The sequence below is a fragment of the Polypterus senegalus genome, chromosome 11, assembly GCF_016835505.1.
Source record: "Polypterus senegalus isolate Bchr_013 chromosome 11, ASM1683550v1, whole genome shotgun sequence".
Taxonomy (NCBI): Eukaryota; Metazoa; Chordata; class Cladistia; order Polypteriformes; family Polypteridae; genus Polypterus; species Polypterus senegalus.
The window spans coordinates 150229885-150301973 of record NC_053164.1 but is presented as its reverse complement, the minus strand read 5'-3'; the positions used below and the strand labels follow the sequence as shown (position 1 = coordinate 150301973).

The following is a 72089-nucleotide window of genomic DNA, read 5'->3' as shown; positions in this document are numbered from 1 at the left end:
GGGTATATATATATATGTATATATATACCCTGATCTACATACTCTCAAATAGACAAGCCACACGCCATGGCGCAATGGTAGAGGCTTCTCCTCTAGCGCCGAGGTTCGATTCCCGAGAGGGGGTGCACTGAGTATGTACGCGCGCTTCCAGATTCATTTTAGCCTCGCATCCCCTAGTTTGAGACGTATGAAAAAAATATGCGGTTAACACAGAAAGACAGATCACCAACTGAAGCTTTATGAATAATGGATACTTTATTCGCCATCAATGATTGTTTTGGTAAAGCCATACTCAGTGTATTCATTAGATGAACGGTAAAAAAGTAAGAGCGAGGGGAGAGTGACTTATTGAGGCACGCAGGCCAAACCACAATAGCACGCGGGCTCAATGCGTCGCTGCGCGTCAACTCGATCTGAATTGTGTGATCACATTTGAAAAAATATATCTTTTCAAGTTCTATTTAGTCGACACAGATATCTTTGGTTGGAATGTAAGGCGAATTTACTCTTTACATTGGTATGGTGAAGAAAAATTTATGCAATGATGCCTACATTTAACTTACATTCCTACCAAAGATATTTCTGTTGACTAAAAAAAAATTCCTTCTATTTAAAATTTAAATAGAACTTGAACAAATATGATAGTTCATAATATCCACGCAGACTTGCACGTAAGAGCGGGAGTCATTCGTTTTAACAAACAGCGTATTGCACTGATACGAAATAGCCTGCCCATTTCATTATTTAGGAATGGATAAATAAATTAAGATTTTGTACAAATAATGTTTTTCATTTTTTTTCCTTGATGGATTCTGGCACCCCCTGCAACAGTTGCTCATACCCCAAAGAGTGTATATATCTGTGTGTGTGTATATGTATATATGTAGATATATATGTACAGTATATGTATATATATGTTTATATATGTGTGTGTGTATGTATATATATATGTATTTGTGTGTATATATGTGTGTGTATGTATATGTACAGTGGTGTGAAAAACTATTTGCCCCCTTCCTGATTTCTTATTCTTTTGCATGTTTGTCACACAAAATGTTTCTGATCATCAAACACATTTAACCATTAGTCAAATATAACACAAGTAAACACAAAATGCAGTTTTAAATGATGGTTTTATTATTTAGGGAGAAAAAAAATCCAAACCTACATAGCCCTGTGTGAAAAAGTAATTGCCCCCTGAACCTAATAACTGGTTGGGCCACCCTTAGCTGCAATAACTGCGATCAAGCGTTTGCGATAACTTGCAATGAGTCTTTTACAGCGCTCTGGAGGAATTTTGGCCCACTCATCTTTGCAGAATTGTTGTAATTCAGCTTTATTTGAGGGTTTTCTAGCATGAACCGCCTTTTTAAGGTCATGCCATAGCATCTCAATTGGATTCAGGTGAGGACTTTGACTAGGCCACTCCAAAGTCTTCATTTTGTTTTTCTTCAGCCATTCAGAGGTTGATTTGCTGGTGTGTTTTGGGTCATTGTCCTGTTGCAGCACCCAAGATCGCTTCAGCTTGAGTTGACGAACAGATGGCCGGACATTCTCCTCCAGGATTTTTTGGTAGACAGTAGAATTCATGGTTCCATCTATCACAGCAAGCCTTCCAGGTCCTGAAGCAGCAAAACAACCCTAGACCATCACACTACCACCACCATATTTTACTGTTGGTATGATGTTCTTTTCTGAAATGCTGTGTTCCTTTTACGCCAGATGTAACGGGACATTTGCCTTCCAAAAAGTTCAACTTTTGTCTCATCAGTTCAAAAGGTATTTTCCCAAAAGTCTTGGCAATCATTGAGATGTTTCTTAGCAAAATTGAGACGAGCCCTAATGTTCTTTTGCTTAACAGTGGTTTGCGTCTTGGAAATCTGCCATGCAGGCCGTTTTTGCCCAGTCTCTTTCTTATGGTGGAGTCGTGAACACTGACCTTAATTGAGGCAAGTGAGGCCTGCAGTTCTTTAGACGTTGTCCTGGGGTCTTTGTGACCTCTCGGATGAGTCGTCTCTGCGCTCTTGGGGTAATTTTGGTCGGCCGGCCACTCCTGGGAAGGTTCACCACTGTTCCATGTTTTTGCCATTTGTGGATAATGGCTCTCACTGTGGTTCGCTGGAGTCCCAAAGCTTTAGAAATGGCTTTATAACCTTTACCAGACTGATAGATCTCAATTACTTCTGTTCTCATTTGTTCCTGAATTTCTTTGGATCTTGGCATGATGTCTAGCTTTTGAGGTGCTTTTGGTCTACTTCTCTGTGTCAGGCAGCTCCTATTTAAGTGATTTCTTGATTGAAACAGGTGTGGCAGTAATCAGGCCTGGGGTGGCTATGGAAATTGAACTCAGGTGTGATACACCACAGTTAGGTTATTTTTAACAAGGGGACAATTACTTTTCACACAGGGCCATGTAGGTTTGCATTTTTTCTCCCTAAATAATAAAACCATCATTTAAAAACTGCATTTTGTGTTTACTTGTGTTATATTTGACTAATGGTTAAATGTGTTTGATGATCAGAAACATTTTGTGTGACAAACATGCAAAAGAATAAGAAATCAGGAAGGGGCAAATAGTTTTTCACACCACTGTATGTGTGTACATGTAGATATGTATATATATATATATATATATATATATATATGTGGATGTATGTGTAAATATGTATGTATATATATGTATGTATTTATGTGTGTGTGTATATATATATATGTTTATATGTGTGTGTGTGTATATATATATATATATATATATATATATATCAGCAACACTCATCACTCAAAACAGTGACAAAACAATTACTTTGACAATCATCTTACGTTATTTTCAAAATGTTTCCTTTTCTTTTTCATAACTTCTTTAACACATGACATCGCTGCGAAGCGGGTATTTTGCTATATATATATATATATATCACAGCGACACTCATAACAGTAAGAAAACAATTTACTTTGACAATCATCTTACGTTATTTTCAAAATGTTTCCTTTTCTTTTTCATTACTTCTTTAACACACTACTTCTCGGGTATTTTGCTAGTATACCAATATTTACCAGTTTAAAGTATATTCTCTGCGGTGGGCTAGCGCCCTGCTGTATGGACTGTATCCTTTTGTAAACGATGTAAAAATGCCAATGTGGATGGAGATCATCTTCATTTAAAAATTCAGCTTTTAATGAAAACATGGCAGTGTGGATGTAGCCTTAGTAGAAGATGTGAAGTCAAAAAATGGCTGTCACACCCATTTGTTTGTTTCTATTCCTTTCTGTTAAGGTTTGAAAAGTGTATTTAAATATATCAAATGAATTCACACACCATATTTCTTAATGAAAAAAAAAAACGCTTGCGATTGTATGTTATTTTCAAGTATTTATCTTGCATTTATAACCACACATAAATATATTTTAGGTTGTACAATGCAATATTTCCTGTAAAACAAGCGATTTTGAAATTAGATAACCAGTGGCAAATTAGAAAACAAGATTAAAGATGGAGGTTAGGCAAAAAAACTTTCATATAGTCAAGAATGTACTAGAATATTTTTTTTATAGAAAAGGAAAGAAGATGCATAGGTTGGATTGTTTGTTTTTTTTTTTAATTTGACAAATTTTTTTGAATACGTATGAAAACATGGGACGAGGTTTTGATATATTTTGCACTAAAGATTTCCTTATTTTGCAAACGAATTGTGTTATTTCACCAAGATATTACCTGTTTGAATTAGGTTGGTTAATACAGATGTAAATCCAGTTGAAAAGTGGATAAATGTAATTTGCTCACATAAACATATTTCAGCAATTGAAAGTGACAAGTAAGACATTTCTAATGTTCAGACAGCCTTCTGCAACTAGGCGCACTCAGTCGCACCACTTAAAATAAAGAAAAAAATCTGTGCGATCTAAATTACTGAATAAATTGCTATTTCAAATGCACCATTGATGAGAGGCTGCTTCTGACAGCAAAACAGATCCCCAAAAAAGTTAAGGTAAGTTAAATGATTTTCCTAACCATACAAGCAAACAATCTAAGCGAAGAAAGAAAAGGTCATTTAGGTATCTAGAAAGAATGCAAGAGGAAGTGAGCTCTCCAAGTGTGGCTCTGTTTGCTATTGTGCACACAGTGAATTCATGTGCTTAGTATTTATGATACACCAAAATAAAATAAAAAACAAACAAACTCATGGCTACATTCTCTGAAAATCACAATGGAACATTAGTATGCTGTCAAATAGTTATTAGCAAAGTGCATCAATGACCCCTATTATGGGATGCACTCTGGACCCCCTGAAGGTTGTAGCCAAGGAGAAAAAGAAGACAAAATTGAGTGCCATTATGAACAATGCAGCACATCCTCTCTCTGACAGACTAACACTGAGGACTTTCAGCCAACAAATCATTGAGGAGAAGTGTGTCAAGAAACACTAATGGTGCTGCTTTATACCAATAGTTCAAAATAAAGGTGCCAGAGTAGTTCTTTACAGCGATGCTATAGGGGAACCATTTTTGGTTCACTAAACACCCATCAACATATTTATTTAGATCTATAACAAGCTCCGTACTGTAAATAATGAAATAATGAATAAACTATAAACAGATGGTTACAGAATTGTTGAAACCCCAATAGGTCATATTTTTAAAATGACTCTGCTGCATACAATAACAGAGGCTAAATCCAGGTTTTCTTAGTGTCCTGCTATTCAGCCATACATTAAAGATTTTGATTTTTATTTTTTACATGTTAGTAAGTTTTTCAAAGCACAAAGAACCAACTTCATATGCAAGGAACACTTCCCAGAATTAAATGGTGGTGTATCAAGCGATGGTTCTTAAAGGAACTACACAACCAAGCGATGAACCAAACAGTGCCATTAAAGAATTATTAAGAGTATGCCTGCATAATACCTCACTGGAAATGGCGCTACCAGTCAAGACATTTTCTTTCTTTTTATTCATTCTGGTGTGTGCTCAGAACATAATGTGTGTGAGTGTGTATTTATCTATCTCTATAGAACTTCTGTAAAAAGGTAAAGTATGGCTCTGCACTGGTATCTGGAAGATGGTTTAAATCCCACTGCTGCTAGAAGTGATCCTAATCCGTTGTGCCCTTTTGTAAAGCCCTTATCCTAAAAATTGCTCCAAGGGCTGACCCTGCTCTCTCACCTGCAAGAATCAAGCGAAAAAACAAATTCTCCCGCCTCCCGACGGGACAAATAAGGGCTTTGTCAGTGTGCACAGAGCTCGAGGAGATCCCGTGTTGGCCTGCTCCTAGGGCTCAGGCTAACTGTGGGCTTTAGCGCCGCTGCAGTGTGCCTCAGAGCTGTGGACCTGCAGAAGACTAACAGAGGAGAAGGGGAACTAAGTTGCGTACATACTTAGACCATCACGTGAGCAGGTTGAAGGGACTTAGTACGGAACGTAATGATACTTAATGCATTCCGCGTGCAAGAGACAGACTGGTACGGAAATGAAAAAGCACAAATATGTCATTAAAATACCGAAACTATATTTTAGATTTATGTTTTAACTGAAGTGCAGCGTTATACATGAATCAAATACAATACAGTACATTTAATTAAATGCCACAGAAAAATACAAACGATGCATGGAAATATTTCAATTGCGTAATGTATGAAATAGAAAAATGCAGTTCAAAATAGATTTAAGCATCTCTCTCTTCGGTAAAAAGATGCGGGGTCAGTGTCTATAATTAAGAAATCGTTCGGGCGCCGGTTCAGACCGTGCGCGTTAAAAGGAGCTGCTTGTTTCCTATTCCTTCGGAGTACCGTGAATGTATCTTTGCGCGTATTGTCCAGATCTGATATGAGCTCTCTCGCACTATAATATATATGTTATGTTACAGCCTTATTCCAAAATGGATTAAACTCATTTTTTTCCTCAGAATTCTACACACAACACCCCATAATGGCAACGTGAAAAATGTTTATTTGAGGTTTTTGCAAATTTATTAAAAATAAAAAAAGTGAGAAATCACATGTACATAAGTATTCACAGCCTTTGCTCAATACTTTGTCGATGCACCTTTGGCAGCAATTACAGCCTCAAGTCTTTTTGAATATGATGCCACAAGCTTGGCACACCTATCCTTGGCCAGTTTCGCCCATTCCTCTTTGCAGCACCTCTCAAGCTCCATCAGGTTGGATGGGAAGCGTCAGTGCACAGCCATTTTAAGATCTCTCCAGAGATGTTCAATCGGATTCAAGTCTGGGCTCTGGCTGGACCACTCAAAGACATTCACAGAGTTGTCCTGAAGACACTCCTTTGATATTTCGGCTGTGTGCTTAGGGTCGTTGTCCTGCTGAAAGATGAACCGTCACCCAGTCGGAGGTCAAGAGCACTCTGGAGCAGGTTTTCATCCAGGATGTCTCTGTACATTGCTGCAGTCATCTTTCCCTTTATCCTGACTAGTCTCCCAGTTCCTGCCACTGAAAAACATCCCCACAGCATGATGCTGTCACCACCATGCTTCACTGTAGGGATGGTATTGGCCTGGTGATGAGCGGTGCCTGGTTTCCTCCAAACGTGACGCCTGGCATTCACACCAAAGAGTTCAATCTTTGTCTCATCAGACCAGAGAATTTTGTTTCTCATGGTCTGAGAGTCCTTCAGGTACCTTTTGGCAAACTCCAGACGGGCTGCCATGTGCCTTTTACTAAGGAGTGGCTTCCGTCTGGCCACTCTACCATACAGGCCTGATTGGTGGATTGCTGTAGAGATGGTTGTCCTTCTGGAAGGTTCTCCTCTCTCTACAGAGGACCTCTAGAGTTCTGACAGAGTGACCATCGGGTTCTTAGTAACCACCCTGACTAAAGCTCTTCTCCCCTGATCGCTCAGTTTAGATGTGCCTCAAGACAATCCTGTCTCGGAGGTGTACAAGACAATTCCTTTGACTTCATGCTTGGTTTGTGCTCTGACATGAACTGTCAAATGTGGGACCTTATATAGACAGGTGTGTGCCTTTCCAAATCATGTCCAATCAACTGAATTTACCACAGGTGGACTCCAATTAAGCTGCAGAAACATCTCAAGGATGATCAGGGGAAACAGGATGCACCTAAGCTCAATTTTGAGCTTCATGGCAAAGGCTGTGAATACTTATGTACATGTGCTTTCTCATTTTTTTTATTATTCTCTTTAATAAAACACCTGTGTGCGTCCAGGTGTCCGTGTGTCTCTTCTGGTGAAGTGCGCATGCGCGATGTGCGCCGCACATCGCACTGTGATGCGCTCGGCACCGTGGACGCACACACCCTGGAAGCTGGGCACACAGTGAATGGCCTTGCCACGGCCGCGCATGATAAGAAATAAAGGAAACCATTGTTGGGGAGAGTGCTGTTTGGGTAGTCGCGGCCCCGCACATAAAATCCGTTGCTGGGGAGACGGCACACATAAAATAATCAGCTGCAAGCCAGCACAGATTAAAATACTTGCTGGGGAGACGCCAAAGGCACGATTATCAGGTACACGCCACACATTACATCAGTTGCTGGGGATATTCTGCTGATTGCCCAATGTTGTGACAGAAAATTAAAGTCATATTACGGACTATTACTGTCAGAGAAAATTAGACATTTCACGGAAGTACAAACCAGTATTACTGCGAGCGAAAATTAAAGACACACAATACAGTGATACATATTACAGCCACATACAAGCCAGTATTACTGTAGGAGAAAATATTACGGACGTATCTACTAACAACATGCCACCCAAAAAAAGGGGCACGTCAAGTAGGACAAACGACACAGACAATCAAATCCTATATAAGAAACATCTCCTGGAAGAACGGTCAGCTCAACAAGTAAACATCAACAAAAGAAATGCTGAAAGACAAAGAAAAATACGAGCAAATAGATCGATTGGAGAAAAAGAAAATGACCGTCAGAAAAACGCTAAAAGAGAAAGACTCAGAAGAGCAAACCTTAGAAACATTTTGCATTTACTTGCCAGAACCAGTATTCAGCCACGGTCAGTTATATGTTGCATTATCAAGAGTTAGAAGTTTTCCAGATGTTGTTGTCAAGGTTGTAGAGATTCCTGAACAAGACAAACTTTTGCCAAACTCAGACAATATTTACAAGAAATGTTGTCTATAATAAAATTGTATAGAAAAATTTCATGAGGTAAAAAACTAGAAAATTTACCTAAATATCTTCTTCAGATATTGTGTCTTACAGATTGTTACACAGTTTTACACTAATGCAATATTCATTATACTTACTGTACTGTATTGTCATATACGTTTCTGTTTTATTTTTTTTATTATTTTACTTTAGGCTTCTTGCAAAAATATTTTTGACAAAAAAAATTAAGACAAGAAACAGAATGAGGTCAAGGTCCCTTGCCATTTAATATAGACTGTTCCTACTAATGTTTATGCACTACTGTTCTAACGCCCGTTATTGTAACGGGCTTGATGTCTAGTTTTTAATAAATTTGCAAAAATCTCAAGTAAACTTTTTTTCACGTTGTCATTATGGGGTGTTGTGTGTAGAATTCTGAGGAAAAAATGCATTTAATCCATTTTGGAATAAGGCTATAACATAAAATGTGGAAAAAGTGATGCACTGTATTATATATATATATATATATATATATATATAGCGCCTGTGCGCCTCTGCTGTGAAGTTTGCACCACGATGAGGCATTCCTTACGAATATTGTCTTGCCTCTGACTAGATATTTTCTACGCTTTGGTTAATTGGGTATTAGGAAAAGCGGGCTACATAATGAATGACAAGTATTACGTACGTAATTGAGAAAATGAGCTATACCGTTAGCAGATTAAGACCCTCACTTCAGGGTGTCACACACATATAGTTAAAATTTAGGAACATCACATATAAAAATAAACCAAACTGGAGGTGAGCTACTTCGGATATTTAAGCTACCGATCGCTCGTACTTTAGATCGTGGGGTGTGTGTGTGTGTGTGTGAGTGAGTGTGTGCGGGGGTGTTGTAATCTACAAGTAACAGCGTACTATTGTGAGGAAGAGCGCGAAGTTCGACCTAAACAGAAAAACGCCAGTGCAATTCACCACCGGCGCGCCAACGTTAACGGGAGTCAGACAACCAAAACGAGGAGAAACACGAAACAAGAAGACGACTAGCTGCTAATTAGGTAAACTTGATGTTGATTTTGTTCCGTTGTTCACTGCAACAGCAGTCAGACACTAGAATAATCTTCTTTTAATACCATACCACGTAGTATGGTCTTGGTCCGCAGCTAGCACTGTACTACCTCAGGTACTGACCCATTTTTATCTATCAATCTATCACAACCAGTTTAACTATAGATTTTACTTCTCCATTGGACATTTCTTTCAAAAATTAAATGTCTAAGAAACACAGTATGAACTGCAATTAGCCATAGAGCCCCATAAGCACACACTAACAATACACAATCAATAAACAGTATATTTTTACATCACTTGAGCTGGCATCGGCTGTCTATTAAAATTGTTTTAGCTACCACACTGGAAATACATGATACGGTGAAATGCCATAAAAATCGTGACTTATGCACTATACTAATACATTGCATTCTATTTTCACTGTTATTTTTTATTTGATTTGTTATATAAATAGTCATACGCAAAAATGCGATTTCTCTCTGTTTTTGATATAGTGAATAAATAACAGTCTAAAAACCTCTCACCTTTAAGACATTCCACTAAGTCTCATAATCTGATTGTACATATTTCTGACTTGCCAAACTACCAAACTATGAACGCTGCCGGGTGTGTGAGACTCGTGATGTGTGACATGTGACGTCACAGTAAAACGAGGCCTCACACTGCAAGCAGCGTCCAAACTTTGAGAATTAGAGAGCCGGCTTATCAAGAGTAGTACACTCTAGCTAAACATATTACTGCATTTAGAAAAGGATTTTGAATATGACATTTGTAACACTTTGACTTCAACGTACCACGAGGATAGCTGTTGTCTAAGATGGGTGGAAATCTAATCAACGTTGACTTACAAACAACAAGAAGGAGATGGCGTCCGCTTTCTGAACAAGGAAACAGGATTCTTCCAGTGCACTATTTATTTAAATGTATTTTGCAGTCCACACCAGGGTAGCTTTGGGTGTTATTGGGGCTGGGGTTGATCTCACATAGTATAGGATGTAAGGCAGGAACAAACCCATGTCAGGGTGCCAGTCCATCATGGTTTTGTAATGTATGTAATAATAAAATGCATTTGCATTTGCTACAGATGACACATTACAAACATTTGTAATAATACAATGTATTTGTTATGAACAAGTAGTCCAAAGTCCCAAGAGCACTTCCAAAAATGACCACTAGAGGGGGAATAACTGTCAAAAACCCTTAGAATCTGAATAAAATAAAATATTTATTCTTCACAAAAAATGTCCAATAACAATGAAGCCCCGTCCAGCACAAAGGCAAAATGGATCTACCTGTAATTAGGAGGCAACCTGAATTAAACAAGTCCTGATAGATTCCAATAGAAAGGTCAAAAAACAGGAGAAAATTGGGGAAAAAAAATCCAGAAAATTACAAATCACATTCAATTAAAAACATAAATAAATAAAACACAAGAACTTACCACTCCTAATTGTATTTGAAATGAATTGTGTGTGGGTGTCTTTGTGTGTGTCCTGCGGTGGGTTGGCACCCTGCCCAGGATTGGTTCCTGCCTTGTGCCCTGTGTTGGCTGGGATTGGCTTCAGCAGACCCCGTGGCCCTGTGTTCGGATTCAGCAGGTTGGAAAATGGATGGATGGAACTAGTTAATGGGGTGGATGGCACTTTCTGGCAGTGATTGGCAGCTGACCACACCACTTACGCTACCACCCTCAAAACACATGAAACAACACAGACTTATATACAGATACTTAAAACGTAAAGAATACTGCAAATCATTGTTAACAAAAAGAGCAATACATACAAATAAAGCAAAAATAAAAGTACAACAAAGACACAAAACACCACCAATCAAGGGAGGAAGTCAGACTGAGACTTACTACAAGGAGAAATACTACAAATGTTTTTTGATACACCATCTGTTGGAATGAGAAATACAATGCATATGTTTCTTTTATATGCCATTTGGAATAGGATTCATAAAAGTAGAAGTAATGTTTGTAATGCACCATGCATTGGAATGGTAAATAGAAAGAATTTTATTACTACAGGTTTTTGATGTACCATCTGCTGGAATGACAGAGACATAGCAACCTGATGAATGCACAGATACTTGTCACTTTATTAAGGTGGATTTTTTAAGTGGCTGTAAGGTCTGTGAAATGTTTCACCGAGTAGTATATTCATTTAGCCCGAAGAAAGACAGAATGTCTCTGGACACCTTACAGAAATTCTTCATTGGGTAGGTGACTCCAGCTTGGAGCTCGTGAGGAGCAGAGGAATAAGCCTAACACTATCTTATGGCTGATCAGAAAAATTGTAAAGGATATTACAGCTTATACTAGAAAAAAAAATAAAATAAAAACATGAGAAATGCAACATTTAGGCTGTTACTGTTACTTTCATGATGAAAAAATATTAACTTAATCAGTTGGTAAGCCTTCAAATTGAAAGTTTAAGGGTAATATATGGTTTTTAACCTTATTAAATATCTTTTACCATGAAAACACTCTTTACCTTTTTCCACTTTGCAGATGACACGAGCCAACTCAAACTCCCTATTAACAGATTATGGAGTGGCCTAGGATGGATGGGAAAAGGCAACCCAATGTATAATGTGTGTGGTAGGCCATTTTTAACTTGAGTAGTCACAGTAGCTTTGTGATGTGTCAATATTTTAGAAATCTGAAATGTAGTTTTGAGTAATCAGAATTTCAATGCAATATGTACAGTATATTTTTACATTTTCAAAATAAAGAGGTCATTGATTACATTTGAACAAGTCCGAATCCGAATTACAGATAACTGATTACATTGTGACTAGTTCAAATTACATTTTTTTTTTTACAATTCAAACACATTAAAAAGATATCTTTAATGCAGGCTAGTGAATATGTAATTACAGATATCTCTAAATGAAAGCCCTACAGAAGTCAGTGGGGAGGAAGGTCCCTCAATTTTAACTGTTTAAAATTATAACTATTAATTTTGAGATTGTAACTATTAAAATCAAATTACCAAATTCTTTGATTAATATTGTGAGTAGCCAAAATGTAATTATAGCCATTTTAAAAATGTAATTGGCAGGAGACATTGATAAAAAGCTCTTGCTACAGCTGAGGAGTTGCGACTGTAACAGCGGACAGGCCATCTTGATTATGCATCTTCTTGCTTTATGCTGCAGAAATTAAAAAGGCAACTGACAAACTCACAATAACCACCAACCAGGGAAAAAGTAAATATCTACAATTTATTTTGACTTAATTCTGCTATAAATTATATACAGATATATATATATACACAATAAAATACATAGCAGTGCATTCAGTTCCTTTACCAGTCTCATTCTCCTCTTGCTTTTTGCCAGTCTTGTGGCACTTATTGCCAACACTAGTTTCCCAGTCTTTATGTGCCAGCCATAGCTTCTGTCCATCCTCGTGTAGCCTTGGACAGTTCTCACGATTGCCAGACTGCTAGTTTGTCCATTATGCTAGCCTTGACCAAGCCCATCCATTCTGGCAGCTGGAGTCATCATATTGGTGATTGGCCGTTTGTTCATTTCCTCAGCACTTGTGGTGCTTCCACTTGCGCACAGCAACAGAAAGCTGTGTGTCTCTCCGGTACCAGGGAAATATTCTGTTTACAGCCACAACCCCATTGTGTACATCTCCTGCCAGCACATAGACCAGCGTCCGTCCCCCACGGGTCAGCCTTTGGGCACAAGCTTCATTCACAAACAGCCATTGCTGAAGTAAGTTACGTGTGTCGTAGGGAAGGAGATGGCCCTGGCTAATAAATTCCACTCTTCCCTCAATCTCAAACTCTAATTCATCTGCAGGTATCCTACGCCGGTGGACTTTCACCTTCACAGCTGCAAATGAAAAAAGGGATGCATGTTTGCTCTCATTGCCAAAGTAAGTAAGTATTCCCCAAGTAATGGCAATCACACGAATGGTTAATCTTTCCTGTAAATTCCAAGACTCTCCATCTCCCGTAAACAAGAGAATATATAAAATCTACGAACTGAGGCCTGAACCAGTTGTTTTTTTTCCTGTGTGGGTTTTCTTCAACACATCCCAAAGACATGCATGTTATATTAGTGAGCAAGTATACCTTGATAAGGTGTGTGCAAATGAGCCCTGTCCACTCTCCTAACGTTGTGACATGGAGATATGCCTCTTTGATATACAAGGAAGGAAGAGACTCACCAAAATTGTTCTGGCAGAAGGCTTCCAGCACCCTCTTGTGGGCAAATGGCTCCTCCACTTCAGGGCAGTCTTGGCAGGTGGGTCTGGGCAGCACTGAAAACAAGAAGAAAATGTCAGAGTTTATCGATATCATTGGAGTTTATCCCATCTTGTGGTGGGATGCAAAATGATCTCATATTCAGAGAAAGAGAGAGCAGATGGGACTCACCTTTGTAAAAAAACTCGGCCTCTTTTGACACAGGGCTTAGACACATATCTTCCTGGGCAGGAAAGCGATCACAGTCCAAGTCCTCTGGCCAAGCATGACCTTGACAGGCCAGTACAGGAGCACAGCGTTCCTTCACTGCCACACATAGGCTCCGGCAGGGTTGTATGAAACTAAAAAGAAATGAAAATGAGTCAGATGGGAGTTAGGCACTGCCAAATAAGTTTAAAGATACAAGTGTGGAGGCCAAATACAACTTAAGATCTTTTGTTCACTCTGACTTTCAAATAATAGTATGTAAGAATATAGCAGGGCTGCAGCCAGTTCCACGAAATATATGAACAAGCTGGTGGCTCCTGTAGGCAGTGGCTTTATGACTGAGGCAAGTTGAAAGCCAGTCTCCCCCATGCAAATTACTAAGGCATACCCAGACAGGCCCTTCATATTGGTCTGAAATCACCCAAGCATGCAAACAGTAGAAAAGCTGCACTTACGTGTCAAGGCAGACCGGAGCGAGCAGTGAGCAGAGAAAGGTCCTGGCATGTGGGTGGCAACCTGTTTGCAGCAGTGGCACCCACTCCTGGGATTTAGGGATAACCTCTGCCTCCAGGCTGCTGTGCCCCAGGAAGTTAGGTAACCTCATTTCTGTGTAACCCACATCTCGGCAGGTGTTCATCTCAGCCGGGATAGCCACACAGCGTGTGGACTGGCCCAAGTCAAAGGCTGAGGTGGCAGGCAACAGGCTGCAGAGGCTGAGAATGAGTGAGATCATTGCAGTGCACAGTATTGACTGCTGAGGAAAGGAGGCGTTTATATAGGCAAACACGGCCACAGCTGAAGAGACAGCTAATTACCCAGCTGAGAGGGGGCGGGGGTCACGTTAGAGACAGTCGTCTGCGTCTCTATCATGTTAATAGCCAGGGAGTCTATGGTTGGGGGCTGTGTCCAGTGCTGAGAGGAAAATGAGAAACCCAGTGGTAGGAATCACAGCAACTTGACGTGTAGAGGTGAGAGGCAAAGCATAGACCTTAAAAGTTTGTAGGGGTGGTATGTGTAATGTTAAACAAGGACTGCTTCCTAGAACAGACTTCATTTTTCATATGTAGGAGGCCTACTGAGTGGAGAGGTTCAGCCCTACAGTGAATAGCTTGTGTCCCATTTTCAGCCTTAACTATTTAATTTATTTGTATATTGTACTTTATTTTATTTTTTCATTTAATTTCTCCCTTCACTCATGTCAGACCAGTCATAGATGATCTTTGCATGCCAAGTAGCATCACCCATGTTGCTAGCTTAGGCTCCAGAGCAACAACATCGTCAAACATAATCCTTGCAAGGACTTCTTTATTGAATTCAGAGGTGCAGGATGCTCAAGCTCATCTCAGGAGCACTTGGCAGAAGGCAGGAGCGTACACCATAGTGCCAACTCCTGCACACACAGCCACACTTATACCAGGTCACTATCGACTCAGCTGTTAAACTAATGGAAGCCCAGACCAACACAGGCACCATACATAAACCTTACATAGACAGTGAGTGTTAATGGGATCCAGAATGATGGATCTGTGTGGCAGTAGTGCCAGTTACTGCACCGCCATGCTTCCTAACAAGATAAGCAACTTGTGAAAATGAATGGATAGGAGAGTTGACCTCAGTCATATGGCAGTTTTAGCAATAAGTGTCTTGACAAGTTATAAAATATTGTATAGAAATTAAATATCAGTTTCTACAACATAATGGAAGTAACAGTTTTAATCATCCATCCATTATCCAACCTGCTATATCCGAACACAGGGTCACAGGGGTCTGCTGGAGTCAATCCCAGCCAGCACAGGGTGCAACGCAGGAACAAACTCCGGGCAGGGCGCTAGCCCACCGCAGGGCACACACACACCCACACGCAAAGCACACACTAGGGACAATTTAGGATCGCCAATGCACCTAACCTGCATGTCTTTGCACTATGGGAGGAAACCGGAGTACACGGAGGAAACCAAAGCAGTCACGGGGAGAACATGCAAATTCCATGTAGGGAGGACCCGGGAAGCGAACCTGGGTGTCCTCTAACTGTGAGACAGCAGCACTACCACTGCGCCACCATGCTGCCCCAGTTTTAATCATTGATTACTAATTCTAACCAAATTTTAAAAAGGCAAAGCCATGTAAAAAAAGGAAAAAATAGGAAAAACAAATCTGCTGGCTTAAGTTTTTTTTTTTGGTAACATTGTATTCCCAGGCCTGATTCATCCAATTCAAGGTTGCCAAAGGACAGAGACTATCCCAGCTGCATTGAGAACAAGACAGAACAAAACAGTCCACTGCCAGGGGATATTAGCACAAATGCAGACACCCACAATGCACCAGTTTGGAGTCACCGATTAGTAAAACCCACACAGATATGGAGAGAATGTGCCTATTCCTCATAGGCAGCGGAGCACGAGATTTAATCCATGAGACAGCTGAGATATCCACTTCACTATCTATCCATGTTCTGCTTATCCAGAGCAGGGTCAGCTGCAGCCTATTCCTGCAATCATCAGGTGCAAGACAGGAACAACAACTGGATAGGGAGCCAGTGCACCACAGGGTGAACACACACATGGGGTACAATGTCAGTTCACCCAAACCTGCATTTCTTTGGACTGTGGGCGGAAACCAGGACACCCAGAGGAAACCCTCACAGACATGGGGAGAATATACAAACCCTACGCAGGGAACACCCAGGATGCAAACCACAGTCTCTTTATTGCAAAACTGCTGCTATGACTGCATTGTCATGCCACCTCACCAGTTTATAAAATTTCTATTAAATCTTCTTTGGGTCCTCTAGTTTTCCCCTCGACCCCCAAAAACAAGCATAACTCTTGAACAGCTTCATATGTCAGTGTGGGTGTATGGATGATTGTGCCCTGTGCTAGACTGGTGCTTCTCCAGGGTTTGTTTCACTGTTGTGCCCAATGCTGCCAGGACAGGCTCCAACTCCTTGAAAACCTGTAATGGGTAAACCATTAATAATTGTTTTATGCAATTTATTTATGAATTAGCTAAAGTATTGTCATCTTTGACAGTGTATACAGTATTCTGCTAATGCCTAAAGGCACCAGTGTCTAAAATAACTGTCTATTTGAGGAGTGTGTGATTGGGCAATTCTGTTTGATTTTGTTATGGTGGTTTAGAGAAACAGAAGCACAATGGCAAACTGGATAGTGCTGCTGCTGCTGCTTCATAACTCCATGGACCTAGGTTCAAATCCCAATCTGTCCCACTTGTTTGTCTGGAATTTTCACATTCTTGTCACATTTGTATGAGTTTCCTTGGAGTACTTTTGTTTTTCACTCATGGCCAAAAGCCTGTTGTGTATGTCTGTGCCCTGCAGCACCTCTCCAGGGCTAGTCTCTGCCTTCTGCCTGATACCAGGATAGACTATGGCTTCCTGTGACCCTATACTGGATTAAGCAAATTCAGGAAATGAGGGAAGAGTAATATGATATTAGTCTACCAAAAACAAAATAGAATGACGTCAATTAGCATCTGAAGAAAAAAAAAAAGTTAGTTTAACAATTTTTGTTAAAGTTGTTGAAATGGAAGGGGTCATTAAGAAATGATATTTAGAACACAGATTTCATTTTGATCTCAGTCATGGAGAAGCTGGAGTGTATTCCAGCAATCATTGGGCACATGGCAGGAATACTCCTTGGACACTCACACACCCATCAGGGGGCAAATTCAGCATCGTCAGTCCACATAACCTGCATATCTTTAAACTGTGGGAGGAAACCGGGGCACATGGAGTAAACCCACACAGACACTAGGAGAACATACAAACTTAATGCAGGGAGTACCCAGGTTGCAGCACTACTTCAGTGCAATCGAAATAATCTGTGGGTAAAAGCTCTTGGCTGGCATTGCCCAAAGCCAGTAGCCCACTGACTCACTGGAAACATTTGATCCAGAAAGTGTTTCAATAAAACATTTATATTTCTATATCTAAATTTTATTTTTTCTTTGTATATTTATACTAATTGTGCAATAAGTTTTCCTTCCATAAAACAAAGATATAACAAAGTGCAATTATCTGACATCTTGAAACAGGCCCATTGTGGGTGCGTGCACACATGTGCCTTGTGATGGACTGTTTCCTGCTTTGTGCCCAGTGCTGCCAAGCTAGACACTGGCATCCCATAACCAAAAAGTAGGAATGTCAGTGGATGGATGAATGGCTGTTTCATTCCACCCACTAGACATAGACATTGACAGATAGATAGATAGACAGACTGTCATTATCAACATTGATTCATTTGTTTAAGTTAAACACATTGCCTGTGTGAAGTGTGGACGTTCTTATTTCTACCAAGGCTTTTCTGCAACATCTAAAAGAGATAAACTGAATGTCAGGTTAGGTAGCAGTTCTAATCTGGCAACATGTAAGTGATGGGTTTAATGGACACCAATGGACTGATGTCCCATTCAGGGTTGGTCTCTGCCTTGAGCCCAGTGCTGCCAGGATAGACACAGACTCTCCGAGACCCAGAACCGAATTAATCAGGTCAGAAAATGAATGAATGAGTGTGAGTGTGTAAGGTGTGGTGTCTTGAGATGCGACATTTCCCTGTCCACAGTTAGCAGGATTGTCTCTATTCTCTCACAACTCTTTATCGGTATGTGGGGGCTTGAAAAATTGACAAATGAATGAAACACAGGCAAGCTGGCGTAAGTTCAGGTTTTTTCTTAATTTTTTTCATTTTATAAGTAGCTTTCTTTTCATTATTAGTGTAATTATGGGGTTTAAGCCTACACAACATTTCAGTGATGTGGTTACTGTGACTAGAGAAATGAAATATTGCACATGGGCATGGTGCAAAAACTAATTTACATGTTGACATTTTAGTTATACTTCAATATCATCACATTTTTCCTTACATTTCTCATGCATAACTGAGCCAAGGTGTAAAGTTTGCAAGCTGAAAATTATATTAATTCGGCTGAATGCAATATCTAGCCTTAAAGTGCACTGTAGTAGTGAAGGATTTGGCCTACAGATCAAAAGATTGCCATTTCTACTGCTAAGTACAGGACAAGTCACTTAATATCCCTGAGCCGATATGAATATCTACAATACAATATCCTTCACTTGCATGTCACTTTAGATAAGGGCATTAGCCAAATAAACTGTAAAACTTTGTGACCAAATTGCTAATTGCTTTTTTTTCTGCCAAACAAAAAAGGTATGTGAGCAATCCCATGGACTTGTTTAATTACAAATCAGCAACTTCAGAAAAAAGAAAAAAAAAAAAAACACAACTTCTTTCAGTAAAGAAAAATGACAAAACAGTCTCCAGCAATAGCCACTTAAAAGAATCATGTAGTGGAAACAGCAGAACCAGGATTCTAAATCCAAAATGACATTTTTAAATGAAAATGATTTTCAGTCATACTGGCTTTTTCATATTGTTTACAAAAGTATCTCCAGCCACAATAAAATGACCAAAAATGCATATGATATGGATGCTCAGCTTACAATGGAAATGCATTAACTGAGAAAAAAGTCCCTGAAGGTGTAGTAATGCTGCCGGGCACAGGATTTATCTCAAAACAGAAGCAAATGGTAAATCATTTGCCTTTTGTGCATTCATGCAGCATTCAAACATACAAAACACAATTTAGATGCCTATGGGTAAGCAACATAACAAGAGCTGTGGAAACCAACTCTTCTATGCTCACTATATAGGAACAACAACAATTTCTTTCTTGTATAGCCAAAAATCACACAAGGAATGCCTCAATGGGCTTCAACAGGCCCTGCTTTTTGACAGCTCCAGAGCCTTGACTCTATAAAAAGACAAGGAAAAAACTCTCAAAAAAACCTTGTAGGGAAAAAAATGGAAGAAATCTTGTGAAAGGATATTCATGTAGGATGGGGAGTACAATGGGTGTCAAAAGTTAGACTAAATACAATACACAAAACAGAACATAAGTAATCCTCTTCACATAACTAGATGGGCAATCTATCATTGCCACCTCAGAAATGCAATACAATAATACAAATTATAAGGCAAAATGCAAGAACTGATTATATCACTCACTAAATTCAGAACCATCACATATGAAGATACATGACAGCATAGCTTTGTTCCGTTAAGGTTGGTCAATCAGAAAATAAGACGGTGGAATGAGCAGGACCAATCAGGGAAGGGCTAATAAGAAACAGCAAATCAGAGCACAATGAGAGTTTGCACTTTCACAACACTGAGGCTGCATTTTCAGAAGTATCTGGCTCTGGGGAGCATTTTCAAAATTGTCCATTTTTGGGGGATGAAAATGCTGGCCTAGTGTGGACGAAAAGCGAAAACGGAGACTAGAGATAAATAGATAGATACTTTATTAATCCCAAGGGGAAATTCACATAATCCAGCAGCAGTATACTGATACAAAAAACAATATTAAATTAAATAGTAATAAAAAGGCATGTAAAAGCAGACAAATTTGAGTAATGTTAGCATTTACTCCCCCAGGTGGAATTGAAGAGTCGCATAGTGTGGAGGAGGAACGATCTCCTCAGTCTGTCAGTGGAGCAAGACAGTGACAAAAGTCTGTCACTGAAGCTACTCCTCTGCCTGGAGATTGACAGGAGTTTGCTTAATGCCCGTTGTTCTGCTACAGATGTTAAACTGTCCAACTTTACTCCTACAATAGAGCCTGCCTTCTTAACAAGTTTGTCCAGGCGTGAGGCATCCTTTATCTTTATGCTGTCTCCCCAGCACACCATCGCGTAGAAGAGGGCACTCGCCACAACCGTCTGGTAGAACATCTGCAGCATCGTATTTCAGATGTTGAAGGACGCCAACCTTCTAAGAAAGTATAATCGGCTCTTACCTTTCTTACACAGAGCATCAGTATTGGCAGTCCAGTCAAATTTGTCATCTAGCTGCACTCCTAGATATTTATAGGTCTGCACCCTCTGCACACAGTCTCCTCTGATGATCACGGGGTCCATGAGGGGCCTGGGCCTCCTAAAATCCACCACCAGCTCCTTGGTCTTGCTGGTGTTCAGGTGTAAGTGGTTTGAGCCGCAAAAAAAGACATGTCTGGTCTTTAAAACGAAAGTGTACTAGTGTGGAAAGGGACAGAGACAGTGAACTTTATAAAGAGCAGCCCATCTCTAGATAAAAAAACTGAAAATATTTAAGAACTGGCATTACTCCCAGGCCTGATGTCTGCTCAAAGCAATAATGGATGAATGTAATGGACAGTTTTTGAAAGGAAACTCCAAAAAATAGCTCTGGAATATTGGATACATATTTTGGAAGAAACAACACAATCCAAGGATAATTGTAAAGCTCAGGTATAAATGATAAGTCTATGGCATTGGCATTGTAGTACTGTATATAAATGAAATATCTATGCAAGAACATTTTCTGTTTGCAACAGAATATTGTCCAGATTGTGCTGATCGTCTTCTTTTTGCAAAGGGTTTTATAAATCAACAAGCATTATAGGCCATCATTATGGAAAATGAGAATATACTTTCTTGATATGAAACATTTACTACATTATCAGCCAATTTCAACCCAGGCTTGACCTAACCCACCCCCTTTGCAAGGAAAAAGAAAAGGTTGTTTTTTTAATGTTTTTATAAGTAATATTTTATTCTTTAAATATAGTCTAGTTTTTATAAGCAATATATTATTCTTTAAATATAATCTATTATTTATTTTTTAGTGTACCAGCATATGTTCTGTTACAAATACTGGCAAGCTTGAACGATTGTCAGCGTTCTTTCTTACATAGTTTTACTTTGAGAATCTTAAAAGCCTAAGATATACTCAGTCTAGACCTAAGCAGACCAGGAGCATTATCTAACAAAAGAATCTGTTTTTTTTTTTTTATTAAAAATTGATACCTTCAGGTGATGTGCTTGTGAGTTCTAAGATTTTCTATATAGGAAAGGTTGAAAACTCCACTAGAATGAATGGATTTTTAATTTTGTCATAATGAAGCCTTGTCTACCTATTAAACCTTATTTAAAACCTTTTTCTCAAATTAAAGGGACATGGGGAGCTGAAAATATCGTGGACATTTCCACAGGTGAGGAAGCAATCGTAGACATTCTGATTCTCTTTGGTGCCATGTCTCACACACCAATGATCATTACCTCACCTTTCTCATCATAGAAATGGATCTGTTTCCACCACCTCACCAATATCATTTCACAGTTGTAATGTTTTTATTTGTCCTGAACTTGTGTTTACATCCATTAAACAACCAGTGCAGTTTACACCACATACTAAGGTACAAAGACTACGTTAACCAGTGATGGGTAGAGGGTGCCGTCGACAAAGAATAAAAAGGATCTTGTCAGTTTGCACCCAGGCTGATGAAAGGTATTAGGTACCTACTTTTAATATCTGTGAGCAGTTATTTTCAAGCCTCCAGAAACTGATAGCTGTTTCTTCTAACTAGAGGCCTGTCCAAATGTTGTGCCAGGAGGCTCTATGAACAAAGATAGGCTGTCCAGGTTTTGCTCTTCTTGAATTTGGAAGTGGGAGAAGTTCCAGAGTTAGTTAGTTGCATTTAAGAATAGGGTCTGAAAATGTTTGAAAGAACAGCATTAAGTCATTTACTGACTGGTTATTTTGCTGATTTTGGTCTCCTTTATAATAACTGGCAGGGTTACAATATTTTAAGGCGGCTGCAGATTCATTGTACTTGACAGATTTTCAGCTGGGCTACCAAGCTTACAGGCAGGTTCAGTGGCTGGATGGATGACAGAACTGCAGTGTTTTTAAACCACTTTTTAATATCACTCTCACCCCTTTGGTAATTCTTCCATGCTGCGTTTCTCTGGCTCTGTTCCTGTGTAGCCCTACTTGCCTCAGTCCAGCCATATAAGCACACCGTCTACAAGGCTGGGCCCCGGCTTCCACACCTCAGGAGTACGCAGCCTTAACACCTGGATACAGGTAAAGCCCGGCAGACTAACGACTCTCAGAAGACTGCCTGCAGACATCAGTGGCAGGTTAATGGACTGGCCTGCTGCCACATTAAGGACATAAATAGCATCTCAGACAAGAACAAGAGATTCTTATCTGGAGCCAGGACTCTGCAAGCCACTTCATTTGAATACAAGTTCAGCAAAGCTGTGACTCTGCTCAGGACGAAGGGCTTAGGGAATAAGGAGCCAGAGGTGAAGTGCCCTATGAATTGGGAAGCTGCAGACCCAGCCACTTCATTTCAGCAATGTCACATCTTTCCGTTTTCAGATGAGCCATCCCAGAAAGAAATCTGGGCATTAGCAAGTGCCTGCAGCAGGAAATCTAGCCAGTGGATGACAAACTTTCTAAAATAAACACCAGGCTGTATTGTGTTTGTCCCACCAGAACAGATAACAGACATGCTGCCATTGCAGTTACCGTTTCCTGCCAGTTTCCAGGTTCAAAAAAAGGGTTACATTATTAAAGGTGTTTAGCTTTCTTTGTTTTACACTAACTCCAAAACATCGGATGGCAAGCACACTGTCTAATAAAGAGAGGAATATATCATATAGAACCATCCTTGGCAAGAAAAATGTTTTTAAAAAATGTATCATTTATAATTATAGTTACAGATGACTGTAACCTTAAAAAAAAAAACACACACAAAAGCACACAAAAATCCATATCTTAGGCTGAGGAATTATATGGTATTGAAATAATGGCAAAGACAGACAAAGAATTTAGAGTATGGAGGGCATAGAGAAAATATGAGCATTTAGGTTGGCTTTAAGAATAATCTATTTCCCATCAGAATGAATATTTCTAGTTACATATGTGATGCTGTATTAGAATAAGAGGCATTCTGAAAATCTTCCTCTCTTAATAAGTTACTGGCATTCATAAAGTTCAAAATCGGGTTCAAAAATGGGCAAAATAAAACTGCTTCCTCAAGAAACACATCAGTCAATTGCTGTTTTGCAAAATTAAAGGCTACTGCAAGCAACAGACTGCATGTAAGATTTCACACAAAGGTGACTATTACTCTTTTAAGAGAAGAGGACAAACTGGGTCTAACTAGGAGGAAAAAGGAAGCAAAGATGCAGATGCACACCAGTGTAAGTAGAGAAGGACATCAGAGTGTGCATTTTGAGAAACAAACACCTTATAGGTCTCCTGTTGGCTTCTTCATTAAATATGCACCAAATACCAGTGTCTTCTGCAAGCGAAAAACAGTGATTCCGGGATGCTGGCCTTTGAATCAGAATGTCAAAGAAAAAGCCATTTAAGAAACAGGCAAATAAAAAGAAAAGGTTAACATAGGCAAAGGTATGAAATAACCCAGCAATCCACTATCCAAAGTTTGTGTCCTTTTGCCCATTTCAACCTTTATTTTTCATTCTGTTTGATGAAAGACAATTTATTTGCCTTAATGAACAGAATAACAGGTTTCAGCTGTGCTAAATGATAAAAGGTTTCTCTAATAACCAGTTGCCATTTAAATGTAATTAAGGCTAATTTAGAAAAGTTTACCATTAATTCACTAAAGTAAAAGCTGGCAGATAAAGGGACCTTAATAATAATAATAGATTACTACACTGGCTTCCTGTAGTAGCACGTATTACAGTTTAAATCCTTGATGTTTGCCTACAGAGCAGTCAGTGGGTCTGCATCTATATATGTGGAGACACTTATAAAGTGAAACTCTCCCTCTCAACCACTCAGGTCTGCTGATAAACGGCATCTAGTGATGCCATCTCTGTGTGATTTTAAATCTCAGTTTAGACTTTTCATGTGTAGCTTGTGGAAGAAGCTACCCACCTCCATCTGAACTTCTGACTTCCTCACTGTGCTTAAGCAGCATTTGAAGACTCTTGTTTGATGAATTTCTGTCTAACTGATATTAGCTGTTAGGTTTTAATTCCCTAGGGTTTGTAACTCGCTTGCATTATGTTCTGTGCTCTTCACTTGTGGTGATCAATTTTTTTCCCTTTTTCTGCAACACCTGTTTGCCAAAAAGTCCCCAGACAGATGTTTATTTGATTATGTTTGGTTAAAAGGACAACTTAGCTATTAGCTAAACAAACTGGCCTCCTCTCGCTGGTCAAATTTCTTATGTTCTAAGTGTCTGCTTAGCAAAGAAATACAAATGTAATAAATTATAAATCAATTATTTCAAGTAGTAATAGCAATTTGCAGCCTTAATTTTTTGTCTTTCCTATTTAAATCAATTTTGTTCCTTGATAAAAAGTATCAATTTCTATTAAAAACAAAGTTCTGGTTGATGCCAAACATTTGAATGCTAGTGTAGATGAACATACAAAACACGATGTCATGCCAAGCATCTAGATAAATAGTCCACACTTTTTGCCTTCTTATGTGATATACTGAATTGGGAATAAACACATACTCCACATATTCTCAAAGAACAAACAAAAGAACCAACATCCATTTTCTAAAACCATCTCTTCTAATTATGTGTTTCCCAGAGCCTCGCTTTTGTGGTGCGTAAGTCATACCACTCAATCACTCATAATGCACCAGTTCAGAGTCACTGACTAAATGTGACATGTGCTTGAGTGAGTGGAAACTGAAGTATCTGAAAGAAAGGCCGCATTGACATGAATACATGACACAAACTATGATCAGCCTGGGATTTAAAAGCTGAACTTTGGAGTCATAAAGCAGGTGGTTTAACCAATGTACCACAATGTGAAACTATATAAAAGTTGTTAATTAAAATGAACTTTAAATGAAACACTCATCCTAGAAAACATCCAAGTTAATTCAGTTGTAAAAAAAAAATGCCTTAATGAACCATATATAGTGGGTTGTTCGCCACATATTATGATACTTACAGGATAGTAACTTTCTAGGTCATAACTCAGTGAATCTGGAGGATATATTCTAAAATAAATACCAATATGCTTTTGTAAGGATTAAATAGCAAAGTTGTCAAAGGCAAAATACAACATTGGGTATTTGCATACAAATATGTCAAAAGATTTGAGTATCCCAGCAAGTACTGTTGCTTGAATAAAAAAAGAAATGAAAGTTCATACCATCTAGACTCTCCATAAGACAAAGAAATCCCTTCTAAATTATGTGACTAAATAAGTATGAGGTCAGCTATGGTGCACTTGAGAACTCAAGAGAGGGGAAAAATAAATAACACAAGAAAAATATGGTGGTCACCTTAACAAAGTAAATGTGCACTTTTCAATGCCATCAGGATTGCTGCATGGCAGGATGACAAGAAAGCGGCCATCATTTAAAAGAACACACTTTGAAGCTTGCCAGAAAGCACAAGGACTGCCAAAGTGTGCGAAAGAATTGTGGTCAGATAAAATTTAAGCAGATCATTCTGGTTGTGCTACAAAACAAATATAAAGCCAGAATGTCTGTGTTTCAAGTCACGCCACCTCTATAATGAGGGATGGTCATGGCAGTAGTATGCTATGGGGATGCTTCTCTAAAGATGGAACTCACATCTGACAGAACTAAAAAAAACAAGCAGACCAGGAAAACTAGCTTTAAGCTGAAAAAAATTAAAGTTGTAGACAAAAAAATGTATCACTTAGCAGCTGAACAAAGCCAACGTTATAAAACAAATGTCCATCTTCAAATAGTGAAGTCAAAGCCCCAACCTCAGCTCATCTCAGAATGTGGAACAACATGAGACTTCTGGTTTGTAAGTTAGGGCAAGATCAAACAGTGTGGAAAACTGATAAACAGCAAAAATGTTACAAAACAATAGCCTGCTATTAGAATATTGCTATATAAATAAGTATTCACAGCAGAACTTCTTGTTAATACTCTGTGAGTGCATCTTTCACTGTATGCTCACACAGTGGTTAGTGTTGTCTCACAGCTCTAGATTCAAATCCAAGTGAAGTTACTGTCTCTGTGTGGAGTTTCCAAGTTCTTGACATATCACAATATTCATCACCGAGTATTACTGCTGTTCTCGGACATCCTAAATATATGCAGGTCAGCTAGACCAGCACCTCTAAACTGGTGGTGTTATGTGAGTTTGTGTGTGTGTGAGACCCAAGAGAGATATTGCTGGATAAAGCTCCAGCTCCCTAGGGTCCTAAATATAACAGGTTCATTATTTTGTTAGATGGATTCTTTGCTGCAATTATAAATACATTTTTTTATGGGTTTATATATGTATACCTTAAACTCCTGCAAATTCACCCAGTGGCCAAAAAAAAAAAAGTAGGAACACCAAATTTCTCAAAAATGGTAATGCTGGATTCTTTACAAACTACTGAGAAAATTTTGCATGTGTCAGAAAGGAGAATGAACAATAATGTAAGTTATTGGACATTTTTATAAGTCCAGAATGTTTAATATCAATATCCTGAGAGCATTCTGCATTTTAAAACCATCAGTGTTTGAACTTAAGCAGATACAAACTTGACAGGGGAAAAAAAAGAAATCAGACTTCTAAAGTTCAATGTGCCTTAGAGAGAATAACTAAGATAAAATTAAGTTTGTTTTATTAGCATGGAAGATACTGTGGAATGTTATTTATGCTTCTCAAAACAAAATTAGACAAACCATTAATACAATTTTTTAACATAGCCAGCAATGCTGCATTTTAATATTTCATGACTGTGAATTTTAAGATCAAATATCGTTAAACTGAAACGCATCCATTGAAACTGTTAAAATAATAAATTTAGAAGTAAAAAAAAAAAATGTCAGGTAAACTCTGGGAAGTGAGTTTGAAATTAGCTATTAGGTACTATATTTAAGTACAATCAGTAGATATTTTGATATCAGGTACATAGAAGTAATTATGCAGTCAATCTTGTATAGTGCCATTATTTAACAACTCACTGTACAGTGAATATGTTATCGTGTTCCAATACTGGCAGTCGACAATTACAAATCTACATCCTCCAGCTGTTGATTGCTTGTTTGCATAGTGAACTCCCAAAAAAAAAAAAAAAAAAAAGCGTCTTCCAAAAATGTCAGATTATAAAATATTAATTTCAACATTTTGTAATCATATTACACAGTGATGTTGCAACATGCAAGCTCTTATTTGATCATGTAATATTTAATATTTCAAGTTCTACACTATATTTGGCTACTATTTGCTCAAGTTCTTCTTTTGGTATCGCAAAATACACTTATTATAAAGTATTTTTGCATTACAAATATGGTGCACAATAAAACAAATGGATCCAGTAGGGCATGCAGATGATCTGAACAAAAGTGAATTCAATAATATGGTGCCTTTTAAAACCATCTACTGAGCAGTAGGCAGCACATCAGCACAATACTTTTCACAATATAGGTCACACACTTAGGCTTTCATAATAAAACTCAGGATTTTGAACAGCATGAAGGGCCTTTTCTCATCCATCTATCTGTGAATTAATTAAAATAAAGAGACTGAATCCCAAACACTAAACCAATTTAGAGTTACCAGTTAACCTAACATTTTTGAAGGTACGAAAAGAAACACCTAGGCAGACGAAAGGAGAATGTGAAACCTCCACGATTATGGGATAGGATTCAACCTCAGAAACCAATAGTTGAGACACCACCACCATTCTGCTCTGTCTTTCATTATGTATTCCATACCACTGTATTAATGGAGTAATAATCAAAGAAGTAAATATAATATTTCCTTATGCATTATGCTTTTTACCCATGGACTGCAGTGGTCACGGACACATGGTACTTCCATTATCTATGCTCATGAAATTGTGAGAGTATATTTATGTAGTGCAATCCATTGCACATTTAATCAAAAACCAATATAAAAACTGTATAGTGCTATCATTTATTATGAATCTTGCTACTTAAATAACTACTACAGAGAATTAAGCACCAGGATATAGCTCAATTTATCACACACCTCACTGTTCTCACCACTAGTGATAAGATGACTTCTGTCCATAAACTTAATTATAAACCACCATTCCACAACAGTACAATGACGAGCAAAATGTCCAGAAACACAAGCCTGAGAACGCTGGGCTCAGCACGGAGTCCAGCCGGCTGGGCTTGTCTGCAGCTGGGTGCTGTTATTGTGTCTGGAGGGGTCTGTCATTCAGCAGCCTAATAGCTTCAGGGCAGGGCAGACAGAGATTACCAAACCCTCGCTAACGAGGGGACAATTTGTGAGGCTCAGACGCCTCCCAGACATCTTTTAGAAACACAAGTTGGATATGAGCTTGTCTGATGGCAGGTGTGTGACGTGTGAGAGTGATCCAAGACTAGAATACACTGATGGAGACAATGGTGACAGCACAGATAAAAGAAGCAGATTCACAGCAGAAAGCCTCCAAGCTGGCTGTACTCTGCAATGCAACCATCCACTGTTCAAATAAACTAATTAACAGTCTACTGAATATGAACAACTGAACAAGAAAAACCCCATCTTCAGCATGCTTTTGGTTTTAAAGTTGTGTGATTTTAAGGAGAAAGTATTTATGAATGTGCACCTAGGAGAATTAATACCAGTTAGTTATAAACCTTACTTCATACAGAACTCACTGTATAACCATTTAAGCTACCTGTGCTAAACACCACTTTGTTCAAAATTTTAGTGCCACATGCACTAGCATCTAAAATATTTCCAAGATTTTACTTCCCAGGACAAATAACTGGTTTGAATTAAAAGAGCCCTTACTAGAAACACTGGAAACTATTTCTCTGACTCTTTATTACATCAGAAACAAATATTAGCTTTTTTAGTCTTTTAAAGATGGTGTCCCCTCTTTCCTCCTTTTGAAAAAGGTACAAAGCCTGATTTTTTGTATGTCCTGCTCATACCTGTCACTTGGCTTTATATTGGTTCAGTCCATTCTTCTGGATGACACTTTAGAGTGCCTCATTGTCTTTATGTCTAGTCCAGCATTAAACAGTGCACCTCTACAGGAACACAGCAACCACAAACCTGAACTGTTCAAGTGCACTTATTTTCCTGGCCAGTTAGTCCGAAGATTGAGCAGGATTGTAATGTCACTAGCTGCCAGCCGATAAATGCCCAACTCATTAAGTGCAGCCTCGGGGGACGGTTCACTGGGTAAAGCTGCAACTTGCACTCCCCTGTCCTGCCTGAGAAGATCACGTAGAAGCAGAGCTGATCCCACATTGAGTGTCAAAATAATGCAAGCCTCCTTTATTCTGCTCAAAGACAGAAAGAGGAAATAATCAGTAGAAGAAGAGGTTTGGCCATTAAGACAAAATAGTTATTAATTTTATTCAAGTATTGTTTCCAAAAAAATTAGAGATTAAATGTTTTCCATTTACATTGTAAAGTAACTGGTTCCATGTTCTATAGTTGTTCATACAAGGGATGCAGTCTGATATTTAAATAAAACACTTAAACACCTTCAGTTCTTCCACATAAAAATATTTTAAAGCATAATCTACTTGTGTTATCAGACAATATGACAGATACTCACTGCTTGAAGTAGTTTTCAGGTCTTTTGCAATGGTGACCAAAGAGAGGAAACAGGTTCCTTGTCATGTCAAAGTGTAGCTGAGCAGCTCCACCATCATTAAAGTGATTGGCCAGGATTACCTGAAAACAATGAATGGTCATTCAGAAAACAAAGCTAGAAGAATACAAACTATATGCAGGCATTAGCTGCTTGAAGAAAGATGAGTTCTAGTCTGTCATGATAGACACATGTCACAGCACAAAGCTGGCATAACTAACTAAATACTGAACAAGTGCAAAAGGAAGATCCAATGGAGGGAAAGAATAAGTGAAAAAGGAAGGGACTGAAGATGTGGAAATGACAGTAGAGAGGAGAGAAAGATTCAGAATAATTTCTAATTTCCTCTGTTATTTTAAGTTTTTAGATATTGAATGTTTACAGGACTTCAGCTCATTTCTAATATTTGATATAGAGTACCTGAGAAAACAAATAGTAGTTCTAGATGCCTGGCCCCATGTACCCTTTTTCATTCACTTAAAGATATCAATACCATTCAGTACTGAATAAAAAGGTAATTGTACAACTCATGCATTATAGCTACAATGACTGCGACCAAATGCTTTCTGTAGTTCAATATCAGTTGTTCAAACTATTGTGGAAGAATTTTAACCAACTCCTCCTTTCAGTTATGGCAAGTGGTCCAGGTCCTCAGGCAGGAAAGTATCTCTACACCTTTACATTATTACCACCATGTTAGACTGTTGATATGGTATACTTACTGTGGAATGCTGTGTTTGTTTTATGCCAAGACAAAATGGGACCCATATCATATAAAAAGTTCACCTTTTGTCTCATCTGGCTATAGAACATTTGCCCAAAAGGCTTCGGGATCACCTAGGTGTTACCAGGCAAAAGACACATATGCATTTATGTTCTTCTGGATTAGTAGTGGGTTTTGCCTTGCAAATCTGCAGTGAAGGCCATTAACCAAACCCCTGAACCCCTCTACGTGCAAGGCAAGATAAGCCTGCATTTGTGGGGTTTTTTTTTTTGTTTTTTGTTTGCTTCAGTCCTTTGTTATTTCATAGGTGATTTTATGCTGTCTCTCTGAAATACTGCTCACTGTTTCAAGTGAGTTTTTATTTGATGACTATGCCATTCACTATAGTTGTATGGAGTCGCTTAGCCTTAAAGACAAACGGATCTGAATTTCCCCTTGGGGTTAATAAAGTTTACCTAATCTTATCTAACTGATAGATATCAAAACTGTGTTTTTTTAAACTCCTCACCAACTTACTGTTTCCTTTGAGTTTGGTATTAAGTGTTTGTTGAATTTTTGTACTGGCAACTTGACTGTGATGGTAAGGATCAAAATAAGGGAGGTTTCAGTACAGCAGGCTGTAGTTCAAATGACTTATTAATTAAAAAGGTTGATTTAACTGGGGGCCATCACATTTTTACACAGTGCAATAACACTTTGTTAATCAGACTAATAAAATAAGTTACAAAAATGTGTTATTTGTTTACTCTAGTGTCCTTTATCTTTTAACTTGGTTGAAGACTAAAACATTCAGTGCTAAAATGTGCAATAGTTGACGAAATCAGGAAGGAGGAAACAGATTTTCACTGCACTTTATGAGGAAGAAAAGAACACAAGAAAGGAGGAACTGAAATAAAATGTTTCACATTCTTCCACAAGTTACAAAATATATGCAAAGAGAGCAGATTTGGACAGATTAATATTGAAAAATAAGTTATTTGAACAAGGCTACTTTATCATAATTTGTAACTACTGATAACTTTACATTTTGCCGTGTCCATTAACAATTTAAGTTACCCGACAATCATCTACTATTTAGTACTCACTTTACTACACTAAGACATTTACTATGTATGAAATACAGGTAAATTAATATGGTTTCTCATTATGCAAATCAAAGACAAATTACTTTTATATATTTATTTCAAGTACAATGAACTACTGTGTGCTTTACAGGGATTGCAAGACATTTAATTTTCCACCAGGCAGTTAAATCAAAATGCTGCCATAACAACATAATTACTAGGGGCTAGGATGTATGATCTTATAACTGCAGCTGTTTAAGTCTCCACATTGTGTCCCATTTTAACTTAATGCCAATTTCAAAATCATTAAAACGTATAAACCATTCCTTGTCTTTAATGCCTTTACATAAAACAGCTAATGAATCTTTTGGCTGTGCTAATTATTTGATAATCGCCTGAAAACAATTATTTTAGATAATCATTTAAATTCATGATTTTACATTCATATTTTGTAGAAGCCCACAAGATTATTATAGCTTTGCCTTTTTATTAGTTTTTATTTCAACATTTTTTCTGACCTTACTTGGAAATTCAGTTTAGTTTTAGTTTTCCTTCATCGTATCGTCATATCTATTAGTTTCAGTTTTAGTCATTATGGTATGGTTAAAGAGCTACTACAGAGTTCAATTTTGTGCCATAATCAGATAGAGCTGTGCACTTAACAGGTTTGGATAAGAGTTTAATGTTAGTGGAAGCTTACTACACTATATGGTTTACTATCTGGTTTTGTTTTTGTCTGATAAAAACCAGATACTGAATATAAACAATTTTACACAATTTTATAATTTTAAAAATATTTTCTATGTCATTTGTGCTAAACACAAGTGACTGTTGGCACTTTTATCTATACCTTTTATTGCCCAGAATGGGGCAATTTGTAATGAAATTTAAGGTTTGAGGGATTTTTTTACTCAAAATGTCTACAGCACACAACATATCCTGCTCCAAGACAATGTGCTTATAATGAATGCCTTCAATATTGAATTCAAAAACCTCCCATACTGGGCTTTATTTTCTACCAGCAATATTGATCTCTATTTCCATCTCTGGCACATACAATTTATACACAGAATTGTGCCACCTGCAGGCCTGAAAAGATATGAAAAATCAGAACACAGATTCTGTGTTTTGACAGGTGTGATCATGAAAATCATGAGGGCTTAGGAAGAACAGGGCTTTTAAGCTTGAATCAGTTTGCAGATCCCACCTAGCTGTATTGAGGGAAGCAAAGAAAAACAAGCATGTAGTGTCAAGGTTAGGGGCAGTAAGACTTAAATAGCCAATGTATAAGAATTGTAAAGCCTTAATGAGCAGAGTAGGAGCATGTAATAGGTGTATGGAGGGGCACAAAACAACAAAGACAGCATCTGAGATTAAGAACAATATATACATTATCTAAACCTTTGGATGTAAGGCAGGAAAAATCCCTGGTATGCAATATGTATGATATGGCTGATGTTAAGAACAAAAAGAATATGATATTTCAACTATTTATTTTGAGAGAGAGAGAGAGAGAGAGAAACATTAAAAAAGGGAGACAAATATTTTAAAATATAATTCTGCTACTGGATTATTTTCACAAGATCAAATATTTTGAGCTGTGAATATGAACTAAAAAAGATAAATTAACAAATATAGAATAAATACAAAAACACATTAGTATGTTTAGTTTTTCACTAGTTGGCAGATTCACTTCGCCTACCTACATGTAATTCAGTAGAGACATTGCCAACTCAGGAATTTTACAAAGTTTGTGTCACTTTGTTGTTAAATGACGTTTTTAAAGCAAAAGTGATTTGGTCAGTAACAATATGCTGATCTTGTATGATGACCCAGTCAGTCTCTCGATCAGTGTCGTTTTATTTTTAAAAATTGGGAGAGGTCTCCCCTAGACTTTCTGGTATACTCAATTATGGGGATGTATATTTGAGGAGTAAACTGCAAGAAAATGATTATATTTTTATATTATGTACATTAACATTAGAATTACCAGAGCCTGCGAAAAAACTCGTTGATCTGGCCCACCTTAAATCTGTTCGCACCTCTCTGCCAACGTCTTTTGTCCAGTAAATGTGCCAATAAAGACAAGCAGCAAGCAGCCTACTATTCCAACCCGCACCGACTTAGAACATGCACAAACTTTTCCCAGCTCATGCCTTGATTGATTATCTGGGAGTGAAGTGCTGGAGTTTTAGAGTGGAAATAATAGATCATTATTTGGAACACATGCATTTCATGTGTGTTCCGTTTCTACAATAATCTGTGCAAACATTTTTAAAACAGAAACGTTCTTCATATTTTAGTAGTAAATGACAAAATGTAGGTATAAACTATATAATGTATGAAGCCTGAAGTCCAAAGATCAAATAAACACTTTCACATAAAGTTCAAGGAAAAGACAACAGCTTCCGTCGCGTAGCGGTCAGATTTACTGACTTGTAATCAAGAGTCCCCAGTTCGATCCTGACTCTGCTTCCTATATTTGCCATTTTCAGTACTGCACTGCTCTTATTGTTATTATACAGTACATACATACACTTGGTTTGCATCTGTAACAGACGGTGTACATTTATAGGAACCATCAACAACAGATCAAATCAAATGAATTATATACTTAATTATTATAACGGTAAAGTTGAATAAATTGGACTGAATAAAAGAGTATATGTTCAAGTAAAGTACCTCTCTCCGGTTGAAGGATTTGGCCCAAAAGTTAATACAGATCTACAATTTTGGTTTAACAACCAAATGCCGAATTTCATTCATCTATCTCGTTACATTTTTGAGTTATTGTGTTTGCACATACACACACAGACATAATTACAAAAAAATTTATTTTTGGACTCAGTGAGGTCTAAAACGTCAACATTCATCAAAATCTCGAGGTCAAACTTTTTCATGATTACTATACTTTCTGTATACTTTTATAAGAAAGTAAAAACGGTTTCTCCTGTGCAAAGTGGCAGGTGAATTACTGTCAAGAAAAAGCAGGCTCCTGAGAAATAAACTGAAACGTTACTCACTCGTGATTTTTCCATCCATACAGTAAAGGTTTTGTTGACCAGCACATTCCGATTTCCGAAGAATAATAGGAAGAAAATTAATTTGAAAACAAAATCTAAAAATGCTTTTAGTAAATTATTATTTTTATCTCAGTTACTCTTTCCAGCTACTTTAATAGTTTCATTTAGTTTTAGCTTTTCATTTTGGTTTTGTTAATTATTTAATTTCATGTTTATGAAAATGTTTTTTTAATAATAGTTTAAGTGTTGATTTTAGTTTTTGTTAACAATAATAAACTTGGAAGCCTGGGAGGCAGCAAGTTTATACCTTCAGGTCTTCAGGGGAAAGTCTCTACAAGCTTTCCATATCTGTATTTGGGCAGTTTATTGTATTCCTCTTTCCGATCCTCTCGAGTTCTATTAGATTGCATGGAAAGCATCTCTAAACTGCCTCCTTCAGGTCCCTCCACACATGTCGTATAGGAATTAAGTGTGGGCTTTGGTTGGACCACTTAACAGTGACAGACTTGTCCTGAAATCCCTCTGGCTTTATCTTGGCTAAAAGCTTAATATCATGGTCATACTGAAAGGTGAACCATCACCCTTGTCTTGAGGTTGCTTGGACTTTGGAGCAGGTTTTCTTCAAAGTCATCTCTTTATTTGTCCATTTCCATGTCCCTGCTGCTAAGAAGCACCACCATTGCATAATGCAAGCTAGCTCAAACCCTGGCGTATGCAAGTTCTCCACTCAGTTTTGCAAACTGGCAGTACGCAGAGTCAAAGCAGTGCTTTTGTTCAAGTGTGGTTTTCTTTTCTTTTTTAGATGCACATCCCTGATGCGGCTTTATAAATACACTGAAATTAACCAAATATTGTTAATTAGTTTAAGGCATCTGATTATAAATAACCTGTAATAATAAAATGGCACACGGAATGGCCAAACTATTCGCAGGTTTAACATTGTTCCTCTTAATGCACCACTAAGACTATTTATCCCACTGTATCGGAGTCTGGAATCACAGCTCTACAACAGCTGATTGGAAAGAGAATTATTGGTATACAGCATCTAGCACATGCTGCCTCAGTCATGCACACAGTCTAATGAACTGCTCTCAAACGGCAAACGCCTCAGAGCCTTTCCAGTAGGGACATCACGGTTCAGAAACAGTTTCATCCCAAGGACTATAAACTCAATCAGTTCATCAAGTGCTCCTTGTAGAACTGTTTGTACTTATTACTACAATTACCTTACTGTAAATTTGAAATACAGTTATAAAACTGCACAACGTAAGCCATTTTATAACGTACGTATTTACATATGATGACGATATCATTTTTAAGAAGAAATGCAGCAAAATAGGTTTATTACATTATACACATAAAATGTTTACATCATTTAAATAATCTATATTGGTAATAATTAAACATGTGAGGACATGGTGTCGCAGCACTAGCTAGTTCAGGGACTGTTCCTGCCTCGCACTGTATTCTTACTGGGGCTGGCGCGACACTGGAAGCATAGACGGATAGAATAAACATGTACTATGAAGATATTTCAATGTTCCTTAAAAGTTTTGAAGAATTGGCGTTCTAAGCTTACAGATGGCTTAACATCTATTACTGAGCTGATTGTGTGGTGATTGGTTACTTGGAGAAAGAAAAGGAAGGACAGGAATTGAGGTTAGTACGTTTGAAAGAGACAGTACTGCTGCAATAAATTATTTCATCGAAGGTCACGCAAGGCACAGCAAGCATCTTGCTTGAGGCAGTCTCTGGACAGGGAGCCAGCTCGTCACTATCACTGCGTCACTGTGCTCCCATGTTTAATAACATGCTTTAACTCCTATCATCATGAAAATTATATCATGTATACATCTCAGTATTTTAATTATTAAGAGAGCTGTAATACAATTCTTTGCATTTATATAGCACTTTTCTCACTACTCAAAGCACTCAGCAATTACAGGTTAAGGGCCTTGCTCAAGGACCCAACAGAGCAGGGTCCCTTTTAGCATTTACAGGGTTCAAACCGGCAACCTTCCGATTACCAGTGCAGATCCCTAGCTTCAGAGCCACCACATCACAAATGTAATGGAATTTGTGTCCTGTCGGAGGAAGAGAAAGCCCGTTTAAGAAGCACGTAGTGATTCACACACATAGAGCAAATAGAACACATATAGTACAAAACAAAGCATTAAACGTGCTACTTTAGTTATGATGGTATTTGAGAAACTAATAAATTAAACGATTTAAAGATGAAGTTTATGATGTTCTACTTAAATGACAAAAAACTACATGATTAAAGTGGAAATTTTGAGATTAAAGTTTCAAGCTTTTTTCTCACTGTGTCCCTATTTTTTTTTCCCCTTTTCTCTGTACCCTAATAAGCTTTCATATGACACTCAGGCGGTGGGCTACGACTCGCCTTTTCACGGCGAGTTTGATATCTGACAACTTTATTTCAGGCACCGTACGACTTTGTGAACTTGAACTTTCGGGTTTCTCCAACACTCTATCACTCGATCAACTTCCTTTTGTTGCTTATGCCACTGTTTAAACCAACAAATAGTATGTTTTTCCTTGCCTCCACTTGGTATTCGCTGAAATTCTTCTATTTTCCCCTGTGCTTTTGTCATTGCCTTTTCACAGAATGCTGAGCTTAAGGGCTATTTATATTTGCATATTCAAAGAGGCATAATTCCGGGAGGAGACGGGGCGGGACAGCAGGTGCGTGCACGTGCGTTACTTTTCATGTGGACCGGGATTTATGGAGCGGAAGAACGTGGAAGTTGGCAAACACACAGATTTATGCATCTGGATTTTTTTGTGCGTACGCACATTTACGCTTTTGTCCTTACGCCATGTTTTAGTGTGAATTCTACACACAGCTTTTATGCATGAGGCCCCTGGTGATTCTACACTTCTTCCTTTTTAACATTTTTGAGGTCACTGTGCTCCTAGAAACTCCCAAAGCTTTAGATATGGTTTTAAAGCTGTACCTTCATCTATGCCTAAACACAGAGTTATTATAGAGGTCTACAAACAGTTCCTTGAACATACAGTGTGAATTATGGGACCTTATACACACAGGTGTGTGCCTTGATAAACTATGTCAAATCAACTGAATTTGCTACAGGTGGACTCCAATGCAGTTCTAGACATCTAAAGAATAACTAAAATAAGCAGGATCCACTGGACCACAATCTGGAGTGTCACAGCAAAGGGTCTGAATTCTTACATAAATGACAGATTTCAGGTTTTTTTTTATTTTTAATAACTTTGCAAACATTTTTGAAAATATGTTTTTGCTTTTCTATTATGGTTGTTGAGTGTAAATTTATAAAAGAAAATGGCAAACTTATACATTTAAATTTAATCTACAGCACAATAAAGTGTTAGGAAAGTGAAGGAGTCTGAATATGTTCTAACTCCACTGTATATATACAAAATATTTAAGAATATATTAAAGTAAATTTTATGTTATGTAGTACTCTGTAAACAATAAAATTAAAATTTTAAACTGTGAAAGAAACACTGGGTATCAAATCAGATTTTATATATGTCCTTCAAGATGATGCTTCCTATGGCGTGCAGTGTGAATATATAAGAAACACCTCTTTAAATATTACTGGCTATATAACTCCCTTACACTTTCGGTTCCTTCTAATAAGGAATTTACCCCACTTGTCCCATATTTACCAGAATAATGCCTGGTTTTACGAGATACTTCTAGACCTTTCTGTCTGTCTCCGCCTCTTCTCATACTCAAATGCTCCAGGGTTGGATTATGAAACCAGACCTAAAAACTTTAGTCACACAATCTGTGATACTTTTCACTATTTAAAATGTAAAACATTTCTCCCCACTTGTGCAGACTATGTAAGTAGGGTTTATTTTCTCCTATTCCATACACCATACCAATGCTGATTAATACTCTTATTAATTGCTCAAAACAATATTATAAATAATCTCTATTTTTTTTTTTATCTTTTTTTTGGCATCTCGCATTTTATCTCTGTTCTCTGTTTCAGATGGACAATTGTTTTTAAATTTGGGTGATTAGGAGAGACAAACAGCGCAAATACTAAACTGGCCACTGACCTCTTGGTAGATGAACATATCCAGCTTTTCTGCTAGTGCCTGCCAGAAGGTCTTAAAAAGAGTGATGCAGAGTGACTGCTGCAGCTGCAACATGTGATCCCGTAGACACAGCATCATGGGACAAGCAGAGCTGGACAGTGACATAACAGCCTGCTCTGATTGAGAAGGTAAAGACAACCACCTACAGGTAAAAAGTACAGTGTATTTATAACATGCAAAGTCCGAGTCTAAGGGTCTGAAGGTAACTTTTTTTTTTTTTTTAATGGGCATAGTTGCTCACAGATGTGAGGTCATTTCATAAGGCAATGTACAGAAGAAAAAATGTAGCATCACACCTTTCCTTGCAGTAAGGCCTGGCAGCCTCCTTGGTTTCCCGTAGGACAAACTCCACAAGTCTTCCCATCATGTCACTGCGGAGCCGCTCTAACAGGCTTATCATTTCATCAAAGACTGAGCCCTCCATCGATGCTAGCCTACCTGTTTGCAGAGCACTCAAAGAGGCCAACTCACTGCCTAGCTCTAGTGACATCCGCTGCAACTGTAGGAAGAACTGAACAGAACAGAAAATTCACTATAATAATTTCCAAAACTTTTCAGAAGCCAAAAGTAATATACCTTTGTCTAAACACCTATTCAACCCTCCCATACCCTCTATCACTGCTATAAACTGAGTGCCGGAATCACCAGTGGCAAATTTACCAGAATTGTAAAATGGCACACAAATTCTCCGCCTCTAGCTCAAAAAAATAAATAAATAAAAAATAGTCCACATCCTTCAGATCTTAATACCATTCAAATTCTCTCATGATTACTGAGTAGCAATTCTTTTACCACAATGGCATTCAAATAGCAGCCCATGCTAATCACAGGATTGTCCTATGCAAACTTACCACATTATCAGCCCAGTCAGACAATACAGTAGCAATGTAGTTGACTGCATTAAGGATAGCACAGTAGCGTGGAGACAGGGGATTGCGGCTCTCCTCCTTCATAACCTGTGTGAGCCGAATACGAAAATCATCCACCAGTTCTTTCTGCAGTTCCAAGAAGCAGAGCTTACAGCGAGCAGTTGGCAGTGCCTTGTAACGATCTATAGCATGGAGAATATACTGTCAAGTGCTGTAATGAGGCAGCTTGTACAATAGAGTTGTGCCTCCTGACCAAAGAGTACCTGTTATGACGAGCAACATAGTCATGAAGGTCTCCGCACAGTCAGGTGCCTTCAGTTCATCAACATCACTGATATCCTTATATTGAGATACCCACGCTACTTCAGACGACAGCATGGAATCCATCTTCTCAAGCGCAACTATGGAGACAGAATTATCTTAGACATTTCACACCTAGAAGTGTAGCCCACTCAAAAACCCTTTCATCATCAGCTCCTGACTCACACTTCCGCTCAACAGAGACCCACTTCTGAAAGATAGTCTCATCAGCCAAGATATGCAGCGTGCCAGGGAGGGTGCTGGGATAGGCATGCGTTCCATGCAGTTCTTTCTCAAAAAGAAGCACTTCGTCCACTAAGTGGCAAAACAGTGCATCATCATAAAGTAGTCGGGGAACATCCTGGGCCAATTTCTCTAGTACCAAGTCCAGCAGTCCCCGTGAGAACTCAAGCTGCAAAATAAGACAGAGCATTCACACATCTAAATAGTGTCCTCAGAGAGTTACTGCCACTGCTTGCACCTACCCGGGCATCAACTGCTGCACCAACTTTATCCAAAAGGGGTTGCACTCTCTCTTCTAGGAACTGAGAGTGGTTTGTGATCCACATGAGCACCTGTGTCAGGTACCACTCAGGCTAGCAAACATGATGTAAAAAGTACAGCCAATTACATTAGAAAGACAACAAGAAAGAAAACAGGAACCAAACTAGTCACTGTACCTTGTGAAGGACATTAGTCTGCCGAGAGCCAAAAAAATGGTAGCGGAAACGCTTAATTAGTGGCTGCAGCATAATCTGAATTGGTAGGCTGATAGGTGCAGATGGTGGTAAACCATACCTCTCTGGGAATAACCTCTGTTCTGAAATCAAGTCATCTCTAAGAAGTATCGTCAAAGAATAAAATCGTATGTGAAAAAGAACCAATTTGTTCCAGTAGGGTAACCTTTTCTTCACTTGGTCCCAAAAAACAGTATTTGACAATCTATGAAGTAAAGCCTCACAACTAATCTATCATACGATTGATGTATCAGGACTGTAAACTACTTCACCCCCGATTTTAATAAGATGCAATTTTGCTAGTATACAATATCAAATACTACTAAGTTGCCCATTCTCACCTTGTTTTAAAATACTGTAGTGGTACTAGGATCAAAACAAAGACATATACAGTAAACCTATTTAAAACCACTGCATTATTAAAGAAGTCTTTCCACTTATTTAAATAAATATCACACCTAGACACCTGCATCTCTCCCAGGAGTGAGTTAACAGTTGGGTTGCGAGTCACATAGCTCATGCATTCAATTGCCCATATCCCTGCCTTCACCATATCTGTGTGCTGAAAATACCAGAATATAAGTTTATCATCCTCTTGTTACACCATGAAGGACCACACTCTCCACTCTTCGATATTATGTTCCATTTGTCACTGTGTTTGTTACACAAAGGGTGAAACTTTGTGTTAGTTTTTTTTTTAATCCCACTAAAATGTCTGAGAGAGACCACCACTTTTGATCATGTATTGCATCACTGTATTTAAAATGTTATGTGGAAAATGTCACCCGATGTCATAATTTACTAAAAACAGATAAACTGGGTTTACAAGACCAAAAAGGTTGACGACCACTGACCTAGGCTAATTAGTGTAAGGGATCTAGGGAAAAGTTGATCCAAAATTGGACCCTGACAAACTTTAGAACAAAGACAAAAAACCATTGTGCAGAAATTAATACAGGAATCCATCCAAACAGCTAAGACAAGGCAAACCATGTAACCCAGTTAGGTTCAAACTAAACAAACTACTGTATGTACAATTACCATATGGGTTCACTATAAGAAAGGTAGCAGTTGAATGAAATGACAGCCAAGTATCAAGCATTGGTGATTAAATTAAATATACTACTCAAAAAAAATAAAGGAACAGTTTTTAATCCGAGTATAGCTTCAATTCAATGAAACTTCTGGGATATTGATCTGGTCAGTTAAGTAGCAGAGGGGGATGTTAATCATTTTAGCTGCTTTGGTGTTAAATAAATTAACCACTGGTACCCCCGTGCTTTTCACAGAGGAGAGGAGGTTCACCCTGAGCACATGTGACAGACGTGAAAGGGTCTGGAGAAGCCGTGGAGAACATTATGCTGCCTGTAACATCGTTCAGCATGACTGGTTTGGTGGGGAAGGACACACAGACCTCTACAGGCTAGACAGCGGCACCTTGACTGCCATTAGGTATCGGGATGAAATCCTTGGACCCATTGTCAGACCCTATGCTGGTGCAGTGGGTCCTGGGTTCCTCTTGGTGCACAACAATGCCCAGCCTCATGTGGCAAGAGTATGCAGGCAGTTCCTGGAGGATGAAAAAATTGATACCATTGACAGGCCCCCACGCTCGCCTGACCTAAATCCAATAGAAAACCTCTGGGACACCAGGTTGCACCTCAGACTGTCCAGGAGCACAGTGATGCCCTGGTCCAGATCTGGAAGGAGATCCCCCAGGACATCATCCATCGTCTCATTGGGAGCATGCCCCAACATTGTCAGGCATGCATACATACAAGTGGGGGCCATATAAACTACCAACTACACTTTTGAGTTGCTGCAATAAAATATTAGCGAAATAATTGCTAATATTTCATTACAACCTGCCACAATTTTTTACTTTGAGTTTCGGGGTGTCTTTGAATTTAGCCCTCTGTAGGTTGATTATTTTAATTTTTATCAAACGATGTGGCATCCTTTTCATTCCTAACACATTACCCAGTCCATATCAGTATAGATATCCAGCATGATTCCTTTTCCTATTGAGATCTGATGTGTTTTCAAAGTGTTCTTTTAATTTTTTTGAGAAGTTTATACAATATAATTATTGGATTTCTGTATTATTCATTGGAGATGCATAACAAATGAAATTTTTAAACATAAGAATTCTAATACTGTATATACATACCTTATTAGCGGCAAACTAACCCAGATGGTCAGAGTAGCAGCTGCATAAACTAGGAGATTTAAACATAGTTTGGGTGTCTTAGTCAAGTCCAGCAGAAGCCTCGGTTTACCTATTTTAAATACTAGCCTTAATAATATGTCCTCTACAACCTCAGGAATCGTCAAGGACATGTGGTTGAAACGTGCCCTATTTCAAAGTTTCAACTGTGTAATTCACTGTGAGAAGTTGTAGCTAAAAGGCATCTGATGGCTGCATTGAAACGATCTTGAGGACAACATTGGAAAGGTAAGGCATCAACTTAAATAAAATTTCTTTAGTACAATGTTTACAAAATAGTCTCTACCTCTTGTTACTCAAGTACTGTCAGGACTAGACAGCTGCCAGTGGAAAAGTAAAGGAAGTGTGAGTTAAAGAGGAGTTAAGTGAGCCCACAGTGAATGACTCACACAAGTTCTGGCAAAACCATTCTAGAACAAAGAAAGGAGGACTAGGTGCTTGTCCCATTTTTCTAAAATGATCAAAGCGTACATTCCTATTACACAGGCGTCAAACTAATCAGTTTCAATATGAAAAAACTAAATTTGATACAAGTACATGTAGATTTACTTCTGGTTATGAAATACCAAACCAGCTCTTCATCCATATATAGATATTTGAGAGGTTGTGGAACTTTGCTCATCCTATATACACATGTGTTGCAGTCTTGAAGGCTGATTATGACAGCTACTGTTCATGCCAAGAATGAAAATAGCAGAAGCATACAACTCCTGTTTGTTGCTTTTATAAACATGATATAAAAGGCACAGCCAATGCTTGAACAATATTCAGTTTTGGGACAATTGGCTTACATCTGCAGTTTATAGGTGGTGACTTAATCCCATTAGATCCTTGTTGCGTATTTACTGAAGCAGTTAGGATCAGAATCAGTGAGCCCAAATCTACAGTCATGGTTTTCTAGTAAAAGTGGACTGTTCTGTATCTGTAAGAGGAAGATGAGCATCTGACCCAAGTGAAGAAGTTTGTCAATCTTGGAGCTTTAAATAGAAGAAGCAACAGAGTGGTACTACAGTGTATAGTAGACTGTAAGCAATACTCCAGATCAGTGGTGGTTAAATGGAAGTAACATCATTAAATAAAGTTCTTAATTAACCATTCAAGAATCACACCCAAAACAGGCTGCAGAAAGTAGTACACTTGGTATATCCAGAAGCATACTGTACATGTGTACAGAAAACTAAGCCTTTGCCTACTTTGTTGCCACTGAGATGCTCAGAAGAACAATGTAGAATTTGTTTCAAAAATATTAGACTTGGTATTTTAATTAACAGGCATTCACACCTACATTCTACACTGGCACAGACCAAGCTAGTTTTCTAGTTATCTCAATAAAGCTAGTTCTTTCACACAAAAAAGTCATCATTACCTTGAAACAGCTCCATCTGCTTCAACTTTCCATCATTGTATATAGGTTTAAAGGGTTATTATTGCCACGTGTACACAATATAGTGAAATTCTTAATTGTTGTTTTGTTGCAAAGTGAGTCACATACACCACAATCCGTCCTAGTTGGGATATTTGCATTGTGTTAATTGCCAGTGGCCAGCTGCAAACCCATAACATCTGGATTTACAAAGGCTCACAGAAGAAAGTTTTTATAGTGTGAGCAAAAACAGAACTCCTATGCTCAGGGGCAATCTCTGAACTCTGTATGTGGAGTGCTTTCTGGGGATATCAGCCAAGATCTTTGTCTGTTACTCAGCACCCACTATTTTTGCAGCATAAAATGAGATACTAAGCTTGCATGTATTAATCAAAATGCAACATATTATCTCTCTCCAGTACCATGATTATATTTAAATAGAATTCTTCACAACATATATGCTTAAAGAAATCCAATAGTAAATATACCAAATACAAACAAAACCATTTACATTGAACTGTGAAATATTATGCTGACTGCAGACAATGATTATGAAATATGGTATGCTATAATCAACTAGGTAAATAAGGAGGAGGAGAATTCTTAGTCCCAGGGTTATATAACATATGTAAAAAACCTACAATGCAATACATCTGTTTTACAGCTATTTCATTCCAAAACAGGCATTAACCTACCTTGCCCCCCTATTACTTTAAAACTAAATCTCAATCCATGGCACTGTCTCAGAGGCTTTGAGAACACCACTGATGTTAAAACATTGCTTCAAGACCCTGGCTGACATGGCAGCTATATTTCATTTTCTCTCTCAAAGGATATGATGTCTGCAGTTTGAGAAGCTGAGTGCATAGTGCCTCCAGCTGGGTTGTGAGCTCCATCATATTTGCTGGGGTAGTCAACGATGTCTGTGTCATGGAGACAAAAGGCCAGTGCATCTGCTTCAGAACTTCCTCAAAGTCACTATAAATTAGAGCGTTCACAGTTTAGTATGCAGCAGAGAACGCACAAAATATTCATCTTTCTAAAACATGGCAGTGATGTGAAAAGCTGTGTGAAAAGTGGGGGAGGAGGAGTTAGAGTACTGAAGAAGCTGGGATCACATATTAGGGGAAGGCAATCTGCAGATACTGGCATTTTTGGCTTAAAAGAGAAGGCGAGGCAGTAAAGAAAGTGGACCAAGATAATTTGGGTCAGAAAGTTGGGAGTACACAGACAGGGAATCATGTTGATTTGTAATGATTTAACGGTTTATCACCATCTTTTCAATTTCACTATTTTTTAATACTACCTTATCTTCCAGATGAGGAGTTAAAATGATTAAATAATTTGCCGGCCTTTTATAAAAATCCTTACTCATTTTACACTTTTGTTTGGTCTTCAAGACACAACATATTCTGCTGGTTACTGCCTATTTAATGAGTGGCACCCAGAAATTACAGTGTCACAATGAAAGGAAACCAGCAGTATAAAGTCAAGCATACAGAATTGCTGGATGTGAAAATTGACCAATGCTGTGCCTAAGACAACAACTTTCCACGTACCTGCTCAACTTGTCCTTGAGGATCTTGTGCCAGAAACGGACTGTATCTCTAATGAAGGACACAAGATGGGTGCAGCTAGATTCCTGCAAACGAATGTCAAGCTCTGCAAGGGCCACCAAACCACTTGCTGCCTCTGAGATGTTGCTGGTCATCATGTGTTGCTGAATTGTATCACTGACAAGAGATACGCAAAGGGTTATTTATTTCCTATTATGCAGGTACATCTTTCTTGCAACATTACAAAGAGAGGTAAGCGTAGCTTACAGTGATTAAGCAGCAGGCTCACTAGCCACTCTTAATCATTTCTAGTTAGCCAATGATCTAACAAGGATACAGCTGAATCAGCACTACATGAACTAGGTCTTTGTGCAATTGTAAATACAATCTCAGTTGTGGCTGTGTAATCACTATTATATTGGAAATCACTAGCAGTTAAAAAGAAATTTTAACAACCAAGGCATCTATGGTTCAATAAAGGAAGTGGAAAATGTGTAACAGAGTATGCCTTCAGCTTTAAGCTTAGATTGTAGGGGCACACAGCAACAATAATATCAGATTTGGAGACTGCCAAAAAGACATTTTTCTAACTACATGGTATGGTCACAATGATGAATTTTTACTCAGCCTCAAAGATAGGCTAGTTAAGTGAGTGGCAAAACAATTAACAAAGACCTGAATATCAGGCAACAGGTCATCAAAAAGCAAGGAAGACATGCAAAAACATTTGAAATACATCTGCTCATCATCTAGTTCCCTCAATCATGAAAATACTACACTTGCCCTTCCTTCACTGCTTTTGGTCATTAGGTATGACACTCCACCTTCTCCTTTTCTTCCACTTAAACTCAGTAATAGCAGGCACAACTCTTTTTCGATCTGCAGAAGCTCAGATCCTCTGCAGTAACATTGTTAGCTATGCGACAATGACCAAACATTGTCACTTATTGACTAGGAGACTATCAGACTCTGTGGTGGGCTGGCACCTTGCCCTGGGTTTGTTTCCGGTCTTGCACCCTGTGTTGGCTGGGATTGGCTCCAGCAGACCTCCGTGACCCTGTAGTTAGGTTATAGTGGGTTGGATAATGGATGGATGGATGGACTATCAAACTACTGATTTAATAGGCCTCAAGAAGTGTAAGTGTTACAGTCGCTCACCGCATGCATGCTTTGTGGTACAGTCTGTGTGCTGACTTCATGCGGTAAGTATAAACCAGGTTTAAGTCCTTCTTCCAGGCAGCACAGACTCACCTAAGTTCTTCAACACGCGATATCCAGCGGAGGTAAGCAAGGCAGCGCTCAGTCTCTTCAATCTGACCCATCAAAAGGCTAAGCTGGTCCATCCAAGGCTGTGAGATCTGCAAGTGCTGCACAATGCAGTTTGCCAAGCACCTTTCCTGCTCCACAATATTCCCCAGAGTTTGCTGTGCTCTATCAGCTTCAGAAAGAGCCTTTTCCATCTTCAATGGTACAGATGATGAGACACTGATCACCTAGAACACAGAGAATAGTATTATATACTGTATACCGCAGCCTCTGCATAACAGCAATAGCCAAAGGGCCATAAAAACATAATGGTCAAATATAGAGTGACTCATCTTTCACCGAGCATTATATTATGTTGCATAATAGTTCATTCAAGCATACAATTCCCTACCAAAGAAGGCAATTTCCACATAAGCTAGGATGCAGATAAATGAGCACTATGTTTTAACAGTACGAGTTCCTAACTCAAGGTCAACTACTGATACTATAAAGTACAGTAAGAGAATACAAAGAGTTAAAATGTATGCTCTGTGAACTTGAAACCACAAAATGAAAAGAACATTTAAAATTAGCAAAGTTTAAAAAATAAATAAATAAAGACACAGCAGGTACTAAATTTATTTATACCTATACATGTAATGGACTACCCATTGATGTCAAAATCACATATGCAGACAAGGTTAAAGAAGGAGGCAGGTACCAAACTCACATGTATAGGCAAGTTATCATTATTGTACAATCGAAAAGAAATTGTCAAGTGACAATAAACACACTATGGTACTTGGTGCTAAGATAAGGCAACATTAGCATACCAGTACTTTGGGATACTAATTAGCATATACTGTACATTGATTATACTCTCACCCAAAATACACAGAGCCAATGTAATATGTTGTAGATGTGAACCTGGACAGGACCAGGGATAAAAAAAGAAAATAAGAAAATGAGCTGCTGCTGCTGAACTTGGGGACAAGAGAAAACAAAACTAAAATGGTAGAAGGAAAGGACGAAAGGTTCTGAAAAGGTACATGGGGTGTGAAAGGACAGTGTTGTGTAATTAGTGGAGTAAGTTCAATAGGCATCCATCCATCCATCCATCCTCTTCCGCTTATCCAAGGTTGGGTCGCGGGGGTAGCAGCTTAAGCAGAGAGGCCCAGACTTCCCTCTCCCCAGCCACTTCTTCCAGCTCTTCCGGGAGAATCCCAAGGCGTTCCCAGGCCAGCCGGGAGACATACAGTGGCTTGCAAAAGAACTTTTCCACATTTTGTCACATTACAGCCACAAACATGAATCAATTTTATTGGATTTCCATGTGAAAGACCAATACAAAGTGGTGTACACGTGAGAAGTGGAACGAAAATCATACATGATTCCAAACAATTTTTACAAATAAATAACTGAAAAGTGGGGTGTGCGTAATTATTCAGCCCCCTGAGTCAATACTTTGTAGAACCACCTTTTGCTGCAATTACAGCTGCCAGTCTTTTAGGGTATGTCTCTACCAGCTTTGCACATCTAGAGACTGAAATCCTTGCCCATTCTTCTTTGCAAAACAGCTCCAGCTCAGTCAGATTAGATGGACAGCGTTTGTGAACAGCAGTTTTCAGATCTTGCCACAGATTCTCGATTGGATTTAGATCTGGACTTTGACTGGGCCATTCTAACACATGGATATGTTTTGTTTTAAACCATTCCATTGTTGCCCTGGCTTTATGTTTAGGGTCGTTGTCCTGCAGGAAGGTGAACCTCCGCCCCAGTCTCAAGTCTTTTGCAGACTCCAAGAGGTTTTCTTCCAAGATTGCCCTGTATTTGGCTCCATCCATCTTCCCATCAACTCTGACCAGCTTCCCTGTCCCTGCTGAGGAGAAGCACCCCCAGAGCATGATGCTGCCACCACCATATTTGACAGTGGGGATGGTGTGTTCAGAGTGATGTGCAGTGTTAGTTTTCCGCCACACATAGCGTTTTGCATTTTGGCCAAAAAGTTCCATTTTGGTCTCATCCGACCAGAGCACCTTCTTCCACATGTTTGCGGTGTCCCCCACATGGCTTGTGGCAAACTGCAAACGGAGCTTCTTATGGTTTTCTGTTAACAATGGCTTTCTTCTTGCCACTCTTCCATAAAGGCCAACTTTGTGCAGTGCACGACTAATAGTTGTCCTATGGACAGATTCCCCCACCTGAGCTGTAGATCTCTGCAGCTCGTCCAGAGTCACCATGGGCCTCTTGGCTGCATTTCTGATCAGCGCTCTCCTTGTTCGGCCTGCGAGTTTAGGTGGGCGGCCTTGTCTTGGTAGGTTTACAGTTGTGCCATACTCCTTCCATTTCTGAATGATCGCTTGAACAGTGCTCCGTGGGATGTTCAAGGCTTTGGAAATCTTTTTGTAGCCTAAGCCTGCTTTAAATTTCTCAATAACTTTATCCCTGACCTGTCTGGTGTGTTCTTTGGACTTCATGGTGTTGTTGCTCCCAATATTCTCTTAGACAACCTCTGAGGCCGTCACAGAGCAGCTGTATTTTTACTGACATTAGTTTACACACAGGTACACTCTATTTAGTCATTAGCACTCATCAGGCAATGTCTATGGGCAACTGGCTGCACTCAGACCAAAGGGGGGTGAATAATTATGCACACCCCACTTTGCAGTTATTTATTTGTAAAAAATGTTTGGAATCATGTATGATTTTCGTTCCACTTCTCAAGTGTACACCACTTTGTATTGGTCTTTCACGTGGAATTCCAATGAAATTGATTCATGTTTGTGGCTTCATCATAACAACTATTCATGGTGGCTCTAAAATCGGTTCTGACCCCTACTCTCTTTTCTGTTTCTTTTTCCGGTTTCTTTGTGGTGGTGGCCTGCCACCTCCACCTACTCAAAGCTTCATGATGCTCCAACAATGATGGACGGATTAAAAGGAAGAAGTCTACGTGACCATCATCATCATAAAGCCCTTCCGTGAGAATCCTAAATCCAAAGAGGACTGTTTCATTTATGTTAGGTAGAATGCCCAGAGGGGACTGGGCGGTATCATGGTCTGGAATCCCTACAGATTTTATTTTTCTCCAGCCGTCTGGAGTTTTTGTTTTTCTGTCCCCTGGCCATTGAACCTTACTCTTATTCGATGTTAATGTTGATTTATTTTTTATAATTATGTCTTTCATTTTTCTATTCTTTAATATGTAAAGCACTTTGAGCTACTGTTTGTATGAAAATGTGCTATATAAATAAATGTTGTTGTTGTTGTTGTTGTTGGCTGTAATGTGACAAAATGTGGAAAAGTTCAAGGGGGCCGAATACTTCTACAAGCCACTGTAGTCCCTCCAGCGTGTCCTGGGTCTTCCCTGGGGCCTCTTCCCGGTTGGATGTGCCCGGAACACCTCACCAGGGAGTGGTCCAGGAGGCATCCTGATCAGATGCCCAAGCCACCTCATCTGACTCCTCTCGATGCGGAGGAGCAGCGGCTCTACTCTGAGCCCCTTCCGGATGACTGAGCTTCTCACCCTATCTTTAAGGCAAAGCCCAGAGAACCTGCGGAGGAAACTCATTTCAGCCACTTGTATTCGCGATCTCGTTCTTTCGGTCACTACCCATAGCTTATGACCATAGGTGTAGGGGAGGGTAGGAACGTAGATCGACTGGTAAATTGAAAGCTTTTCCTTACGGCTCAGCTCCTTTTTCACCACGACAGACCGATGCAGAGCCCGCATCACTGCAGATGCCGCACCGATCCGTCTGTCAATCTCACTGTCCATTCTTCCCTCACTCGTGAACAAGACCCCGAGATACTTGAACTCCTCCACTTGGGGCAGGATCTCACCCCCAACCCTGAGAGAGCACTCCACCCTTTTCCGGCTGAGGACCATGGTCTCGGATTTGGAGGTGCTGATTCTCATCCCAGCCGCTTCACACTCAGCTACGAACCGTTCCAGAGAGAGCTGAAGATCACGGCCTGATGAAGCAAACAGGACAACATCATCTGCAAAAAGCAGTGACCCAATCCCGAGTCCACCAAGCGGACCCTTCAACACCCTGGCTGCGCCTAGAAATTCTGTCCATAAAAGTTATGAACAGAATCGGTGACAAAGGGCAGCCCTGGCGGAGTCCAACTCTCACTGGAAACGGGCACGACTTACTGCCGGCAATGCGGACCAAGCTCTGACACCGATTGTACAGGGACCGAACAGCCCTTATCAGGGGGTCCGGTACCCCATACTCCAGGAGAACACACCCTCCGGTCCCCCTTTTTAAAGAGGGGGACCACCACCCCGGTCTGCCAATCCAGAGGCACTGTCCCCGATGTCCATGCGATGATGCAGAGACATGTCAACCAAGATAGTCCTACAACATCCAGAGCCTTAAGGAACTCTTTTTTGACCTCCTCGGTGACTTCAGTCCCAGAGATGGGAGAGCCCACCTCAGAGTCCCCAGGCTCTGCTTCCTCATTGGAAGGCATGTTAGTGGGATTGAGGAAGTCTTCGGAGTACTCCCCCCACCGACCCACAATGTCCCAAGTCGAGGTCAGCAGCACACCATCCCCACCATATACGGTGTTGACACTGCACTGCTTCCCCCTCCCGAGACGCCGAACGGTGGACCAGAATCTCCTCAAAGCCACCCGAAAGTCATTCTCCATGACCTCTCCAAACTCCTCCCATGCCCGAGTTTTTGCCTCAGCAACAAAGGAAGCCGCATTCCGCTTGGCCTGCCCGTACCTATCGGCTGCCTCCAGAGACCCACAGGACTAAAAGGTCCTATAGGACTCCTTCTTCAGCTTGACGGCATCCCTCACGCGGTGTCCACCAACGGGTTGGGGATTGCCGCCACGACAGGCACCGACCACCTTGCAGCCACAGCTCCAGTCAGCCGTCTCAAAAATAGAGGCACTGAACATGGCCCATTCGGACTCAATGTCCCCCACCTCCCTCGGGACGCGGCTGAAGTTCTGCCGGAGGTGGGAGTTGAAGCTACTTCTGACAGTGGACTCTGCCAGCCGTTCCAAGCAGACCCTCACAACACGTTTGGGCCTACCAGGTCTGACCGGCATCTTCCCCCACCATCGAAGCCAACTCACCACCAGGTGGTGATCAGTTGACAGCTCCGCCCCTCTCTTCATCTGAGTGTCCAAGACATATGGCCGCAAGTCCGATGACACGACCACAAAGTCGATCATCGAACTGAGGCCTAGGGTGTCCTGGTGCCAAGTGCACATATGAACACCTTTATGCTTGAACATGGTATTCGTTATGGACAATCCGTGACAAGCACATAAGTCCAATAACAAAACACCGCTCAGGTTCAGATCGGGGGTGCCATTCCTCCCAATCACGCCCTTCCAGGTCTCACTGTCATTGCCCACGTGAGCATTGAAGTCTCCCAGCAAAACGAGGGAATCCCCAGAAGGTATGCCCTCTAGCACCCTCCAGAGACTCCAAAAAAGGTGGATACTCCAAACTGCTGTTCGGTGCATATGCACAAACAACAGTCAGGACCCTTCCCCACCCGAGGCGGAGGGAGGCCACCCTCTTGTCCACCGGGGTAAACCCCAATGCACAGGCTCCAAGTCAGGGGGCAATAAGTATGCCCACACCTACTCAGCGCCTCTCACCGGGGGCAACTCCAGAGTGGTAGAGAGTCCAGCCCCTCTCAAGGAGATTGGTTCCAGAGTCCAAGCTGTGCGTCGAGGTAAGTCCGACTATATCGAGCTGGAACCTCTCGACCTCACGCACTAGCTCAGGCTCCTTCCCCTTCAGAGAGTTGCCATTCCACGTCCCAAGAGCCAGTTTCTGTAGCCAAGGATCAGACCACCAAGGTCCCCGCTTTCGGCCACCACCCAACTCGCACTGCACCCAACCTCCTTGGCCCCTCCCATAGGTGGTGAGCCCATGGGAAGGAGATCCCTCATTACCTCTTCGGGCTGTGCCCGGCCGAGCCCCATAGGTGCAGGCCTGGCCACCAGGCGCTCGCCATCAAGCCCCACCTCCAGAGGGGGGCCCCAGTGACCCGCGTCCGGGCAAGGGAAAACGTCGTCCAAGGTTTTTGTTCTCCATCGGAGGTTGGTTGAACTGCTCTTTGTCTCATCCCTCACCTAGGACCAGTTTGCCTTGGGTGGCCCTACCAGGGGCATAAAGCCCCGGACAACATAGCTCCTAGGATCATTGGGACACGCAAACCCCTCCACCACGATAAGGTGACGGTTCAAGGAGGGCAATAGGCATCTTATTCCTAACAAAACAAGCATTCAATATACTCTGTGGTAACCTATGAGTAGCAACAGGAGTGTTGTTTCCTTGTACTTATTTTGATACTTTAAGGTCTCTTTCCTTAGTTGTCAATATGTTTTGTAATAAACTACCTTTTTGCCAATTTTGGCACCCTTGACATTCTTTGTGTTTGGAGTAAACTTAAAAGCTCACCTACAAGTCACATAGGAAATAAACTATTAATGAGAAGAGCTGACAGTCTCCTGAGTGACAGACGAGCTACTCTTGTAAGTCTAAGTTTTTAACCCTCCTGATTTAGATTCCTTAGCTATTTAAATAATCTTTAGCATTTTATTATTGTTTTTTTCTGATATTTCCTTGGTGCCATACTGTTTCACAATTTTTATATTAGGTGTTAGCATTTTATGTGGTTTTGCATTTACAGTTGTTATGCCCATTGCCAGACACGCATCATATTAGATCATCACTCTCCCACCTATGCAAGACTCTCAATACCGAAGTTCCTGGATATAAAAATACATTTTTGTAGTGTATTCGTTTTTTTTTTGTCTGACTTGTATCTGTTTTTTTTAAAAAAAAACGGTGATTTCTGATCAATGTTTTTGTAACTCTGATTTCCTTTTTAACCTCTGTTTTTTTTAACATGATTTTTCTTTCATCTCTTGGTCCTGTTCTTAATGTATGCCTCCTCACTCCAAGCAAACCAGCTACAGTACAGTCAGTCAGTAGCCAAAAATAGCAGCAGTGACAGCAGAGATACATGTAAAAAATGTAGGAAACCTCTGACATCAACTGGGAGAATGTTTCAGCGCACTACTCAGATACAATGAAGAATTAATAATGGATTCTCTTATGATGAGTCCTTCAGGTCCCGATGGATCAAAGCACCAAATTTACTGCGGACAAAGACAAAGATGAACTCTGCATAAAACACAAGTTTCATCCATTCTCTACCTGTTGAAGGGCAAGTTTATATATTGCATGTACAGTTTACTGTAGGTTTTCTAGCCGAAAATACAGAGACCTTCACCTGACAAAGTTAATTTAGAGATGGTCAAGAAATACGTACATAGGAATCTGAGAGCAATGAGACAAACTGAAAATTAGATTCGACTCAAATTGTTTAGACAATATGGCTACTTCTGACTCAGCTTCAGTCAGTGTGCAGTCAAACTTAGCATCACCAGTTCAGCCACAGGGTGAGACAGTGGTCTACAAAGTCAAAATTTAGTTTTTCATTTCGGCACCCAGGTCACTAATTCAGACTCAGAACAGATTCTCAGCACTCAGCTCAAGGCTGAGAACAAAATGTTCACAGCTGGCCAAATCTATTGTAAGGAAAATTAGAGTTCCAAACTATATTAATCCAGCAATTGCACTTAAATGCATCCCAGGGGTGAAGGTATCTGAGGTAGATGCTAAATGGCTGACAATGAAGTCTTTACTTTATTGCTGTATGTTGGCACTAATATCTATTTACAGCAACTGGAGGTATTAAAGGGAAACGTCATATTTTTATGCACCAAAGCAAAAATTTAAATGTGTCTGCCCCTTACTAAGATAATATAGCGGGGGTGCGATTTATACGAGATTGCCTTCCCTTCACTGCTGGTTAAAGATCTGGGGCCTCATGTATAATGTCTTGTGTACAATTCACACTAAAACATGGCGTACACATGTTTCTGGTTTTGTCCGTATGCACAAAAAATTCAGCTTCATAAAACTGTACATATGCAACATTCCACACACTTTCCCTTTAAAAATCCCAATAAACTTGAATTTTAACACACAAGAACACACCTATAGCCCCACCCTGACTCCTCCCTGAAGTTTTTATATTTGAATATGTAAATCAATATAAAGGTCCCCTTCCATTCAGTGTTTTGGTTAAGAGGCAGTGGCAAAAGCATGTGTAAAAAAGAATTTCTTTTTTAGGGCTACAGAGTTGAAAAAGAATAAGGACACAGTGAACAAAAAAAAGTCTATGTCGAAATTTACACTTTAATCTCATATTATTTTGTCATTAAAGCAGAACGTCATAAAGTTCATCTTAAAATCAATGTTTAATTTACAAGAGTTTCTCAAATTCCATCATAACCAAAGTAGCAAGTTAAATGCTTGTATTCTATGTGTTCCCTGACCCAGTCATTATTGTGCTTCTTAAATGGGCTTTCTCTTACACCAACAGGAGTGTGCAGTGATTGCCACAGAGAATACACTAAATTCATGATATTAAAACTCTGAACATTTTAGAATATTAAGATGTGTATTTAAAATTTTCATGATGAATTGCATTAAACATGTATTAAACATTTGGTGGCAGCGTGGCGTAGTGGCAGGATGAACTGGCGCCCCGTCCAGAGATTGTTACTGCCCCCCACAAGATGCTTGCAAGGATGCAAGTGACCCTGGATGTAATAATTTATTGCAGCAATACTATCTCTATCAAATATACCAACCCCCAATTCCTGTCCTTCCGCTTCTTTCTCCATGTAAACAATCACCACACAATAAGCACCTGTAATAAATGTAAAACTAGCTGTACGCTTAGAATGCCTATTTTTTAAAACTTTAAAGGAACACTGAAAAATGCTTGTTATACATGTTCAATTATTCATTCCATCCATCCATCGATCTATCTATCCAGGGTCACGCCAGTTCCAACAAGCACGGAGCACAAGGCAGGAACATTCCCTGGCTTGGGCGCCAGTTCATTGCTACCGCTGCACCACCCTGCCCCAACATGCTTAATTATTAACAGTATAAATAATTTTAATGAAGTTAACAATTAATTCATCTGTAAACTAATATACTGTATAGTACATATTTTACTGTATTTCATCATCAAAATGATAAAGTATAAATCCTAGTGTTCTAACAGGACAGAGCTCCAAGAGGATAGCTCTTGGAAATCTAAATCAACTTAGAAGCCAGTCATCATCAACTGTAAATATGCACGCTCTTCTTATTTTTCAATTTGCCATGTCTTCTAAGAATGTTAAAGCAGCTATGGTAGTTGGAATAGTTTGGCCATTCATTGCACCATTATATTGTTACAAAATTATTACAATCAAGTACCTTAAATTTGTAAAAGACATCCAATTAATGTTGGTGTATTTGATAAAACTTGTGTCATGGATGTGAATCTAAAAACACTAAAACAAAAAGGCAAATAACACAGAAACCGTAGCACTGCTTTGAAGATAGGTGCCGCCGTTTGCAAAACCAAGCAAAAACATGCGTTTGCATGGTGTGAGGCTGCCGTAAAAATGTGCATAGCATTACACCAAGTTTACTTTATTGTGTGTATGCACCGTTTACACATGAAGTACCTGGCGCCACATGCGTAACGCCGTACGTAGAATTCACACTATAACATGGCATACGGACAAAGGGGAAATGTGCTTAAGCACAAAAAAATCCAGATGCATAAATCTGTGCGAATGCCAACTTCCACGCTCTTCCGCGACATAAATCACAAATAGGTATCACGTCCTAGTGAGCTGAATGACTTCAGGCCTGTCGCTCTGATGTCACATGTGATGAAGACCATGGAGCAGCTGCTGTTTCACCACCTGAGGCCACAGGTCCGCCATGCCCTTGACTCTCTGCAGTTCGTATACCAGGAGAAAGTGGGAGCGGAGGATGCCATCTTCTATATGTTACACCGATCCCTCTCCCACTTGGACAGAGGCAGTGGTGCTGTAAGAATTATGTTTCTGGACTTCTCTAGCGCCTTCAACACCATCCAAACTCTGCCCATTAGGGACAATCTGACAGGGATGGGAGTAGATTCATACCTTACATTTATCTACCTTACAGACAGACCTCAGTATGTGCATCTCAGGAACTGCAGGTCTGACATTGTGGTCAGCAACGCAGGAGCGCCACAGGGGACTGTACTTTCTCCAGTCCTGTTCAGCCTATATAAATCGGACTTCCAATACAACGGAGTCCTGCCACGTGCAAAAGTTCGCTGACAACACTGCTATCATGGGCTGCATCAGGAGTGGGCAGGAGGAGGAGTATAGGAACCTAATCAAGGACTTTGTTAAATGTTGCGACTCAAACCACTTACACCTGAACACCAGCAAATCCAAGAAGCTGGTGGTGGATTTATGAGACCCAGGCTCCTCATGGTCCCCGTGATTATAAGAGGTGACTGTGTGCAGACCTATAAATACCTGGGAGTGCAGCTGGATGATAAATTGGACTGGACTGCCAATACTGATGCTCTGTGCAAGAGAGGACAGAGCCAACTATACTTCCTTAGAAGGCTGGTGTCCAACATCTGCAATAAGGTGCTGCAGATGTTCTATCAGACGGTCGTTGCAAGTGCCCTCTTCTATGCATTGGTGTGCTGGGGAGGCAGCATAAAGGAGGACGCCTAACGCCTGGCCAAACTGGTGAGGAAGGCAGGCTCTATTGTAGGTATGGAGCTGGACAGTTTGACATCCATGGCAGAGCGATGGGCGCTGAGCAGGCTCCTTTTAATCATGGAGAATCCACTGCATCCTGTAAACAGTATCATCTCCAGACAGAGGAGCAGCTTCAGTGACAGACTGCTGTCACTGTCCTGCTCCACTGACAGACTGAGGCGATCGTTCCTCCCCCACACTATGCGACGCTTCAATTCCACCCGGGGGGGGTGGGGGGTGGGTAAACGTTAACATTATACAAAGTTATTGTCTGTTTTACCTGCATTTTTATCACTCTTTAATTTAATATTGTACTTTATCAGTATGCTCTGCTGGAGTATGTTAATTTCCCCTTGGGATTAATAAAGTATCTGTCTATCTAAATCCTGGTCAGTGTGAAAAGTAACGCACATGCACATGCCTGCTGTCCCACTCCGTCTCCTCCAAGTACTACAACTCTTTGAATATGCAAATCAATATAAATAGCCGTTAAGCTCAGCGTTCAATGAAAACGCAATGGCAAAAGCACAGGGGAAAATAGAAGAAGTTCAGCGAATACCAAGTGGAGGTAAGGAAAAACGTACTATTTGTTGGTTTAAACAGTGGTATAAACAACAAAAGCAAGTTGAGCGAGTGACAAGAGTGTCGGAGAAACTCAAAAGCTCAAGTTCACAAAGTCACACGGTGCCCGAAATAAAAAAGTTGTCAGATATCAAAGTCGCCGTGAAAAGGCGAGTTGTAGCCCACCGTCTGAGCTTCATATGAAAGCTTATTATAGTACAGAGAAAACAAAAATAGGCACAGAGTGGGGAAACAAGCACGAAATGTCAACTTTAATCTTGAAATTTCCACTTTAATCACGTAGTTTAATTTTGTCATATATTTTGTAGATCATCATAAACTTCATCTTAAAATCGTTTAATTTACTAGTTTCTCAAATATCATCGTAACTACAGTAGCATGTTAAATGCTTTGTTTTGTATTTGATCTTCTATGTGCTGTGTGTGAATCACTACATGCTTTCGGGATTTCTCTTCCTCCGACAGGACACAAAATCCATTACATTCGTAATAGTACAGCTCTCTGAATAAGTAAAATACTGAGATGTATACTTGATATCATTTTCATGATGATAGGAGTTAAAGCATGTTATTAAACATGGGAACACGGTGGTACAGTGATTGTGCGCGTCCTTCAATGAAAATTTATTGCAGTAGTACTGTCTCTTTCAAACGTAACCTCCAATTCCTGTCCTTAATTTTTTTTTCTTTCTTTATTAACTTTATTGCAATCCATACAAATCAATCAAGTTTTTACAAAAAGATTGATCCCCACCCCAAGAGAGAGAGTGCAAGCTAAACAGCGTGAAATTTATGGCTTGTAAACATACCTAAATTAATAAATTCTCTGTGCTTTATGAGCTTATTTTAAAATATTACTGATTAGATCCTGCCATGTTTTGAAAAAAGTCTGTACGGATCCTCTAACTGAGTATTTGATTTTTCCAATTTCAAATAGTATAACACATGGTTTCCCACTGACTTAAAAGAGGAGAGTTTGGGTTCTTCCAGTTTATCAGAATAAGTCTGCGTGCCAAAAGTGTAGTGAATGCAATCACAATTTGTTTGCCTTTCTCCACTTTAAACCCCTCTGGAAGAACCCCAAACACAGCTGTTAATAGGTTAGGAGGGATTGCGAGTCCAAGGCTGTCTGAAAGGTAATTAAAAATTTTTGTCTAGAATAATGTTAATTTGGTGCAGGCCCAGAACATGTGACCCAGTGAGGCTGGGACTTGGTTCTAGCGTTCGCAGATTGGATCATGCCCTGGAAACATTTTGGAGAGTTTTAGTCGAGACAGATGTGCTCGATATATAATTTTGAGTTGTATAATTGTATGCTTTGCGATATGGAGCTTGAGTGAATTCTCTGCATTGCTACTTTCCACTCCTTTTCTGATATATTAATTGAGAGATCTTTTTCCCAGTGTCCTCTTGGATCTTTGAAAGGGAGGGATTGTAAAATGATTTTATATATTGTAGAGATGGAGTCTAAATCCTTGAAATTGAGCAATATTTTTCCAGCATGGATGAGGGTGCAAGATGAGGAAAATCTGAAAGGTTCTGTTTAACAAAGTTCCTGATTTGAAGATAATGAAAGAAATGTGTAGCTGGAATGTTAAATTTGGAATGTAATTGTTCATAGGATGCAAAAGCGTTGTCTATATAAAGATCTCTAAGCAAGTTAATTCCAAATTTTTTCCAGATATTAAAAACTGCATATGTTTGTGAAGGTTGAAAGAGGTGGTTCTCTTGCAGAGGTGCCACAGATAGAAGCTTCTCCGTCTTAAAATGCTTTCTACATTGGTTCCAGATTCTAAGTGAGTGGAGCACAATTGGGTTATTAGTATATTGCCGATAGCGTGTGTTTATTGGAGCACAGAGCAAGGAATACAAAGAAGTACTGCAGGATTTTACTTCTATTGCGGTCCAAGCCTGTGTATGTTCTTCTATTTGTGTCCAGGTTCTTATGCCTGTATATTTGCTGCCCAGTAATAAAACTGGAAGTTAGGTAGAGCCATGCCGCCTTCTGCCTTTTGTCTTTGTAGGGTCGCTCTTTTGATGCGTGGATGTTTTGAATTCCAAATAAATGAGGTTATTGTTGAATCTAATTGCCTAAAGAATGATTTATTAATGTATATTGGAATGTTTTGAAATAAAAAAGGAGCTTAGGAAGAATATTCATCTTAACAGTGTTAATTCTTCCAGCTAGTGTGAGATGAAGGGTTGACCATCTATGCAAGTCTTGTTTAATTTTTTCCATGCAGACGGTGAAATTTTGTTGATATAGAGCTTTATGTTTACCCCTAGGTATTTAAACTGTTCTGCAATGATAAAAGGTAGGGTATCTAATCTAATATTATATGCTTGAGAATTCACTGGAAAGAGTACACTTTTATTCAGATTAATTCTGAGACCAGAGATCTTTTGAAATTCTGTGAGTGCTGCTAAGACTGCAGGCACAGAATTTTCTGGGTCCGATATATACAGTACCATATCATCTGCATATAATGAGATTTTCTGTTCCAGTCCTTCTCTGCTAATCCCCTTTATCTGATCAGTATTTCAACAATGTATTGCCAGTGGTTCAATGGCAATTGCAAACAGCAGCGGTGACAAGGGGCATCCTTGTCTAGTGCCACGTTCTAGTTTAAAGTAGTCTGAGCAAATGTTGTTGATGCAAACTGAAGCTTCTGGGTTAGTATACAGTAATTTAATCCATGCACAAATGTTCGGGCCAAACCCAAACTTCTCCAATGTAGTAAAAAGGTATTTCCATTCAATCATGTTGAATGCTTTTCTCCATCCAATGATAATAATATTTCTGGGGTGTTTGATTTAGTTGGTGAGTATATTACATTAAACAGGCGTCGAAGATTTGAAGATAAGTGTCAGCCCCTAATAAATCCAGTTTGGTCTTGTGATATTACCGATTGTTTTGGAAAAACTGTGATTAGTGCTTGGCGAAAGGTTTGAGGAAGAGATTGGTTATCTCTGGCTTCTGTAAATGTTGCTAATAGGAGGGGAGCTAGCTGAGCGGAGAATTTCTTACTTTTCTTTCCCCAATACCCAATCACCACACAATCAGCTCTGTAATAGACGTTAAGCCATCTGTAACCTTAGAATGCCAATTCTTCAAAACTTTTAAGGAACATAGAATAATTAAACATGTACTATGAAGATATTTCAATCTATCCAGTGTCGCACCAGTCCCAGCAAGAATACAGCGAGGCAGGAACAATCAGTGAACGGAGCGCCAGATCCTTGCTAGTGCAGCAACACACAATATAGATTATTTAAATGAAGTTAAAGTTTTACCTGTATAACATAATAAAATATTTTGCTGCATTTCATCTTAAAAATGATATTGTCATCATATGTAAATACGTGCTTTATAAAGTGGCTCAGGTTGCGCAATATTATAACTGTAGTGCAAGTTTACAATGAGGTGATTGTACATACTAATAAGTACAAACAGTTCTACAAGGAGCACTTGATGGACTGATTGAGTGCGTTTATAGTTCTTGGGATGAAACTGTTTATGAACCGTGAGGTCCGTACAGGAAAGGTTTTGAAGAGTTTGCCATGTGAGAGCAGTTCAAATAAGCAGCATGGCTGAAGTAGCATGTGCTTGATGCTGTATACCGATAATTCTCTTTCCGATCAGCTGCTCCGAGTGGTGCAGTGAAAGTAATATGGAAAAAAAATATCCGCTGTGGCAACCCCTAACAGGAGCAGCTGAAAGAAGAAACAGATGGTGCAGTAAGAGTAACAATGATAAAGGAGCTATGGTATTTGGAATAGTTTGGCCATTCCGTGGACCATTATATTGTTACAGGTTAATTAATATCAGATGCATTAAACTAATAAACAATATGCGGTTAATTTCAGTGTATTTATAAAGCAGCATTAGGGATGTGGATCTAAAAAAGAAAGGGAAACCACACTGGAACAGTAGCACTGCTTTGAAGCTGGGTGCCGCCAGTCTGCAAAACTGAACGTAGAACTTGTGTTTGCCAGGGTATGAACTACCGTGGAAATGTGCGTGGCTTTACACCAAGTTTAGGGTTTTATACATCACGGTTTGAGCATGGAAATGTTCGTGCGAAACATTTTTGTGCGTACGCACTGTTTATACATGAGGCCCCTGGTGAGCAAATAAAAGCATAACTTTTGTGAACAACTGGGGTGAATTTTGGGAAAGCCTTGGCTTTCATGCTAAATGCAGGGGATCTTTTGTTTCATACCAAAATATGGCAGCTAAACTGCTTGACAATCTGCTCAGAGCCAATTCGATCTAGGCGCACTGATAACAGACACACCAACCATATAAAGCAAACCACCCTAAATATATGAGATTTACCGTAGATCCCGTTATATAAGCCGAGAATTTCGTCCTAGATTTTTGGCTTGGAGTTTGGGGGTCGGTTTATACAACGAGTATCGTTTCAGATTCAAGATTTTCAGCGCAATGCCGGTTTTGCCGATGAATACGGAAGTAAATAATGACGAAACCACAGAGCCATCTTTCAGGTGAAGAAGTAACTTTGCATGCCGTTACTTTAAATTAAATAAAGAATTTATTCAAAAAAGTGTTTTAGTTGTTGATTTTATTAATAAAATTTATAATAAAATTATCGGGAAGTTTAAAATGAAATTTTTTGTTTTGATTTACGATCAACATCTTGCATTACGAAATGGATGCGGTCACGTGTATCCGCTTGCGCAATTGAAAACAAACAACCGAGAGCGTTAGTAGTGTCAGTCGGAGCCCAGATACATGTGTTTGTGGATATAATTTCCGTCATTGCAGTGATTTACCTATATATATATAATTCATTAAGACCATGCAAGCAAGACACATAATTGTTAAGGAAGGAAGAGAAGGTAAAAGTAAGCGATCGCAATCGAAACGACGATGGACATTGTATGGAAATATCTCCTCCCTTCCTGCAGCCCAAAGATGTCAAATTAAATGGCGAGTACAGTATGAAATTGTTTCTAGAATAGAATGCCTTTTATTGTCACTATACGCATCTACAATGAGATTAAAAGCAGCTCCTTCAGTGCAGAAAAAAGTTCTGTATAGGGCTTGTATGGTTGTGTTTTAGCTTTAGCATAACGCCGGATCTGCGACGCCGCTTCCGCTTTCTTTCCCTCCTCCGTCTGTGTCGTCTCCTAGACCCGACAACAATCCACGGAGAGCCCGCTGGTCTCGCTATGTTGTCTGGAATTGTGCGTGTGATGAAAAACACTCGAAACAGATGTCTGGCTCTGGACATCGATGTCTATAAGGTTCTTACTGGTGTAGCGGATGTTTGCTAGAAACAAACAAACAATGGAAAACTAAAAAATCATTGCCTAGTTTGTTAAATCCCATCTCTTGGTAATTTATTCTGATAGGAGGACAAGAACAGGACATTAAAGAAAAAAAAAAAAGTCGAAAGGATCAATCACGTGGGATATGCTAACATAAAATAAAATGGGTCTCTTAATATAAGCAGAGCAACAGATACATATCACAGGATATCTTGAAGGTTAAGTTAAATGTTCTTCAAGTCAAAGTAGTTTCTTCACAATCATGGTATACTGTATATTAATTTGTCAAATGAAAATGTTTTCTAAAAAGGGCAAAGGTTCCAATTAGAAAAAGTAACATGTTTTCTCCATTTCTGAGGCCTGAATGTGTCAAGAAAAGTGGAACTCATACATTTTATCATAGACTCTTGGTACTATTTTTTCCTATTTGCTTACGTACACAGTGCCAATCAACACTCAGTATTGTGTATTGTCTGTGGTAAAAAAAATGGAGAACTGAAAAGGATAAAATTATGCTATACAGTCAAAATACAATGAATTTGACTGAAACAGCACAAATAAATTCCTAAATTTTGTAGCACATGCCGAGTCACTTTTCCTGAAGATATGGCAGTAAAAGAACTGAGGAATATATTTCTGAGTGAGTAAAAGTAGTAAGTTTCATTGTATCTTCTTGGTACACTTTTAATTTAAGCCCATAATATGATGAGTTAATTCACAATTGTTTTTAAAATGTCTGAATCTCACTCTATCATTCTATGTTTTTGCTTTCTTTTCTTTTTATTCTTTTTTTCCTTCATAAAATGACATGGATATACTGTTTTACAACATGTTTGCAATCTCAAGATGTGACTCAGTATGATAACACTCTTGGCTTGAAAAATGGATGTATCTGGTAAGTTTTAAGGCTTTTGTTTTCACATTTAGAAATGTGCCCCTTGAAACCAATTTTAAATCAGCAGGCATTTTTGTTTTAATTTTTAACAAATGTTTTATTTTTAGAACACAACTTCATGTGGTAAACTAATAGGACTATGAACAAAAAACTTCAGCATGAAATTACCGAAATTATACTTTAAGAATGATTCCAATACATACCAGATGGCCTTTTTCCCCATTATCATCATTTCCTTTAAAATTATAAAAGTCTTAGAATGATGCCAGGAACATTACAGTAAACTTTAGTCTAATTCAATGTCTTTCCTATTCTGCTAAGCACAATCAAAAATCTGTAAAAAGTGGATCTAATCAACTATTTAGAGTAAAGATCCACTACCATCTAATTTGCAGCAAGAATGGGACATAATGGAGTCAAAATAGGTCTCTGTTGTATTCTTTTAACATCATCCTAATACCATGATAAACAAAAGAAAAACTAAGCTTTGTTTAATCGATGCCAATCTTATTTTAGGTTCTCAAAAGGCAAAATGTACAGAGAAATCTCATTAAACATTTATGAATCAAATTGCAAACTTTCAATGTCCCTTCTGCAACTGGAATCATAAAAATAATGTGATTTTACAATTTCAGATTGTGATCAAAAAAAGTTATCCTTAAAATCTTAATTTCATCTCTGTAATGTATTGCAATAAATAAATACTGTAAATAAAAAAGGTACTCTACAAAACATTACCATTTGAGTTGTCACAAGAACTACATAATGCTAAAATCAAGAAAATCTTCAAATCTGTGCTTAATGAAAGAGAAAATTGACCTGAGGCACACATCAATAATGGGGGTTGATAATTTCTGATAATGAAGCTTTACAGTTTTAAAAAGGATAGCATTTACACATATTACCACAGCTCATTAAAAAAATATTATATATATATATATATATATATATATATATATATATATATATATATATATATAGTGACATTTTGGTCATATTGATTTTAGTTTCACTAAAAATACATTCTAACTTTATTCTCCTCTAAATAATACCTACTGATAATGTTAAATGAGCACTTACAGGAATAAAATGTCATACCAGTTTAATTTAACATACAGATCACTGGATTGTAGCAGAAACCTGGAGTACCCATCAAGAAAAACCAAACAGATTCAATTAGAAAATACAATCTTCAAATAGACATTGCCCCAGGCACTATTTGTACCTATGTGATAATGCATTGTTTTAAAATTATCTCCCGACACCCTACCCATTATGCTTAGGTGCAACATTGGCTTTAAAACACTAGTGACTGATAGCACCAAAAATCTAAGAATACATGATTCTTAATTTATTGTTTGCCTTTCTCTACATGAAATGTCTGTACTATAGAAGTCATGTAATGCTTGTTGTAGGAACCAACACATTCACTTTTTTTGTTGTCAGCTGCACTGCGTAGCATAAGGCCATGACTCAAACCATACATGTAAAGGCTAACTTGTTTAAACCCTATCAGACATTAAGGTTGCAATAATATACGAAAAATGAAATTTACATCTGTATAGTGTAAAAGTGAAAAAAGAGCCTGCTAACAGAGATAATGATACTTGCTTTACAGCCCTAAGAAGACAGGCTCAACCATCTGACAAATACAGGAATGGACTGGAGAGGACCTCTCTGTAACTGGTTATTTATTTTAAATCTAGACAACACTTTAAAAATGAACATTGCAGTTCATAACAAAGTGGAACAGAGAATATCTTTAAAACTTCAGCAGGGCCCTAGAAACAGCTTCTTTTTACGGCAAAGGTTTGACTTAATTCATTTGTTTATTATGTATTCTGTATTGAAAGCCAAATCAGACTGACATGTGCAGGCTATGCCATTGTACTTGCCCCATATAGATGCAATTTGCTGCAATTTTCAATTGCACATTTTGCTAGTGTTTTGAAGCAAATACTAATCTAAAAGAGTAAATGCATACCTTCTTGTCACTTATAATCACATTGTTGAACTTATAGAAAATGAAAAAAGTCCTATGATGTTATCTCAGATCTAAAAATGTTTGTGAACTTGATCAATTCAAAAAGTTCTAAAATACAGCATGTTGTCATTCATGAGCATTGGGGGGTCCCCTGACAAGCTTGACTGATGTAAGAACTATCACTCCCGGGGAAGTGGGGGTGCTGTTACTACCTTTATCATCATCTCTGTCTCGATTTCCCATAGCCCAGAGAAGACGCCCAGTTACAGCGGTTCCATCCAGCCACAACATCAAGAGCAAGCCCCGTCCCCTTCCGGTCACAACACCATAGAAAACAGGAACATAGGTTAAGTGCTACAAAGCCAAGAGAGACCCGAAAGTGATGTTAACTGATTTTGTTATGCAGAACACACCTATTTTTCTTTTTCTTTCAACTCTCCTTATAAGTAAATAGGGTTACCGGGGCAGTTGCACAACATTTCTTCTGGGTCTTGACTCCCTGCCACTGGTTACAGTATTCATAATTCACAGCACAAATTATACAAAGGGCACTGTTGCAAGGCTGAAAATAATACATTTTTTAAAATCCTTAATGTTGCGTGCCGCGGTGATAGTTAAGTACTTGTGTTTTCTCAAGATTCAGAACAAATAGCCAAACTTATGTACAACTTTCGTGTAATAATCAAAATTAAACAGGGGCTGACAGAGATGGAAACAGAGTGCTGTCAACTGTAAATGAACTCTCTAGTCACCAACATTTTAAACATCAAAATAACACAATGATTCCAATTATAATTCTTTATGCGCTTATTGACACGCGTATTTCATAATGGGATTCTTTTAGGATGCACTCTGCTTTATTAATAGTCCAGAATTGCACTCTCAACTCTCTTTACTGCAGAAAAGGTTGAACCCATTATGTTCACTCTTGATGCTTGCTCTTCAGTGATCGCCAGGATTAATAAACACCAAAGTCATAGAAGATGTTCTGGAGGCCTAACAATCACTTCACAATACGACATCTCACAACCTACAAAATGGAAATGACATCAGACATGATTTCCCTGCAAAATGCTTCTTTGAAATGTAAAAATGCTTAAAAAACATCTGACAAACAGCCAAAAAAGACTAAAGAATGTTTTAAAAAACATTTGCAAGAAGCCATTAAAAACCTTGAAAAACTCTAAACAAATGCTGTGCCTTAAAAATGAAAACACAAAATAGATTTCCTTAAAATGTAACAAGATCTTTACATGTTGATGTTAGGTGCGGATGATGCACTTCAAGAAATGTCAAGAGCGTTTTTTTTTTCTTCTCCTCAAAGAAGACTTGATGACTATTTGGTTTATCACTCCTCCACCATTTAAAATACTAAATGCAAGAAGTTTAAGGGTAATAAATTTTGGTAACGTATAACTTGTAATTATTACTGTCTATCATCTTTCCATCTTTTTTCATTCTCTGACCTGGGCAATGCTGGTTAACTAAGCTAGTCATTCTCAAAAACAGGTGCATAAACCAAGTGTGTGAATAAATGAAGCGAACCAATAACTATTGTACAGTATATTATTCAAAAAACTATATGCCTGCTTTGAACAATTGGAACACATTTCCAAAGATGGTTACCTTGCATACTAAAATATCTATGCTTAAGAATCTAAGAAGTATTTTGAATCATTGACAATGAGACAGCTCATGCAACCTAATAAAAATTAGAATGTAAAGCTCAACAAGACTCAAAATAAGGACTAAAATAATTACTAAAGACAGCCCAAGCTGTCCAATAGTACCTCTGCCTCATAACAGGATAAATATTTCTTATTTTACATTCAACTACTTTCTCTTCTTAATATCCTGTGTTTGAACCTTGCATTCTACTTTACTCCATTTTAAAACTTGATAGCCATGTGAACGCAGTGATAAAATCTTGCTTTTTCCAGTTGAGGCGGCTGTCAAAAATCAAGCCTGTTTTGTCTAAGCGCAACCTTGAAGCAGTGATACATGCTTTTTAAACATCTCATCTAGATTAACGTGCTTCTTTTTGGAACAGGCCATGCCTCCATTGCTCGCCTACAGCTGGTGCAAAACGCTGCTGCTCGATTTTTAACTGACTCAAGAAAGCATGAGCATGTTACCCCAATTTTGGCTTCCCTTCACTGGCTTCAATTTCGTTTTCAAATCCATTTTAAGATCCTTGTATTCATTTTTAAATATGTTAATGGTTGTGCCCCACTTTATTTGTCGGAACTACTGCACCCTTACATACTGTCTCGCTCTCTCAGGTCAGCAGACCACATGCTTTTACGTGTTCCCAAGGCACGATGCAAACTCCGAGGTGATCAAGATTTTTCAGTTGTAGCCCCAAAACTCTGGAACGATTTGCCATTGCATGTTAGGCAGGCTCCTTCACTAGCTGTCTTTAAAACCTATTTAAAAACACATTTTTACTCTCTGGCTTTTAACCCAGTATGATATGTTGGCTATCTGTATACTTTTTATTAAGAATCTCTTCAGTTCTTATGTGTTTCTGTTTCACTTACCCATTGGTTTTATGTCTGATATGTTGGGTTTTCCTTTTTTTTTTTTTTATTGTACAGCACTTCGGTCAGTATTGAAGATATTTTTAAAGTGCTTTATAAATAATTAAATAAATAAATTCTAGCCCAGGAATACAAACTTAAACTGGAGTGTTTGTTAGCTCATTTTCAATGTAAGCTGTTCAGTTTAATAAATTTATCTTTTGAGAGTCTTGGTCTCATGTAGGGGGGAGCTCCATTATCAGCTGTGTTGTTTTAACCATTTTTTTATATATAATTTTGAGATATCCTATGTTCATCCCAAGGGGATTTAATAATATTACATGCAAGTACAAATAAGCATGAGTAGCAAACAAAGTGCTCAGAAGGAAAAGAAATGGATAAGACACCAAAAGCCCCATCAAAGTCTAAACCGCTCTCAAGTTCACAGTTGGGCCTCCCAGAGACTGATCTGGAACAGAAGGGCAAAGGTACAGACTTGCCAGGACTTGACACGGCAGCATCAGCTCCAGCCAAGAGCGTAAGTAGAACTGAAACTGCGGATGAGGTGGGTAAGGAGTATTCGTCGACTCTAGGAGGATCGATGGAGCCAAGCATGGCCTTTTCATCCCCACTGTTAACTTCTGCTAATTCCCTCTGCAAGTCTGCCACATCATCTCCTACTGAACTCACGACTCCACCTACAGAGAATGGGGGAGATCGAAACATACTCTCCAAGTTGAAGGTAATGATTGCCATGCTCAGGGGGAACATAAATGATTAAGGCAAGATGCAAAGAAGAACAATAGAGAAATAAAGAATGAAATAATCGTCCTAAATGAGAAAAAACAAGACACTGCATCAGGACATGAAAGACCTGGAGTAATGTTTAAGTACTAAGTTTACTATAACCTTTACAGAAATGTTAAAAATTGATGGAAAAAAAAACACAGCTTTTAATGGGTTAGGAGGAATTGTGACAACAAGGTTGTCTGAAAGGCATTTAAAGGTTTTGGTCCAAAATGATGTTAATTTGGTGCAGGCCCAAAACATGTGACCCAGTGAGGCTGGAACTTGATTACAACGTTCGCAGGTTGGATCTTGCCCTGGAAACATTTTGGACAATGAGACAGATGTGCTCGATATATAATTTTGAGTTGAATAATTGTATGCTTTGCACAAATGGAGCTCGAGTGAATTCTCTGCATTGCTACCTTCCGCTTGTTTTCTGACATTTTAAGTGAGAGATCATCTACAAACAGATCTCTCTCTAAGTGATTTAATTCCAAATGTTTTCCAGATATTAAAAACTACATGTTTGTGAGGGTTGAAAAAGGTGGTTCTCGTGCAGAGGTTCCACAGATAAAGGCTTCTCTATCTTAAAATATTTTCATAGAGTAGCTTCAGGTGCTGGCTCCTCTCTTTTTCACTTGGGTGGGAGTAGAATTTTGCTTTGATTTGTTAAATTTGACGTGACTGCATGGATTGTTATGTGTTTCTAATTAAAAATCAATAAACATATTTTTAAAAAATAATCTTTTACACCTGATGATTACTATTTAAGCACCTATTTAAATGTATACCATAAAATCAAAAATATATGCAGATATGTATATTCTGTACTTTAACATATAATAATTCAGAAATACATACAACATTGATACTGTATTAAGCATGATGTGCAAAAATAAACCACATTTTAACTAAATAATAACAATAATAATAAAATAAACATGTTACTTGACGGTGCCAAAGCAGATGCACAGAACTTTGGTTACTCTTCAAAAGTAGAATTCTCGGGTTGATCTACAAGATCAGAGTTTTGTTTATTTATTTCTTTTTTAAATACAATGCAAGTTTGGATAAAAAGGCTACACATGAAAACAGCACAACAGCATTGTTTTTCAAGCGGTGGAAACACAGTTTGGTAAACGGAAAAATGGCGCCTCCTGGTGTCCCATATCATTTCTTTCAATATTAGATTTGCCAAGTCAATAGGAACTATTTGGCTACTGACGTTGAACACACATTTTAGATAAATCGCTTTATGCTTCTGTGGTCATTCTTTCCTGCTTTGGCTATCAGTTAGCGCGTTTGAATAAAGCATCCATGCTTTTTTTTAAGTTTGCTTTTCTTCACTCCGGTGACACCCCATAGCTCACTAGAACATTGTGCTTGACACGGTCAGGGCCTGAGGCCAATAAATGTAACCAGACAGACACGGCAAGTGAAAAAGGCTGTGACCCACCAACGACGGGGGATAGTGAAGAGTGCTCAAGCTCGATACCTGTGCATAAGCCTAAGCATTTAAGAATCTCTCACCTGCTTTTCCAGGGCAGCTTTCTCCTGCATTGCTTTATCCAGCAGCCCTCGCACCTTCTTCAGGTCCTTCACATCTTCACCCACCTCTTCTTTCAGGAGCTCCGCCACGTAGTAAGGAATTGGTGGATCCGCGTCGGCAGTTGACAGACACACAGCTGTATCTTCTTTCTCGTGTGCCGCCATCTCTAGCCAACTGCGCAGTTACGTCATAAGAAGCAGACGTGACACAAATTTTACGCGCTTCGTTCCGTAGAAGCGCTTAGCAACGGTCAGCAAGTGACAGACACCCTCTCGGAATGACTTGTTCATAGTTAAATCTACAGGTTTTGTTAGCTCATATTTAGTTTTCCGTTAACGGAAAAACGTTTTCAAAGCGAGATAACTAAACATGTCATCTGACACCAAATTGAAAAAACGAGGACTCTTAAGAAGGATTTTTTTCAGACGCAGCTGGCCTAGTGCCCATAGGAACATATTTTCATAGAGCATCTGCATCGTCGTACAGTATTGATTCAGGTCATGCCTACTTCTTATATACATATGCAACTATATATATATATAGTATATATTATTAACGTGTATATATATATATATATGGCCTAAAATAAAGAAAACACATTGAA

General features: G+C 39.0%; 2 protein-coding genes across 2 annotated transcripts; both read right to left on the bottom strand.

The window, feature by feature from the left end:
• Positions 1–12504: 12504 nt before the first annotated feature.
• Positions 12505–15348, bottom strand: szl (sizzled). Its single transcript, XM_039769884.1, has 4 exons — positions 14038–15348; positions 13547–13716; positions 13339–13431; positions 12505–13001 (listed from the first exon to the last, which is right to left on the bottom strand). Exons 1-4 carry the CDS (start codon positions 14313–14315, stop codon positions 12694–12696), a joined length of 849 nt encoding a protein of 282 aa, XP_039625818.1. The 5' UTR covers positions 14316–15348; the 3' UTR covers positions 12505–12693.
• An 11652-nt stretch (positions 15349–27000) lies between these two features.
• On the bottom strand, positions 27001–71677 carry rint1 (RAD50 interactor 1). Its single transcript, XM_039769883.1, has 13 exons — positions 71467–71677; positions 47215–47456; positions 45967–46140; positions 45245–45385; positions 40761–40917; positions 40566–40676; positions 40267–40492; positions 40044–40181; positions 39763–39962; positions 39208–39422; positions 38873–39053; positions 29946–30064; positions 27001–29664 (listed from the first exon to the last, which is right to left on the bottom strand). Exons 1-13 carry the CDS (start codon positions 71647–71649, stop codon positions 29454–29456), a joined length of 2298 nt encoding a protein of 765 aa, XP_039625817.1. The 5' UTR covers positions 71650–71677; the 3' UTR covers positions 27001–29453.
• Between the last annotated feature and the right edge of the window lie 412 nt (positions 71678–72089).

What these genes read in the sequence shown, in the direction of transcription:
- szl (XM_039769884.1), bottom strand. Translation starts at nt 14,315, where the DNA reads ATGATCTCACTCATTCTCAGCCTCTGCAGCCTGTTGCCTGCCACCTCA. An exon ending in GCTCCGGTCTGCCTTGACAC is followed by an intron (nt 13,717 to 14,037) that starts GTAAGTGCAGCT and finishes ATTTCTTTTTAG; the next exon opens with TTTCATACAACCCTGCCGGA. An exon ending in GGCCGAGTTTTTTTACAAAG is followed by an intron (nt 13,432 to 13,546) that starts GTGAGTCCCATC and finishes TCTTGTTTTCAG; the next exon opens with TGCTGCCCAGACCCACCTGC.
- rint1 (XM_039769883.1), bottom strand. Translation starts at nt 71,649, where the DNA reads ATGGCGGCACACGAGAAAGAAGATACAGCTGTGTGTCTGTCAACTGCC. An exon ending in CTTCTCAAACTGCAGACATC is followed by an intron (nt 40,918 to 45,244) that starts ATATCCTTTGAG and finishes GATACTTCTTAG; the next exon opens with AGATGACTTGATTTCAGAAC. An exon ending in AGACTAATGTCCTTCACAAG is followed by an intron (nt 40,677 to 40,760) that starts GTACAGTGACTA and finishes CATGTTTGCTAG; the next exon opens with CCTGAGTGGTACCTGACACA.